Here is a 72,089-nt window from a genome sequence, read left to right as displayed (position 1 = left end):
CTGCTTGCTCAATATACAGATTGAACAACATCGGGGAGAGGCTACAACCCTGTCTTACTCCCTTCCCAACCACTGCTTCCCTTTCATGTCCCTCGACTCTTATAACTGCCATCTGGTTTCTGTACAAATTGTAAATAGCCTTTCGCTCCCTGTATTTTACCCCTGCCACCTTTAGAATTTGAAAGAGAGTATTCCAGTCAACATTGTCAAAAGCTTTCTCTAAGTCTACAAATGCTAGAAACGTAGGTTTGCCTTTCCTTAATCTTTCTTCTAAGATAAGTCGTAAGGTCAGTATTGCCTCACGTGTTCCAGTGTTTCTACGGAATCCAAACTGATCTTCCCCGAGGTTGGCTTCTACTAGTTTTTCCATTCGTCTGTAAAGAATTCGTGTTAGTATTTTGCAGCTGTGACTTATTAAGCTGATAGTTCGGTAATTTTCACATCTGTCAACACCTGCTTTCTTTGGGATTGGAATTATTATATTCTTCTTGAAGTCTGAGGGTATTTCGCCTGTTTCATACATCTTGCTCACCAGATGGTAGAGTTTTGCCAGGACTGGCTCTCCCACGGCCGTCAGTAGTTCCAATGGAATATTGTCTACTCCGGGGGCCTTGTTTCGACTCAGGTCTTTCAGTGCTCTGTCAAACTCTTCACACAGTATCATATCTCCCATTTCATCTTCATCTACATCCTCTTCCATTTCCATAATATTGTCCTCAAGTACATCGCCCTTGTATAGACCCTCTATATACTCCTTCCACCTTTCTGCTTTCCCTTCTTTGCTTAGAACTGGGTTTCCATCTGAGCTCTTGATATTAATACAAGTCGTTCTCTTATCTCCAAAGGTCTCTTTAATTTTCCTGTAGGCGGTATCTATCTTACCCCTAGTGAGATAGGCCTCTACATCCTTACATTTGTCCTCTAGCCATCCCTGCTTAGCCATTTTGCACTTCCTGTCGATCTCATTTTTGAGACGTTTGTATTCCTTTTTGCCTGTTTCACTTACTGCATTTTTATATTTTCTCCTTTCATCAATTAAATTCAATATTTCTTCTGTTACCCAAGGATTTCTACTAGCCCTAGTCTTTTTACCTACTTGATCCTCTGCTGCCTTCACTACTTCATCCCTCAAAGCTACCCATTCTTCTTCTACTGTATTTATTTCCCCCATTCCTGTCAATTGCTCCCTTATGCTCTCCCTGAATCTCTGTACAACCTCTGGTTCTTTTAGTTTATCCAGGTCCCATCTCCTTAAATTCCCACCTTTTTGCAGTTTCTTCAGTTTTAATCTACAGGTCATAACCAATAGATTGTGGTCAGAGTCCACATCTGCCCCTGGAAATGTCTTACAATTTAAAACCTGGTTCCTAAATCTCTGTCTTACCATTATATAATCTATCTGATACCTTTTAGTATCTCCAGGGTTCTTCCATGTATACAACCTTCTTTCATGATTCTTAAACCAAGTGTTAGTTACGATTATGTTGTGCTCTGTGCAAAATTCGACCAGGCGGCTTCCTCTTTCATTTCTGTCCCCCAATCCATATTCACCTACTACGTTTCCTTCTCTCCCTTTTCCTACACTCGAATTCCAGTCACCCATGACTATTAAATTTTCGTCTCCCTTCACAATCTGAATAATTTCTTTTATTTCATCATACATTTCTTCAATTTCTTCGTCATCTGCAGAGCTAGTTGGCATATAAACTTGTACTACTGTAGTAGGCGTGGGCTTCGTATCTATCTTGGCCACAATAATGCGTTCACTATGCTGTTTGTAGTAGCTTACCCGCATTCCTATTTTCCTATTCATTATTAAACCTACTCCTGCATTACCCCTATTTGATTTTGTGTTTATAACCCTGTAGTCACCTGACCAGAAGTCTTGTTCCTCCTGCCACCGAACTTCACTAATTCCCACTATATCTAACTTCAACCTATCCATTTCCCTTTTTAAATTTTCTAACCTACCTGCCCGATTAAGGGATCTGACATTCCACGATCCGATACGTAGAACGCCAGTTTTCTTTCTCCTGATAACGACATCCTCTTGAGTAGTCCCCACCCGGAGATCCGAATGGGGGACTATTTTACCTCCGGAATATTTTACCCAAGAGGACGCCATCATCATGTAATCATACAGTAAAGCTGCATGCCCTCGGGAAAAATTACGGCTGTAGTTTCCCCTTGCTTTCAGCCGTTCGCAGTACCAGCACAGCAAGGCCGTTTTGGTTATTGTTACAAGGCCAGATCAGTCAATCATCCAGACTGTTGCCCTTGCAACTACTGAAAAGGCTGCTGCCCCTCTTCAGGAACCACACGTTTGTCTGGCCTCTCAACAGATACCCCTCCGTTGTGGTTGCACCTACGGTACGGCTATCTGTATCGCTGAGGCACGCAAGCCTCCCCACCAACGGCAAGGTCCATGGTTCATGGGGGGGATATACTTATTATCAAGCTTAATTATAGAGTAGTTCTACGAAGAAGAGACGGAAGAATCCATAAATAAGAATTACTTAATTACAATTTCAATATTTATGTTTTTTGTGGTGGCGGACTAGAGAAATGAAAGTAGGAAGAGCCTTTGGGTGAAACAACCTTGGCATTAGGCGCCCTGACGGATTTTGATCGGGAGATCAAGTTGAGTAACGGTGCCTTGAGCTTTCCTTTATCGTGACCTATAACACCGAACCATCACCTCTGGAAAATATCTCGCCAAACTCTCATTAGTAACGGGCTGTTACAATCGACACGACGAGCCGACTGATTACTTTCATAAACAAACAACTCATATCTCGGGACAAAGATATAACTTAGTCTATCTATAGAGCTGAGTAGAGAAGCGAAGGTTCGTTTGATTCACAAAATGCACAGTTTGTTTCTGGCATTCAGTCTTCACCACCAATATCAGCAATGAAATAATTCTCTTCATCGTCAGAGGACCTTTATATTTAATGGTAGCAGCACCTAAATGGTAAAATTACTGATTGTACTTAAATTCGTTATGCCTTTATTCCTCTCGTTAAACACAAGACTATTTAATTTGAAAATACATTGGCTAGTAATGAGAGAAGTTAATACATTATTTAATAGTTCAACAGATAATTCGCATGTATTGTTGAAGTAATATTCCTCAAAAGCTAGTGGTATAATAACGAAAATTATTCTTGAAACAGAGTGGCTGTGGATTGAGAAGGCAACTTCCGAAGATTCTGCTGATCGTCGATATAAGTACGATCTCAAGAAACCTAATCATACAACTCACCGAAAGAGAGATGTCTTAATTTCATAGCCATCTGGAATTAAAGTGAGTGGCAAAGGACTAATGGATTACTTTAAGTAGCTTTCAAACGTGTTGTCGAAATGATCGTGGGTAAATGAAGAAAGATAAAGAACTGCGAAGATGTCAGGTAGACTCTGTTAGAAGTACAAAGGAAAAAATATGATCTTGAGGCCTTTGCGAATGATTTACCTGGTACTTCATAACAATGTTGGCTAGAATTTGTCGTTGTCATGTTTGCGATGAGGGAAAGTGACTACACGTTTTTACACGGAGACTGACTCTTCTCTTGTCATGACCGTTACGAGAAATACGCAATAGAAGTTTTATAACACTGCAGCATACACCCGTAACTTAAATCTAAGCCTGAAGTACAGCTTTAGTCATCCCTTAAGAAAAGAAAAAAAGAGAGACATCTACAGACAGTTTTAGTTACAGGGCTACGATGATACTTGATATAAATCATGGGAACGGTGACAGAGCACAGACTGGGATGTTGGTACACTACATATTTCCCAGAATGTAGTTGAATTATGCAAACATTACTAACAAACGACGTGTCTGTAACATCGATGCTCAGCCTCGAGTCAGTGGATGACTTTTTTAGCAATGGTAAGCCGTTAATGCATAAGAGAACTAACTTTTTTTAGGCAGGGATATGTAGATGCCTAACATTCCGATCACCTTGTAGAACAAAGTGCTACAAGTGCTCCGTGATAGGTCCCTGATAGTAAAAAAATAAAATAATCAGACATATTCTAAGAGAGAGAGAGAGAGAGAGAGAGAGAGAGAGAGAGAGAGAGAGTGAGAGAGATGCATTAACGTTGAGTTTGGTGGTCTAGCGATAAAGCGCGTGGATGGAAATCGAGGGGTTGTGGGATTGAATCCTTGCCAGACCACGGACAGGCTCAGTCTGCCTTTTATCTAGCTCAGGAAATATAAGGCATGTGTGCCAAAGTGCAGTGCCACACCTCTTCACACACCATTCTTCTATAGCACGTCATTCTAGTTTGCTCTGTGGAATTAAAACGCGTATATTTTGTAATGGAAGCCATCAACGCTATACTGAGTATAGTGGAAATTAAAATATCCTGTGGTCCTGTGGTGCCCTCCTATTCGCGGTCGGTCGGTTTAACATCCTACCCTCCTAAAAAACCTCACGATTAATACTGTGTGGGATTATTTGTGGCCGGAAGAATAAGTACTCTTCAGAAAATTTGCACTCTTTATTGCCTATTAGCTAATAACCTTCTCTTTTGTGTGATATAAAATTAAATATAGGAAATATAAAACCAATAAAGACAAGAGACAAGTGAGACAGTACGCATTTCTTCAATCCCTAGGTCCCAGTATTATTTTCTCTCTAATATTGCTACAGATTTAAGGGCGTGCTTTCCTCTGTGCGAAAGAATCTGTTACATCATCGAAGTTCATCAAGCCGTTTGTTACATAAAAAATCAAAATGTCGTTGTCTAGTACTGAAAAAACTGTTCATACGAAGACTGTTGTGATTTCTCGATTTGATTGCGTCTGGTTTGTCACTGTCTACTAGGTAAAAGGAAATAGGTATTTCTAATATTGCAGCAATTGTAACACACACCACATAAGCGAGACCGTTTTGGTACAAATGATCATTTTTATCTACCTGATTTACATAAGTAATACACGAAGTACCAATATCAAATACCCATTAGGCTTATTACAGGCAAAAAATTTTATTTTAGGGAATAGTTTCACATTTCATTCGTATGCTCCAGTTTCTCAAGTATGAGGTCTAAAAGTAATATCAGTACGAAATTTTTATATAAATTTGGCATCGTCATATTCTTCCATATAATTTATGTGATGTCCCTGTCTGTTCTTCTTCATGTTGTAACGAAGAATTTTGTCATCACTAATTATGTAACTATTCTTGCCATTGTCAAAACTTATTCTCCGGTTAACTTCACTAACCCTGCCAGAATCACCGGTTTAGTAATCCCGTGTTCATTCTCCGGTTAGGCGTTATTACGTTTTCCTACAATGCGTTTTCCGCGCTACTCCGTGAATAAAACTTAAGCAGCTGCTAACCGGAGACTGTACAACTGGTCCTGGCAAAAATATTCAACCAAAATTTCATTTTCTTGGATACACTGCGAAAAAAATATATAATCTTTCTTACCTGTTATTCCATTTAGTCGTTTATTTCTACTCTGGTAGTCTGAATCTATGGAATTCAGTAATAATTATAACAACCCTTATCATTCACATAGCCAATCAACCACATAAACAAGCAGCAGTTGGTAATCACCATCACCCGTTCAGGATTATTCGGCTCAGCTCGTATAGCGCCGCCGCCTTTTGTCTGCGGCAAAGTTTTTTATTTCTTGATGCGATGAGGATTCCCCTGGCAGAGATATCACGTACACTATGCACGCATTCAAAACTCAACTTATGATTAGTTCAGATATCAATTTAGAATTTGTTCGAAAATGTTCAAAAACAACAGGTATGCGTTTCAAAATCATACGAATAATCGATAAACCAACGTGCGCTGGATGCTAGGCGCTTTCTGAAACAACGCATTTTTCTTCAAGAATATAAACTTAGCGCCCCCCGAAAAATCTCCTCCCAGTGCAGATAACCCGGTTTGCCCCATACCCCGATTTGCTCCGCCCCCCCCCCCCCCCCCCTTACTAGATCCGGGCCTTGTTTCCATTTTGCGACCGATTTGAACTTTCTTTCCGAAGATCCGTTGTACATTATTAATAAAGCCTATACTAAGTAGATCAATCAATTTTGAAGGAAAAGATATTGAACGTCCATTGCCATGCTTTCCTGGCGGCAATAACCTCTTTGTTTTTCGAGTTGTGATTTTCTCTTTACGAGGGAATTAGAATGACTTCATTGTTTTTCTCCTAATACAAGAAAATCAGTCCCGCTCAAAGACTTCGCTATCTCTGACCTCTTATCTTGACCTTTAGCGTGAAGTTCCTCGCTTGTGTGAAGTATCTTCTGGCACGGATGCCTTTCCTCGTGGTATGGAAGAAAAAGAACATTGTAGGTTCATTCTCGACTTGAAGAAGTATTCCTTGCCAAAAGACGAAAGCTTAATTGTGGTAGCTGAGCAACTCTTACCAACCACTGTTATTCCTCCTGATTTAGCAACGAGTTACAATTCATTTAAATATTTATTTTAGTTCAAAGCTCGGGTACTCAGTCATCTTATCGTAATATTTCCGCGTGTGTGTGTGTGTGTTTGTGTGTGTGTGCGTGTGCGTGTGAGGCTCGATGCTCAAAATACTTTTAAAGTCTACTCTAAAGCTATGCAACTGGTATGTCAATACTTTTCTTCTCTAAGTCCTTGTGCTGATGAATCATTTAACAAATATTATTTCAAGGCCTGCAACACTGGAAAAAGTAATACACTTGTAACATTTACTGTAAAATACTGGTTAGCACTTCTCTCCTTAGCGAAAGCTTCTAACAATGTTGAATGGAATACACTTTTTGAAATTCTGAAGACAGGACAGATAAAACACAGGGAACGAAAAGTTGTATGCGGCATTCACGTAAACCATACTGCACTTGCAGGAGCGGAAGGACATAATAGGGAAGCAGGGGTTGAGAAGGATGGGAGATTGGGTTGTAAGATATCCCCAATATTATTCAGTCCGTACACTGAGCAAGCAGTAAATAAAATTAAGAATGGAAAGGGCATTAAACTTCAGCAATAAAAAATAAAAACTTATGAGTTTGCCGATGACACTGTAATTCCGTCAGAGACAGCAAAGGACTTAAAGCAGTTGAACGGAAAGTATCATTTCTAGGAAAGAGGTCATAAAATGAACAACAACAGTAAATGGGTAATGGAATGTAGTCTAATTAAATTAGGTGATGTTGAGCAAATTAGATTACAGAATGAGACAGTAATGGCAGTAGATTAGTTTTGCTACGTGGGCAGCAAAATAATTGACGAAGGTCGAAGTGGAGAGGATATAAAATACAGACTGGCTAAAACCAGGACAGAATTTTAGAAAAAAAGGGATTTTTTAACATTGAATGTAGACGTATTAGGAAGTCTTTTCTAAAGGTATCTATCTGGAATGCACGCTAACGTGGACGATAGGCAGTTGAGACAAGAAGTGGATAGAAGCTTTTAATAGTGGTACTGTGGAAGAATGCTGAAAATTATATGGGCAGATCACGTAACTAGGAAGTGCTGTTTCGAATAAGTGCTGTTTCAAATTGTGGAGAAAAGAAGTTTATGACACAACTTGACTAAAAGAAGGGATTGGTTGATAGGGCGCATTCTGTGGCATCACGGAATTGTGAATTTGGTACCGGAGAGTAATGTGTGTGTGTGTGCGAGGGGGGGGGGGAGGGGTCGAGGATAAAAACTTAATAGGGAGAATAAAAGATTAATACAGTATGCAGGTTCAAATGGGTGTAGGTTGCGGTAGTTATTCGATGGAGAGGCTTGAACAGTACAGACTAGCGTGGACTTACATCAAGCTAGTCTTGGGACTGAAGACGAAAACAATAACAAGAACATTAGAAAGCGTTCTGCAGCGATGATCAGGTCCGCGAGAAATACTGGCGCCGCATTGAACTTGTGACGTCACACTAGTTGGCTTGTCCGCCACACTTCGCGAACGCTCAGCTCCGTGCAGGGCCTACGGGAAATCAATATGCAATTGGAAAGATACGCACTAAAGGTGTTAACATCGTCGTCGGCTGTGGAGAGTTTCCTTGTATTTGAACGCGCTGTCAAGACTTACTATACTCGTCTGAAACAGATACTCGCTCCCCGCCGAAGAAAGCGCTGGCACCCGTAAGACCTGCAGTGTCACGTGCTCAGACGTACGCTCCACGGCCTGTCTTTCTCGTGAGCGATGACAGAGATATGTCATGCCATGATGTGCAGTCAGCATAAGTTGGATTTCTGCCTCTATATGTGCTTGTCATAATCTTTTGTTAACAATGAGATGTATGTTCCAATATCAGTTGGTACAAAAGTAATCTTATACTTTTTATTTTTTGTTTATACTGGAAGGAAGAAAGATTGAGTTTAACATCCCGTCGACATCGAGATCGCTAGAGACGGAGTAAAAGCTCGGATTGTGTCAAGGATGGTGAAGGAAATCCGCCGTGCCCTTTCAAAGGAACCCTCCCGGCATTTGCCTGGAATGATTTAGGGAAATTACAGAAAACTTAAATCTGGATGGCAGGAGACGGATTTGAACCGTCGTCCTCCCCAATATGAAACCAGTGTACTAACCTCGCTCATTGTCTTTGTATTGGGTTTCGGGTGTAGCGCAGACAGGCTGTTCCGCTTAACAGGTAAGTCAGAGCCTCCGAATAGTTGGCTACCTCTGGTTATCTCCAGTTCTGCCGGGGCATTGGAAGTGGCGAGCAACTCGGCGACTGACCGTAGCAGACATATCGGTCATTTGGCAGACGCAGAGACGGACTGGGATGCGGAGTCAGCTACTTGTGCACTCTGAATGAACATCCGTGAATAAAAGTAATATTAGTCACGCTCGTTTGACGAAAATGAGCGAAAGAACCTGCGTGTTGTGCTAACTTTTGATTCAATGTAGAGCAGCATCTTCTCTGAGAATACAACTGCGCTTGTAATCTCGGTGTAGAGGGTGTTTTACAGTTTCTATGACAGGCTTCTAGGAGCTGTAGAGGGCATTTGGGTGGACAAAGAAACCCATGTCTGGAAATATACCGTCTCGATATAAAGAAAGTTTGAAGATCGGACAGCTTTCAAATCATCCGCGCCATTGTGCGATACGCTTTGTAGGGCTGCACAGCTCATGTATCGAGAACATTTTCCAGATCCCTTCAGTCCATCACATACCATATTCGTCCGACTACAAGAACGCCTGCGAGGGACTGGCAAGTTCGCAAATAGAAAGGTTGACTGTGATGCTCGAGGGAGGTGTACTGTGGTTTGTGGACCGTGTGTATGAAAGCATGCGTCGCAGGTATGCTTTGTGCAACGAAGAGCAGAGTCGCCACGTAGGGCACCTGCTGTGGGGCACACAGGTCCAGAACTCATTGCCTCCGTTGTATGCGAAACGTGGAGCAGGATATTTGAATGTGATACCGTGTTCAAAGATGTACTACAACCAAAAGTTACATTTCCGTACATGAGTTAGCCATCAAAACTTAGCCCCCCTCTAGAACTCCCAGAAGCCCAGAAGCCCATGACAAGAACTGTGAAACATCCTCCGCATTGTGTTTGTATAGGGAGAAGTACAGTGGCTCGGTGTGAAAGAGCTATACATCAAACCAAAAAATCTGATTTCGATCCCCAGTTGGAACAAATACCTTTTTTTCTTTCGTTTACCTCTTGTTTCACCTTTAGCAGTGATTGATCAGTAAGAAAAAAGCCCAAATTTCAAAATCGTACAGAGACCACGTTAAAGTGGGTAAGTCTGTTGTGTAGTCGGAAGAAGGCAAGAGCATACCACGTCTGCAACAACTGTCTGCTGGGTGACTTCGGTGTTTCAACCAGCTATAATGACACTGTCGGTATTCCTCCACACCCGCTATATTAGGTCGCAGTCTCTCCTTACTTGTCCAACAATTTTTCCGTTCAGCTAATCTCATTAAATAGTTGCTCCAAGGATACTATGACGACTGTTTCAAGTGAGAACATTGATTCTTAAGGGGTCACGAATTATGATTTATTCAAATACTCAGTAAACATTAATACTTTTGATAAGATTCAGCACTTCAGTCTACATGCCACAGTTTGCTACCGATCGTTTATACACTGAAACTTGAGCAACAACCTATCGTGGAACGGACACGCTGTAAAAGCATTAAGGCGGCTAGCGAGCAGTGCTGACGAATGCATTATCCAAGCTGACTCGCACCACAACAATAACTGCTCTCCAGAGTGTTGTCAACAAGTAAAAATAATTCGTGCACTCACAAAAATCAGTACAATGGTAGAAGAGAGTGCCATGAACGACATACTACAAATCTAAGTTTTTCTTGAGTAACTTGATAGCTACGACCTTTGGCGAAAATGTATCTCAGTACAAAATTTAACTACGATACATTTCCTACAGATTGTTCTGTTAATTTTTTCTGTAGATCTAATAGTTTTGGCGTATTGAGCAAGAGAATATGAAATTCTCGCGCGTGATATTTGAAGGTGTTGCGGGTTGCATCAGACGCATTCGTAGGGGTTGCTGAATCATGCTGTATGTAAAAAATCTTAACTTTTAGTCTTTCTGCAAACTCAGAAAATGATTCTGTTAATTACTTTACTCGTAAATAGTCATTCTAGTCATGTATATAGGAACTGAAGAGTGCATCAGATAGTTTCTGAGGACATATTTCTCCTTTTTCAGAATAAAAACGTTCGCCGGGAGACGTATATCTGAGTCTAAACTTGTGAAACGTGCAAGCAATTACAGGGAAAGCCCCGCTATGGCGGGTATTCGCAGGGCGGCTTTCAACGACTCGGACTCGTTCCCGATACGCAGCAGAGGCTCCATTTCTCGCGCTAAAAATGAAACTGCAGCCGGGCCGTACTCGGGTGGCACAATATAAAAGCGCTTAGCGCGGGCGGGCGCAGTGCGCGGCTCGGCCGCGTTCCGGGCAGGGCGCGTTTTGTTCTGCGGGTCACGCATTGTTCGCGCTGAGGGCTCGCGCGCCAGTGGCGGGCTCGCTAGCGAAGCTCTCCCCTACGCAGTAAATGCGCGGGAGGGTGGCGGGCCTGCAGCCGGCAGTCGGCAGGGGTTTCCGGCTAATATAGATTCAGCGCCGCTCCCTGCGGCTCGTCTACATTAGCTCCCGTTCTCGCCTCGTGCTGCCGAGCCAAAACTAGTTGTTGTGCCCCTGGCTGGTGAACGAACACTTGATGAGAAGTACCCACGTCCAACTTTCTCACCTCTTAACGCAGATATGCACACGTGACAACACAGTACTGATTTTAAAGAGAGAACACTTGCCGCTTTGTAGCGCTGTTGATGGAGCAGGACCGGCACCAGACGGTCTTGTGGCCCTCTTCTGCTGATATAATTCATGGCGGTAAAGCAGTGTTTTCCATCATCGCCATCAGCTACAGTTTCCCAGGTACTGTTTATGAGCCTCCACCTCTTCCTTCTGTTCTGGTATAATCTCTCGCGGAGAACATCATACATTGTCCTCATTCTAGCAGCTAGGTCGTCCTTGATCATCTCCATCCAATGGGTTTTGGGTCTTTCTGCAGGACGATTCCCTTCCACCTCTCTTTCCATATTTGTTTGACTGTACTCGCAGGCTTTATTCTTATTACAAGCCTGTACCGATGCGGTATGGACGTCCTAATATCTTGATTTCGGCTTTCTTCCTCACCTCACTCCGTAACATCTCCATCTTGGTCTTCTAGATGGTGGATCTAAGGAATTTCGTTTATTATGCCTCGAATCTCGATGATACCCTCTCTGAGGGGACATCCACAACTACTGATATTCATCATCAGTGTTTCCTAACAGGAAACCATAACCTCGTTTTTGGACCTATGGTCTACTTTAACCTCTGTCATTCGGCTTTTACGGAATAGGTCCCAAAAAAGGGCTGGGCTTTCCTTCTAGGAATTAAAATAATTTACAACTGTAGCGGATCTGATCATTGATGAGTCCCTATCTGGGAGGGTACACGCTTAGCGGATCTGATCACTAATGATACCCTCTTCGTGAGGGTGCATACTTCGATACCACAGCTTAGTACTGGTACAAAGTAGCTGTTGAACATCACTTATTTTGCTTCATCTGGAATTATGACGTCCCATACAAGGATTTTCTCTTGCTGAAATTCTGAACCTTTTTCATTTTCTTGGTAATCTTCTGTCTAATCATACTATCCCTGTAAGTTCTGCTTCTGAGGTACAGAAAATTGCCCATGTACTACTACTGCTAGTCTCCTAGTTGTGTGAATGAAGATGCGCCATTTTATCGCCATGGACTATCCGACATGTCTGCAAAGAATGGTGTACCACTCACAGCCATGTAACACAGAGTAAGAACAGGGCTGTTAAAAGATGCCAACTGATAGGAGATAGAGACAAGTGTCACACATTGTTAGTGAGAATTGGTTTCATTGATGATGGCAGGGAATGTAAGTCCATCTCAGCCTCTTTCTGACTGAACATTGCGAAGGGGACAGTACACAGTGGTCATTTGAAGTTGGGTGCTTCGTAGAAGGCCATTGTTTACAATAGCTCCTGAAGTTACATGTCTTCAGTAGAGGAAACAACTCAGAACCCGGTCAGTATCTGATTGGAAGCATGTCATGTAGCCTGACAAGTTGCGATTTTGCATCTACATCAAATCACGTAATACATCAAGGATACTGATGGCCCAGTGAGGCATTTGATCTGTAGTGTGTGGCGTATGTACTTTAAGCTAAACATGGTTGATGTTTTAGGAGTGATTTTCGTACGATCATTTGGGACCATTTATTCACGCTATGGTGGACATGAACCGGGAAGTTTATTTCAGGATTCACTGCTACCAAGTTTTACCATCCTTTCTACTTCTTCGTTACGAATATGCTGTGGTCATTACCATCTTCCAAAATCACAAGAACCATGTTAACAGGGCTGCACACGTACGTTTGTGTATCTGACAATGTCACGTGGCAGCTTATCCCCTAACTGTCACACAATATTTTTTATAATGTTATGCACATCCCCTAGGTCAATGGAGTCAATCTTTTAACACTCCATCACAACTGCAGATAATATTCAATAGAAGACATGCGCGGAAAAACGAGCTAACCCTCAAATGTAGAAACTTAGAGATACGTGCTGCCATTTGTTGCTGGGTACAGGAACTATCAAAATTGACATTGATGTCACCCCTAAATAAAACTTTAGGGTGTAATACAATGCAGATAATTTCTTGTGTTTCGCTAGATATGATCTACGTAATGTCAAAAACGGGATAATATTCCGCTACACTCCGACTTCCCTCCTTCGGAAAGAAGCTGAATAGGTGGTTAGCAGGATAGCCAATACTGTGCCTTATGATAAACAGACAACAGATAGTTAAGTATAATTTGAAAATGTTTGGGGGCTGAGGTAGACTATATTGTAATTAATAAAAGTGTAAACACGAAATACAATCCTTGTGTAATATGTAATATTAATCACTTTGTAAACCTAGTTTCTAGTGTTTGAAGAGTTCAGTTGACTCATTAAGTAGAGAATACAAATACCGGTAGTGAAAAAGAGGATGTAGAAATAGGAAATGTTGCCGGAAGAGTGAAAAATCAGAGGAAATTATCGAAAGAGGAAGCGTGATCCGCAGAACTGACCCAAAGAAGTTGATAAGAAGAAGCGAACAATGGTAAAGAGTACAGTAATTATACGGATGTAGAGAAAAAGGCAATATCACGCCGTTCAGATTGAGCCTACTCGATAAAATGCTTCGACATTATACCTGAAGTAGTTTCGTTATTTCCAATATGTAAGTAACAATGATCTTCAAAATTCTTACATATTTGGATGTGTGAATATGAATCCTTTCAAGCATAGGTATACTGATGATAAAGAGAGGATTAGGTGGCAGACAACAAAGATCTATAAGTTTACTGTATGTGAAGCAGACGTTGAGATCTGTAAGAAAGCTTGTCCAGTAATCTTCGGTGTAAGCAATGGTCTCTTATCTCATGTGTTTCAACAAAAGAAAACATCTGAAACTCCTGAAGTTAGTTTCTGTGTTTCATTAGGCAACAAAACACTCGACGTACATTCACAATTATAGATTTATGTGTAACATGACATTAAAAGCTAAATATTTTATTTAAGGAGGATAAGCTGGTGAAATGTAACAATCGATCATATATAAATGCAGCGAGAGGACAGGATTTTGCATGGGCTCCTATACGAGTAAACAGTTTTCCTACGCAATTATGTCACTACTCAAGGAAAAGGAATTCCGACATAATGTATCTGTGTGCAGATCGAAACATTAGCTATATTACAGTCTTTAGAAAGATAAGTCCCAAGACAGCAACAAGGTACCTCTTAGCGTTGGCATGTATTGCAAATTATTTTATCAGTTTTACAATACTGACTTTGCAAAACCACATAGTGGCGCCTGTCAAGTATATCATTACGTTAAGATGCAAATTTCATTTGAGAAAAACGGTCAGAATAAAAAGAATAGAAGAAAGACTGAACTTCCATGTTAAACGACTAGTACTGCCTATGAAAATCTGAAAAAGTGCTGACAATATTAAAAAACTTATAATTCTGTTACTGTCATTGCTTTCATCAGTGGAAGTCTTTTTTTGCGGCATCAGACTATGGTAGTGGCCTTTGGCTCGAGCTACTTGAGCCATACGTGATGTGTCATGTCCAGTTTTCCCTTTTGCAGGACTTTTTACTACAGATAATGGTGATTTGTGCCAGTGAATGTCTGATAATGTACAAAGGAAATCTTCACATACTGTTGTTGTTCTTTATTAATTATTACTTTTCATGTTACGTTCCAATATAAAGGATATGACAGATCAGAAACAATAACTGGTCCATACTGTGTGGATTTCCGTTAAAAAGTAAGAATAAAGTAGTTTGATTTATTTTTTCAGGTCTCATTTACACAGCACCTTTTTCTCCATTTCAAAATTCTGTGGGTTAGCCAGGTGTTCCACGAATGTCTTCAGTACTACCAGTGACTGCTCAGCTAATGACCTCTTCTCTTCCTTTCCTTTTGTTATGGTGATTGATCTGTTATTTTCTTCATCCTTGGAGAGCTCTTTCTAGCTGGCTCATACAACATGGAAGCTTACTTAAAAGGACTACAGAGTCAGAAACGTGTTAGGAGCTGAAATCTGCCCTCCACAGCAGGTAGGTGACGCAGAGTTCACTTCATCCCATATCAGGCAATTGGGCAGCTCAAGGGCTGAGTTTCCTGAATTTTGGAAGGATAACATTTAAACCATGGAGTGTCCGGCAGCACGGGGGAAGCGTGAGACCTGACGTTTCTCTGTGGTCAAGCTGTGAAAGAATGTTCAGTTCAAATCCTTGCAACGTGCACACTGATTATTTCTGTAGAGTGGGTACTTTCCCGTGTGTGCCTACATGTAAGCCATTCAAGAGGCTGCGAGAGTAAGAGTTTAACTATTTACAAAATTATTATTGGTCAGAACTCTGAAGGTCAGCTGTAATTGGGTGGCAAGATTCCTAAACTGGCAGAAACAGTCGAATTTCAGAAATTTAAGTCAGAGTACACTTGCTGCCAGGCAACAGAAGAGAGCAGACTTGCAGTTAGACTATCGATGAGACGAGACATTACTGAGAGACACGCTTACTGCCAAGGGGCTGCACAGAAGGATATCTCCATATTAGAATTTAGTACAGAGGTCGAGCTGGACCCAGAATTTCCAACCATTACCACCCCTGTCTTCCACATTCACACCATATAAGCATGGTGAGAATGAGCCAGTAATGGTATCACCAAATCGAAGGACGCAAGGCTATTTAACTTTCTTCAGGGCTTAATTGTATAGTTTCAAAAATGGTTCAAATGGATCTGAGCACTATGGGACTTAACTTCTGAGGTCATCAGTCCCCTAGAACTTAGAACTAATTAACCTAACTAACCTAAGGACATCACACACATCCATGCCCGAGGCAGGATTCGAACCTGCGACCTTAGCGGTCGCGCGGTTCCAGACTGTAGCGCCTAGAACCGCTCGGCCATCCCGGCCGGCATATTTTCAAATGTGCAACCAGATAGTTGCTTCCATCACGCTCGTTGGCAATTCTGCTGGGAGAAACTCAAGAATCACATCAATTCTGCTGTTGTTTTCCCATGTTATTTCATTAAAGCAGTAACAGTTCTTGCAGTCATTGGCCATATCTGCGATTTAGTTTCACGAATATGCTTTTAATGTGTTTACCCACCACTGTCGAGGTTAGATTTCATAGATACACTCCCTTGTTCAACTGTTAAAGGTTCATATCTCATCTCATATGTTGATGTCTTATGCTAATGAACCAAATTGTTATTGAGACTGTTTGTATCTGTTTTATCTTTTTCTTTTTTTTGCTCCATTACAGTATTTGTAATACTACATGTATTTATTGTATGTATGTGGAGTGGAGTGTAATGTTTGTGTTGTGTGATGACGATGACGATGATGATGATGATGATGACGATGGGAGAAGGGAGAGGGTAGAGGGTAAAACACGGTGCCAGCACATAGCCTACTCCTCGCGAACAGCACCGAAGGAGCCACCAAGGTTAACATTCACATGTGACAATCGGATAGCCATCAACAGTCACATACCCTCACTTCACGAGACACTGTGGAGAGGTTTGGTATTTAAATCAGGACATCGGCGCAAAGTCTGACGATCAGGAACTTAACGCTATCAGCTTCCCTCCCCTAGCCGACCAAATGATAGCAGTGGAAAGTTTTCCCAGCGCAAGGATTCGAGCCATCTTACTCCGGGTCGAGCGCCGCAGCACCAGCGTGCGCTGGCGACATCAGCCACGGAGACGGGTTGCTTGTTTCTGTTGTATAAGGATGAACAGCTTCATTAATCTGTCAGCGTGTGGCGTGGTACCGTGTTTTCATGCTTGTTTAACCACCCCAAACAGTTGCACGAGAAGCTTCCTTCTCTATAGGTCGCCAGGGATCAGACTTACAGCATCTTAAGGATATGCTAGGCAGTTCGCCGGCCTCTGTGGCTGAGCGGTTCTAGGCGCTTCAGTCTCGAACCGCGCGACCGCTACGGTCGCAGGTTCGAATCCTGCCTCGGGCATGGATGTGTGTGCTGTTCTTAGGTTAGTTAGGTTTAAGTAGTTCTAAGTTCTAGGGGACTGATGACCTCAGAAGTTAAGTCCCATAGTGCTTTGAGCCATTTGAACCATTTGCTAAGCAGTTCAACCATCATCTCTCAACAAGCAGTCAGGCACACCATCACATCTCGACTGGTCCGCTAAGTTGCTCGGTCTTAGTCCTTTAGTCCTACAGAACATTTCTAGGACTGTTTGGGAACGAGAGCTGACACGTAGCATTCGAAATTTCCCAGTCTGGTTATTCTACATCTAATCATCAATGAGCAGATTCAGCTAGACGTCATACATGATGAAAGTTTTGGAAGCTCTTAAGAGCCGAGTTATGACCGTTATCAAGGGTAGAGTCAGTGTTACACGATATTAATTTGATGTCTCGTTGAAGTAACTAATTAGTTGTCCAGTGTGCTTACTAGTACATATCGTATGTAATGCAGTATCATTTTGTGAGAAGACATGCTAATTTGCAGCTCACATATTCTACATGGAAAATTTTTGGTTGTTTCTGCAATTTTTCACTATTCACTATTAGGTCCATATTTTCTGCAGGCTCTGCTCATGGACGTAACCTTCAAGTATAACACCAAGAAAATTTTAGAATGGAAGCCACATCATCTAGATGGAGTGGGAGTCAGCAGCAGGAATGAAGTCTTGAAATGAGATAATAACAGCTCAGCACTGCGGACAACTTCCATAAACAGGCTATTTTTGGACGCGACAGAAAGCAGATGTCTTACTTTCGGCTCCTCGGCGAGATTAGTTTACTGTGTGCGCCGATGTGTGAGCTCTTTACCGCAGGGTGGCATTTCGGTGGACACCGGAACGTGTTGCTATATAAGGGCTAAAAAGCTGGATGACAGGCGAATTGCAAAACATCTGGGACATTACCACTACATGAAAAAAGGTCCAAGCTTCACTCTTAATTCGGTCTTAGGATTTTCTTGTCAGCACTTCTTTCACGTCTGGTAGCGACTTTCGTGTATGAAAAACGCCAAATTACACCGTGGTTCACAGTCCACGTTAAACCAGAGACCTCCTGGGTAGACAATTCAAAGGTCGAATGAAGGCAAGGGCATAATTCTTCCATGAGAACCATGCGTTGTGAAAAGCAGTATGGTGTTCAAACTAACTTCCAGGTTGAGGACAGCTTTACCTTTGTAATAGTTAAATACTGTAATGTGGTATATATCTGAGCTAGAAATGTCCCCTTAGAAAAATTTATGAATAATTGTACCGAGAAACCCCTTACGTTATTTGATTTTCAAACAGCTGAGCAAAACTGAACGTACACAGACATTACTCTCTTTACTTATTCTGATCAACACTAAACTGACACACAATATTTTTAGCGCAACGCAATCTGACTTTCAATAATCCCTACAAAAGAATGGCCCTGACTAACAATAACCTATACCTTTCATGAATCACTTACCTCACAAAAATCTTCGTTACTCGAGCTACTGCAATACAGCGAGCGCCACTACTGCCATCTAAATAACAGATTCTAACTACTGATGGCACTAACTACTGATAGGCATAGTTAGCAAATGAAAGATTTTGATAGAGAACAAACAATGTATTTACCTTAATAATGTTCGAAAGTCATCATATATATATATATATATATATATATATATATATATATATATATCAGTTCATGATATCCAATATTACAAATTTACTCTTTCTGATGGACACACGTCCAGATCGTCCGCTCTCAAAGTTCTGCCATTTCTCTCCCCACATCCACCACTGCTGGCGGCTCACCTCCAACTGCGCAACGCTACGCGCTGTTCACATCCAACTGCCCAACACTACAATGGCGAATATTCCAACAATGCTAACCAGCCAGACACTGCATACAGCACAGCCAGTGATTTTCATACAGAGCGCTAGGTGACGTTACCAACATAAAAACCTAAACAGCCTACTTACAAGCTGTACAATAAATTATTAACAATATAAGAAAAAAAGATCCTTAAAATATTGTGGATTGAATGATAACTGTGCAACACGGTCTGTAGTAGCTTCAAGGATGCAGAGAACTATTGTAATGCTTCCAGTACACCGTCTCCAGTGAATTGTCATGAAGCTTCTCATGTGTAACTTCTTTTGCATTCCAATCTTTCTTTCAAATGTTCATCACAAGCAAGTAGGCGATGTTTCATTTAATCTCGAACACAAGGGTTCTGTGAAGTCTAATGCAGAAGTGTGTTTCTTTCTACTCTCGTAGGTCCAGCATACACCCAACAGCGTGAAACGTCCTGGTGGATTAAAACTGTGTGCCGGACCGACACTCGAACTCGCGACCTGTACTGGCAGAATTAAAGCTGTGAGGACATGCCGTGAGTCGTGCTTGGGTACCTCAGTTGGTAGAGCACTTGCCCGCGAAAGGCATAGGTCCCGAGTTCGAGTCGCGGTCCAGCACACAGTTTTAATCTGCCAGGATGTTTCATATCAGCGCACATTCCGCTGCAGAGTGAAAATCTCATTCTGGATCCCACAGTGTGTGTAATGCATCCGGGCCAGTTTATGTTTTCAGTACCACGAATCGAATTACTTATTACAAACCGCCACCGAGTTAGACGTCGTCTACCGAGGTACGTGATGCAGTGCTCATTTGACTATCATTCGACAGGAGGAGGATTCAAATTCTTATTCACACATCCCGAAATAGTTTCCCCTTGGATTCTCTAAACTTGGGGTGGTCATTTTGAAATAGTAACGAACAGATGCCTTCATTATTCTTTTCCTATCCAAGTTCATGTTATGCTCTGTTTCTAACTGCTTCACCATAAATGGAACGTTAAACTCTATTTTTCCTTCTGTTCCTTCTTTCTATTACATAGTTTTTATGCAAAACATTCCCTTCTAAACATGCCTTACAGCAACATTATATTAAGTCAATGTCTTTTTCTGGAGATCAACAGATTTCGTCATGGGTTTAAGCTTGGTGTCATAAAGAATATATTGAAGGCATATGGTCTATTGAACAACTGGTTTGGAGTGGCAATCGCGCTCGGTTTCCTGCCTCCTTAAGTGACAGCTGCTGAGTCCTCTCCCTCAAGTTTTTATCATCAGTCTTCTGACTGATCTGATATGGACTGCCACAAATTTCACCACTGCACTAACCTCTTCATCTCAGAATAACACTTGCAGGCTACATCCTCACTTACAAGGTGATTATAAATACAGTTGATTCAGATTATTTTATAAATTCAATACGGCTACGTTAGTTGATATATTGTCACAAAACTCAACACCCATGTACAAAAACTCAAAAAGTTTTGTATCGGTACTGCCACACTTCAGATTTCTGCCACGAGAGCACGGCAGGGGAGATGGCGACAGGCGCCGAGAAAGCGTTAAGTTATGCTTGAAATGAGTTTACATCAGTTTGGTGTAACATTGCAGCGACACTTCACAACGAAGTTCATCGAACATCGACCAACTGCCAAACCCATTCGGCGATGGTTTGCGCAGTTTGAGGGTTCGCGATGTCTCTGACAGGAGCATCAATGGGTCGACCAGCAGTGAAGGAAGAAACAGTTGATCACGTGCAAACGAGTTTCGCAGGTAGCCACAGTGGTCAAAGAACAGAGCAAGCACAGAGCTGAACCTACCACAGCCCACCATTTGGAAGATGTTAAAGAAACGACTGAAGCTGAAGCCTTACCGCATGCAATCGTTGAGCATGGAAAGAACTCGATTATCGACTTGGTACTATAGAATCAGTAGGGGCACATATGGTGCACTTGTAATATGTCAAAAAAACGTTTTGAGTTTTAGTGGGTTTGTGCGAAGCCCCGTGAGAATATGTCAAATAATGTAGGTACAGCAAATATGTGAAATCCCTTCAATAATTTATAATATTTAGAGACCGGATTATACGCATTTGAATGTTGCATATGCATTTGCATATTTGGCTCCTTTTTACCGGTTATTGCGTATTTTAACTGAAAACTAGTGAAGAGGTACTTTTCGCTCGATCTTTAAAATATTTTAAAAATTTAGGCGGGCGGTCTCCAGCTTGATCTAATTTTGATGTCTCATAGACTGCCCGCGACTTACAACTGCGTGCAATCGCTAATCGAGAGAACACTGCCAAGCAAAATCATTACAGGCAGACAGAGTCAACGCTCCTGCACCCGTGCCCCCAGTTAATCCCCTCCGCTGTCATACCATACGCGTCGGCAACAATTAAATTAAACTACGCAAGCTTTTAGTCGCATGTAAATTGTTTTAGTTTAGCATTTTGTTTACTTGTACACAGTTGAACGTGTTTACGACGTGTAGTATGTAACGTGTTGTGTGCCATGCCGCCCGGAAAAAGAAACGTTGTCTCGTGGGTAGCTGACCACCCTGGAACATTTACATGTGACGGTATTGTTTTTTATTGTCGAGTTTGCGAGAAAAACATTTCGTGCAAAACAAAGTTTCAAATAGACCAGCGTGTCAAGACAAGTCTTCATATCGCAGGAATGGACAAGAAAGGACCACGAAAACAACTTCTTACAACAGCAAGTTGTAGTAGCAGCGATTTCTCCAAAGGTAACCAAAAAAGACGGTTTAACATGAATCTGTCTGAAGCATTCATCACAAACAACACTCCTCTTCACAAACTTACAAACCCTATCCTCAAATGCTCCCTGCGCAAATATAGCTTAAATAAAAATTTACCAGATGAGTCAACATTGCGTAAAAGTTACGTACCAACAATTTACATAAATGTTCTGGAAGAAATCTGCAGTGAACTCAAGCACATCATTATCTGGAATTCAGTTGACGGAACTACAGACACTTGTGGTCGTTACACTGCAAATTTAATTGCTGGTGCTTTGAAAGAAGAGTCTTTTTCTTCCTATTCAGTACTCTGCAAAGAACTTGAAACAGTAAATCATTCTACGATCGCCAGATTCGTTAATGAGGGTTGTTGTTGTTGTGGTCTTCAGTCCTGAGACTGGTTTGATACAGCTCTCCACGCTACTCTATACTGTGCAAGCTTCTTCATCTCCCATTACCTACTGCAGCCTACATCCTTCTGAATCTGCTTAGTGTATTCATGTCTTGGTCTTACTCTACGATTTTTACCCTCCACGCTGCCCTCCAATACTAAATTCGTGATCCCTCGATGTCTCAGAACATGTCCTACCAACCGACCCCTTCTTCTAGTCGTGCCACAAACTCCTCTTCTCCCCAATTCTATTCAATATCTCCTCATTAGTTATGTGATCTACCCTTCTTCAGAATTCTTCTGTAGCACCACATTTCGAAAGCTTCTATTCTTTTCTTGTCCAAACTATTTATCGTCCATGTTTCACTTCCATACATAGCTACACTCCATACAAATACTTTCAGAAACGACTTCCTGATACTTAAATCTATACTCGGTGTTGACAAATTTCTCTTCTTCAGAAACGCTTTCCTTGGCATTGTCAGTATACATTTTATATCCTCTCTGCTTCGACCATCATCAGTTATTTTGCTCTCCAAATAGCAAAACTCCTTTACTACTTTAAGTGTCTCATTTCCTAATCTAATTCCCTCAGGATCACCCGACTTAATTAGACTACATTCCATTATCCTCGTTTTGCTTTTGTTGATGTTCATCTTATACCCTCCTTTCGAGACACTGTCCATTCCGTTCGACTGCTCTTCCAAGTCCTTTGCTGTCTCTGACAGAATTACAATGTCATCGGCGAACCTCAAAGTTTTTATTTCTTCTCCATGGATTTTAATACCTACTCCGAACTTTTCTTCTGTTTCCTTTATTGCTTGCTCAATATACACATTGAATAACATCGGGGATAGGCTACAACACTGTTTCACTCCCTTCCCAACCACTGCTTCCCTTTCATGCCCCTCGACTCTTATAACTGCCATCTGGTTTCTGTACAAATTGTAAATAGCCTTTCGCTCCCTGTATTCCAGTCAACATTGTCAAAAGCTTTCTCTAAGTCTACAAATGCTAGAAACGTAGGTTTGCCTTTCCCTAATATTCCTTCTAAGATAAGTCGTAGGGTCAGTATTGCCTCACGTGTTCCAACATTTCTACGGAATCCAAACTGATCTTCCCCGAGGTCGGCTTCTAGCAGTTTTTCCATTCGTCTGTAAGGAATTCGCGTTAGTGTTTTGCAGCTGTGACTTATTAAACAGATAGTTCGGTAATTTTCGCATGTCAACACCTGCTTTCTTTGGGATTGGAATTATTATATTCTTCTTGAAGTCTGAGGGTATTTCCTCTGTCTTATACATCTTGCTCACTTAATGGTAGAGTTTTGTTAATCCTGGCCCTCCCAAGGCTGTAAGTAGTTCTAATGGAATGTTGTCTGCTCCCGGGGCCTTGTTTCGACTTAGGTCTTTCAGTGCTCTGTCAAACTCTTCACGCAGTATCATATCTCCCATTTCATCTTCATCTACATCCTCTTCCATTTCCATAATATTGTCCTCAAGTACATCGCCCTTGTATAGACCCTCTATATACTCCTTCCACCTTTCTTGCTCACTTAATGGTAGAGTTTTGTTAATCCTGGCCCTCCCAAGGCTGTAAGTAGTTCTAATGGAATGTTGTCTGCTCCCGGGGCCTTGTTTCGACTTAGGTCTTTCAGTGCTCTGTCAAACTCTTCACGCAGTATCATATCTCCCATTTCATCTTCATCTACATCCTCTTCCATTTCCATAATATTGTCCTCAAGTACATCGCCCTTGTATAGACCCTCTATATACTCCTTCCACCTTTCTGCTTTTCCTTCTTTACTTAGAACTGGGTTTCCATCAAAGCTCTTGATATTCATGCAAGTGGTTCTTCTTTCTCCAAAGGTCTCTTTAATTTTCCTGTAGGCAATACCTATCTTACGTCTAGTGATATGTGCCTCTACATCCTTACATTTGTCCTCTAGCCATGTCTACTTAGTCATTTTGCACTTCCTGTCGATATTATTTTTGAGACGTTTGTATTCCTTTTTGCCTGCTTCATTTACTGCATTTTTATATTTTCTCCTTTCATCAATTAAATTCAATATTTCTTCTGTTACCCAAGGGTTTCTACCAGCCCTTGTCTTTTCACCTATTTGATCCTCCGGTGCCTTCACTATTTCATCCCTCAAAGCTACCCATTCCTCTTCTACGGTATATCTTTCCCCCATTCCTGTCAATTGTTCCCTTATGCTCTCCCTGAAACTCTGTGCAACCTCTGGCTCTTTCAGTTTATCCAGGTCCTATGTCCTTAAATTCCCACCTTTTTGTAGTTTCTTCAGTTTTAATCTACAGTTCATAACCAATAGATTGTGGTCAGAATCCACATCTGCCCCTGGAAATGTCTTACAATTTAAAACCTGGTTCCTAAATCTCTGTCTTACCATTATAAAATCTATCTGATACCTTTTAGTATCTCCAGGGTTCTTCCATGTATACAACCTTCTTTCATGATTCTTGAACCAAGTGTTAGCTATGATTAAGTTATGCTCCGCGCAAAATTCTACCAGGCGGCTTCCTCTTTCATTTCTCTCCTCCAATCCATATTCTCCTACTATGTTTCTTTCTCTCCCTTTTCCTACTCTCGAATTCCAGTCACCCATGACTATTAAATTTTCGTTTCCCTTCACTACCTGAATAATTTCTTTCATCTCATCATACATTTCATCAATTTCTTCATCATCTGCAGAGTTAGTTGGCATATAAACTTGTACTACTGTAGTAGGCGTGGACTTCGGGTCTACCTTGGCCACAATAATGCGTTCACTATGCTGTTTGTAGTAGCTTACCCGTACTGCAATTTTTTTTATTCATTATTAAACCTACTCCTGCATTACCCCTATTTGATTTTGTATTTATAACCCTGTATTCACCTTACCAAAAGTCTTGTTCCTCCTGCCTCCGAACTTCACTAATTCCCACTATATCTAACTTTAACGTATCTATTTCCCTTTTTAAATTTTCTAACCTACCTGCCCGATTAAGGGATGTGACATTCCACGCTCCGATCCGTAGAACACCAGTTTTCTTTCTCCTGATAACGACATCCTCTTGAGTAGTCCCCGCCCGGAGATCCGAATGGGGGACTATTTTACCTCCGGAATATTTTACCCAAGAGGACGCCATCATCATTTAATCATACAGTAAAGCTGCATGCCCTCGAGAAAAATTACGTCTGTAGTTTCCCCTTGCTTTCAGCCGTTCGCAGTACCAGAACAGCAAGGCTATTTTGGTATTAGAAAAATATTTCCAGAATCTTCTGCGGATGAAAGGGTGCTTGTGTTTATTTCAGATGCTGCTCCCTATGCGATCGAAGAAGGAAAAGCCCTCCAAGCATTTTATCCTAATTTGATTCATGTGACGTGCTTTGATCATAGAGTACATCGCCTTGCTGAAGAAGTACGTCCCGCGTTTGTGAATGTGAATAAACTGATTTTATTCACAAAGAAACTGTTTCTAAAGGCTTCTGCTCGCATCAAGACCTAAAAACAAGAACTACCAATGTGCTTTTACCTCCCGCACCAGTGGTATCTCGTTGGGGTACGTGCATCGAAGTTGTGTTGTTGTACAATGAACACTTCAGGGCCATTAGAGGGGTAGTAAACGACTTCGATAGTACAGAGGCTTTGGCAGTTTGTCAGAGCAAGGAAGCTTCTAATGATTCCGGTGTTAAAAAAGACATTGCTGTTATTAGCACTCATTTGTCCCATACACCTACAAGTATCAAAAAGTTCGAAACTCAAGAATTGGCACTGACTGAATATTCAGTGAATGAAACAAATTATTCTAGTGAACTTCTCATTCCCAGAGGTATTCCCAAGAAAAATTAAAGAACAGATTGAAAACATTTTTTAAAAAATAACCTAGGCTTTGAATCCTTGTGCCAAACTGCTAGTTTTGTAAATGGAACGGATGAACTTTTACCAGAAACAATAAGTGCCAATATAGCATCCAAATTCAAATACTACCCAGTTACCTCAGTTGATGTAGAGCGGTACTTTTCTCCTTATAAAAATGTTTTGAGTGATCGAAAACACCATCATACTGCCGAACATTTGGAACAGTACTTGGTCGTTTATTTTTACAATAGTAGAAAATTATAAAATAAATTGTAACTGATGCTTTGGTCCAATAGTATTAATTAAAAGTTAACGCTGTTCAAAAAATTTTATGATTGTATGTTTTTTTTAATAAAATATTACAGAGTTTTTGAGTATGCCCCTCTGCGTGCGATATATCTCGGAGTTGATCCTATACATATCGATTGTTTCGCTGCGACTCACTCGCATCGCATCCGCTTGCTATCGACAACAATAGCAAAGAAGGAACAATTCCTGAAACACGGCATGCGTCCCCATTTTGCAAATTTTTAGAAAATAATCCCAAAAAAGGTCCCCTTCGAACCTCTACTAGAAAGTATTCAGAAAATGATATCAGCGTTCTAAATGTACCGATTTTTCACGTGGCCGGCGCTCTTCCTCGTAAGAGATATGCACAGGTTCGACTTTGAGGTATAATGCACGCAGTAACCACCATGTTGTTTTACTATCTGATCTTGCATATTTCGAGACTTTTCATGCACTTTTTAAGCATTTTTCATGGATATTTGGGTGCATATTTTAAGGTTTTTATGATGCATATTATCCGGTCTCTGATAATAACCTTGTATTTGCTGGATGTAGTCCAATGTCTGTTATCCCCTACAGTTCTTACACTCTACGGCTGCCTGTAGTACCATGGAGTTTATTGCCTGACATCTTCTACATCTACATAGATAAATACTCATCAAGCCACTGTACTGTGCTTGCAGGAGGGTGCCCTGTACCACTAATAGTCGTTTCCTTTCCTGTTTCACTCGCAGGTAGAGCGAGGGAAAAACGACTATCTATATGGCTCCATATGAGCCGTAATTTCTCGTATCTTATATTCGTTTTCCTTATGCGCAAAATATGTTTGCGGCAGGAGAATCGTTTGGCAGTCTGCTTCAAATGGCGCTTCTCTAAATTTTCTGAATGCTATTTCTTGAAAAGAAAGTCGCCTTCCCTCCAGCGATTCCCATTTGAATGCCCAAAGCATCTCCGTAACACTTAAGTGTTGTTCAGACATACCGGTAACAAACCTAGCAGCCCAAATTTCAGTTGCTTCTGTGTCCTTCTTCGGTCCGATCTGGTATGGATCCCAAACACGTAAGCAGTACTCAGGATAGGTCGCACCAGCATCCTATATGCGTTCTCCTTTGCAGGTGAACCACTCTTTCCTAAAAGTCTCCCAATAAACCGAGGTCGACCATTCGCCTTCCCTACCACAGTCCTCATATGCTCGTTTCCTTAACATATGTCCTACTATTCTGTCCCTTCTTGTCAGTGTTTTCCATATGTTCCATTCTTGGCCGCTTCTGCGGAGATCCACTTCATCCTTAGCATATCAGTCCACTTAATTTTCAATATTCTTCGGTAGCAGCATATCTCAAACGCTTCAGTTCTCTCATGTTCCGGTTTTTCCACTCCCAGTGATTGATTACTATACAATGCCGTGCTCTAAACGGACGTTCTCAGACGTTTCTTCCTCAAATTAAGACCTATGTTTGACACTAGTATATTTCTCTTGGCCAGGAACACCTTCTTTGTCTGTGATAGTTTCTTTTTATGTCCTCCTTACTTCGTCCATCATGGGTTATTTTGTTTCCAGGGTAACAGAACTTCATTTACTCCGTGATCACCAATTTCGACTTTAAGTTTCTCGCTACTCTCACTTATGCTATTACTTATTACTGCTGTGTTTTTCCTGTTTGTTCTCAATCCATTTTCTTTACCCATTATACTGTTCATTCTAATCAATAGATCCCGTAATTCCTTTTCATTTTCACTGAGGATTCAATGTTATCAGCGAATCCTATCACTGATATTCATACACCCTGAATTTCAATACTGTTATTGAACCTTACTTTTAATTTCGTCATTGCTTCTTCGAAATATAGATCGAACAACAGAGATAAAATACTTCAACCCTGTCTTGTATCCTTCTTAATCCGAGCATTTCGTTCTTGATCCTCGAGTCGTATTGTTCTCTCTTGATTCTTGTACATACCCATCTTTCCTTGTCGCTTACTCCAGTTTTTCTCACAATGTCAAATACCTTGCTCCGTTTTACACCGTCTAACGCCTTCTCAATACCAAAAAATCCTTTAAACGTATTTTGATTTTTCCTCAATCTTGCTTTTGTTATCAATTGCACCGTAGAACTGCCTCTCTGGTGCCTGGACTGTTGGACTGTTCGTCATTCAACAGATCCTTCATTTTCTCTTCCTTTCTTCTCTAGATTATTCTTGTTAGCAACTTGGATGCATGAGCTGTTGAGCTGATCGTGCGATAATTAGCACTTGTCGCTCTTGCTACCTTCAGAATTGTGTGGAAAGTCTGATGCCACGTTACCAGACTCATAGATTCGACACACCAACTTGAATAGTATCCCCGTGATTTTAGAAATTCTAGCGTATATTATCTATCCCTTCTGCTACATTTGACCTCAAGTTCTTTTACATTCTAACTCTAATACTAGATCCCCTATGTCTTTCATATCGACTCCAATTTCTTCTTCTATTAGGTCATGAGACAAGTCCTCCCCCCCCCCCCCCCCGCCTTCAATGTCCTGTTTCCGCCTAGCTGCTCTGTCTTCTGTGTGTAATAAGTCCCCATTCTACTCTTAAAATTATCAACCTTGTTTTAAATTTTGCTGAAGGTAGTTTTGAATTTTCTATATGATGTGTCAGTCCTTTCCATGATCATTCCTTTCTTGATTTTTTCACATCTTCGCTGTAGCCATTTTCATCTTGCCTGTCCGGCACTTCCTATTTAATTCATTTCTGAGGATGTTATATTGCCGTAGTCCTGTCTTTCCCTGAACATTTTGTACTCCCTCCTTTGTGGATCAAATGAAATATTCATTCTGTTATCCAAGGTTTCTTTGAAGTACCTTTCTTGTTACTATGTTTGTCCAACATCTGTGGTTGTCCTTTTAGTGATGTCCACTCTTCTTCAACCGAACTGCCTATTCTGGTATTCCATATTGCAGTACTCACTAACTTATCGAACTTCAAACGCTTATCATCATTTCTTAATACTTCAATATCCCACTTTCTTCCACACTGACTCTTTGAGACTATTCTCTTAAACTTCAGTCTAGCCTTAAGTACAACGGGGCTATTATAGTGCGCCCTGCTTATCTTCTGAGTCCTCCCTCCCTGTACAGAGATATTGTAATACGTGGCGTGCAGTCACTTAGTCTTAACCCTTAATTCAGCACTTTCATAAATTATCGCTAATAATTATTTTCAAATTATTTTCATATGCAGGGTTGAATGAGGAATATGGGAGAAATACTGAAAAAAATTTCACAAATGTATTTTTTTTTAAACGTATGTTTTCGTAAGTGTTAGGTCCAGTAGCGCACTAGCGGATTGGTTATTCGAATTTTTTGGGGGACTTGGGTGTTCGGAAAACCGGTTTATTCAAAGAATTTACCAAAAGAACCGAAAAAAGTAAATATGTTTATAACAACAGGAATCACTTTTATTATTGCAAAGGCAAGTTGTAGCACGCATGTTTCAAAGCAATATTTTCACGAGTTCGTAACCGGCTTCTTTCTCCCTCCTCTTCTTTTCCTAACAATAACTTACGTAACAATGCAACGTAAGAGTAAAGAATTCGTGCATAAGTTATTATTAGAAAGTTGATTAACAATAACTTACGTAACAAGGTAATGTAACAGAAAGGAATTGTTCCATAAGTTATTTTTATAATGACAAGATGAGGGAGAAGAAAGTCTGTTAAGAACTCATACAGATCTTGAATTGAAAGAACCGCTCTACTCTTGGCATTGCAATAATAAAAGAGATTCATTTTATTATGCACTGAAGAGCCAACGAAACTGGTGTATCTGCCGAATATTGTGTAAGGCCCCCGCGAGCACGCAGAAGTGCCACAACTCGATGTGGCATGGACTCGGCTAATCTCTGAAGTAGTGCTAGAGGGAGTTGACACCATGAATCCGTAAGAATACGAGGGGGTTGGAGATCTCTTCTGAACAGCACGTTGCAAGGCATCCTAGATATGCCCAAAAATTGTTCATGTCTGCGGAGTTTGGTGGCCAGCAGAAGTGTTTAAACGCAGCAGACTATTCCTGGAGCCACTCTGTAGCAATTCTGGACGTGTGGGTGCCGCATTGTCCTGCTGGAATTGCCCAAGTCCGTCAGAATTCACAATGGATATGAACTGATCCAGGTGATCAGACAGGATGTTTACGTACGTGTCACCTGTCAGACTCGTATTTAGACGTATCAGGGGTCCTAAATCACTCCAACTGCACACGCCCCACACCATTAAAGAGCCTCCACCAGCTTGAACAGTTCCCTGCTAACGTGCAGAGTCCATGGATTCATAAGGTTGTCTCCACACCTGCACACGACCATCTTCTCGGTACAATCTGAAACGAGACTTGTCGGACGAGACAACATGATTCCAGTCATCAACACTCCATTGTCGGTGTTGAAGGTTCCAGGCGAGACGTAAAGCTTTGTGTGATGTAGTCACCAAGGGTGTGTTGAGTGGGCCTTCTGCTTCCAAAGCCTACGTCGATGACGTTTCGTTGAATGGCTCGCATGCTGACACTTGTTGATGGGCTAGCACTGAAATCTGCAGAAATTTGCTGAAGGGTTGCATTTCCATCACATTGAACGATTCTTTTCATTCGTCGTTGGTGCTGTTCTCGCAGAATCTTTTTCCGGCTACAGTGATGTCGGACTTTTGATGTATTACCGGATTTATGAAACTCATGGTACACACTGAAATGTTCGTACGGGAAAATCCCCACTTCATCGCTGCCTCGGAGATGCTGTGTCCCATCTCTGTGCACCGACTATAACACCACTTAAATCTTGATAACCTGTCATTGTAGCAGCAGTATCTAACAACTGCGCCAGACACTTGTTGCCTTATATAGGCGTTGCCGACCGCAGCGCCATATTCTGCCTATTTACCTATCTCCGTATTTGAATGTTGATGGTTATGTCAGTTCCTTTGGCACTTCAGTGTAGACACATGTAGTTTTGTAGTTTTCCTGTGGCCGAGCGGTTCTAGTTGCTTCTGTCCGGCACCGCGCTGCTGCTACGGTCAGAGGTTCGAATCCTGCGTCGGGCAGGGATGTGTGTAATGTCCTTAGGATAGTTAGGTTTAAATAGTTCTGAGTCTAGGGGAATGATGACTTCAGATGTTAAGTTCCTCAGTGCTTGGAGCCATTTTTTTCTTGGTGAACTGCTAACAAAACGTATACAATTCGATTATCCGAATAAACCGGTTTTCCGAACCCCCACGTCCGCCCTCCCACCCCGCCACCCCATCCAATTAGTTCGGATAATCGACACTCGTGTGTACTACTGGTCGTAACGTTAACGTCGTATGAAAGGGAGGGGGGCGATCAACAGTCCGTAATGAGTTTCGCCTTGTTCTCTTTGACGAACACAAGCCAACCAGAAGTATTTTTGTATTATGAGTAGCCATCCACATCCTAGTGGATAAGGCTGGAGCGTCGAGAGCGGACGCGTCACCGGTGAGCGGTCGGCAGGCGGCTGCCGGCAGCAGATTGCGCCCGTGTCGCGGACAAAGGCCCTCTCCCGCGCCGCTTTGTGCCCCGGCCTCGAGTGACGCTAATATCGCCGCCCGGACTCTGCTCTGCCCTCCTACACACAGGCGCTCTCGGTCTTGAGTGGCGCCGCGTGCAGCCCGACTCCGCTATCTGTCTCAACGAGAGACGCTCCTCGCATCGTTACCCACATAGCAAATCAGTGTCCTGTGACTCGACAGGCGAGGAACGCAACAAGTGTTTCACTGGGTATTAACCACACCACTGCCATGTACATAACAGACGACTCAGTTATATATTTGCATCATTAGCTCTTTGACATTCTTCGCTTAATGGACAGAGCCCTGGTTTGCACAATTCGGAGAGTAGCCCTGATTTGAGCGACTCGGAGAGGAGCAAGTTCGAATCTAATTCGTGTATCAAATACACCAAGGTGACGAAGGTAATCGGATACCTCCTAATATCATGTCGGGTCTGCTTTTTCCTTACCTAGTGCAGCAGCTTGAGTGGCATGGAGTCAACGAGTTGGTTGTAGTCTCCTGCAGAAATATTGACCCATGCTACCTCTAAGGCCATCCACAATTGAATGAGTTTTGCCGGTGCAATATTTTGTGCACGAACTGGACTGTTGATTGTATCCCACAAATTTTCGATGGGATTCATGTTGGGTGATTTGGGTGGTGAAACATTTCCTCGGATTCTTCAGAATGTTCCTCAACCCAATCGTGAACAGTTGTTCAAAAAATGGCTCTGAGCACTATGGGACTCAACTTTTCAGGTCATCAGTCCCCTAGAACTTAGAACTACTTAAACCTAACTAACCTAAGGACATCACACACATCCATGCCCGAGGCAGGATTCGAACCTGCGACCGTAGCGGTCGCGCGGTTCCAGACTGTAGTGCCTAGAACCGCTCGGCCAGCCCGGCCGCCTGAACAGTTGTGACACGCCGCATTGTGATCCTTAAAAATTCCATCCTTGTTTGGGAAGTCCAAGAATGGCTGTAAATGATCTCCTAGACGCCGAACGTAACCATTTCTAGTCAGTTGGATCAGAGGACCCAGTCCATTCCACGTAAACACAGCCGAAACCATTATGGAGCCACCATCAGCTTGCACGGTGCCTTGTTGACAGCTTGGGTCCATGGCTTCGTGGGGTCGTGCGCCACACACGAACCCTGCCATCAGCTCTTGCCAACTGAAATCTGGACTCATCTGACCATGCCACGGTTTTCCAATCGTCTAGGGTCACGGACCCAGGAGAAGCACTGCAGGCGATGTGGTGCTCTTAGCAAAGGCACTCGCGTCATTTGTCTGCTACCATAGCCCATTAATGGTAACGGCCTTGCTGCAGTGGATACACCGGTTCCCGTGAGATCACGGAAGTTAAGTGCTGTCGGGCGTGGCCGGCATTTGGATGGGTGACAATCCAGGTCGACATGCGCTGTTGCCATTTTTCGGGGTGCACTCAGCCTCATGATGCCAGCTGAGGAGCTACTCGACCGAATAGCACGGCTCCGGTCAAAGAAAACCATCATAACGACCGGGAGAGCGGTGTGCTGACAACACGCCCCTCCTATCCGCATCCTCACTGAGGATGACACGGCGGTCGGATGGTCCCGATGGGCCGTTTGTGGCCTGAAAACAGAGTGCATAGCCCATTAATGCCAAATTTCGCCGCACTGTCCTAAGGGGTGCGTTCATCGCAAGTCCCACATTGACTTCTGCTGTTATTTTACGCAGTGTTGCTTGTCTGTTATCAATGACAACTCTACGCTCACGACCCTGTTCTCAGTCGTTAATTGCAGGCTGTTGGCCACTGTATGTTGATACGTAAGGCCTGAAATGTGATATCTCGGCACACTCTTGATACTGTGGATGTCGAAATACTGAATTCCCTAACGATTTCCGAAATGGAATGTCCCCTGCATCCAGCTCCAACCACCATTCTGCATTGAGAATCTGTTAATTCCCGTCGGGCGGTCACAGTACACGGCGGAGACCTTTTCACATGAGTCACGGAAGTACAAATGACAGCTCCGCCAATGCATCCTCTTACACCTTCTGTACGTGATACTACCGTCATCCAAATGTGCATATCGCTATCCAATGACTTTCGTTACCTCTGTGTAAGGGTAGTTAATCTGCCTCAGGAATACACTCTCTGAAATTCTGAAAGTAGGAACAATTAAATACAGGGAGTGAAAAGCTTATTTCTAACTCGTATAGAAACCGACTGCAGTGTTAAGAGTCGAAAGAACTGAAAGAGAAGCAGTGATTGAGAAGTGAGTGAGACAGGAGTGCGGTCTATCAACGATGTTATTGAATCTGTATATGGAGAAATTTCAAAAGAGAAAGTTCATAGGGGATAATTAATATCTTTGAAGTTTTCCTATGACATTTCAGCTGTGTTAGAGACAGCTAGGGAGTTGGATGAGCAGTTGAAAGGAATGTGTAGTATCTAGTAAAGAGATTATATGATTAACATCAACAAAAGTGCAACAAGAGAAATGGAATGTAGTCGAATTCAATCGGCCATGGTGATGAGGGAATCAGATTAGGAAATGAGACGCGAAAGGAGCAGACTTTCGCTGTTTGGGCATCAAAATAATTGATGATGGCTGAAGTAAGATCATATTACTGCATTCTGTGAATAGCGAGAAAATCGTTTCTGAGAATGAGAAATCTTTAAACATCAAGTATAAATTTAAATGTAGGAAGTCTTTTACGAAGATATTTGTCTGAAGAGTAGCCTTGCACAGTAGTGAAACGTGGATGGTAAGCAGTTCATACACGGAGAAAACGGAAGATTTGGAAATGTGGCTCTACAGAAGAATGCTGAAGATTAGATGAGTAGCTCGAGTAACTAATGAGGAGGTACTGAATCGAACTGGGGATTAAATAAATTTCTGGCATAACTTGGCTAAAAGAACGGATCGGTTAATAGGACGTATCCTAAGGGAACTAGTAATCATCGGTTTCGTAGATTGCGATCGTCATGTGGAGATAACAGGCATGCTCAGAAGAGACTAGGGTGGAGTGCTTGGGGCTTAATACCGCGACAACAGTTTGATACACTAGTCTGGAGAGATGCTGAACTGTGATCCATCTTCACCTAATAAACACGACATCATAACAGTTGAAAGACGAATTCACACAGAACAAGTTTCGCACACGCATCGGTGTCGAAAGGAAGAAAGATTGGGTTTAACACCCCTTCGACATCAAGGTCGTTAGAAACGGAGCACAAGCTCGGACTGTGTCAAGGAAGGAGAAGGAAATAAGCCGTGTTCTTTAAAAGGAACCATCTCGGCATTTGCCTGGAGCACGGAAAATCGAAATCTGGATGGCCGGACGCGGGTTTGAACCATCGTCCTCCCGAATGAGAGTCCAGAAGCTAACCATAGCTCCACTTCGCTCGGTGATCGACATCGGAATGGTATTGGTGGTAATAGACACAGTACCTGGTCACCGAACTTACAAGAAAACAATTATCATTATCGTTGGTGAACAGTAGCTGTCAACCATTATAGACATCTGCACAAAAAGAAAACGACGTTACGATGACCACTTGAGAGACAGTGTTCTCATTCTTGAGTCACCTGCATTCATTACCTCAGTTGTACAGGGTGGTACATTGATGGTGACCGGGCCAAATATCTCACGAAATAAGCATCAAACGAAAAAACTACAAAGAACGAAACTCGTCTAGCTTGAAGGAGGAAATCAGATGGTGGAATGGTTGGCCCGCTAGATGGCGCTGCCATAGGTCAAACGGATATCAACTGCGTTTTTTTTAATAAAAGGAACCCCCAGTTTTATTACATATTCGTGTAGTACGTAAAGAAATATGAATGTTTTAGTATAAGTACATGGTATCACGTAACATTCCGCCAGTGCAGACGGTATTTGCTTCGTGATTTTTTACCAGTGTTAAAATGGACCGTTTACCAATTGCGGAAAAAGTCTATATCGTGTTGATGTGTGGCTAGTGTGATCAAAATGCCCAACGGGCGTGTGCTATGTATGCTGCTCCGTATCCTGGACGACATCATCGAAGGGTCTGGACCGTTCGCCGAATAGTTACGTTAGTTAAGGAAACAGGAAGTGTTCAGCCACATGTGAAACGTCAACCACGACCTGCAACAAATGATGATGCCCAAGTAGGTGTTTTAGCTGCTGTGGTGGCTAATCCGCACATCAGTAGCAGATAAATTGCGCGAGAATCGGGAATCTCAAAAACGTCGGTGTTGAGAATGCTACATCAACATCGATTGCACCCGTACCATATTTCTAAGCACCAGGAATTGCATGGAGACGACTCTGAACGTCATGTACAGTTCTACCACTGGGCACAAGATAAATTACGGGACGATGACAGATTTTTTGCACGAGTTCTATTTAGCGACGAAGCGTCATTCACCAACAGCGGTAACGTAAACCGGCCTAATATGCACTGTTGGGCAACGGAAAATCCACGATGGCTGCGACAAGTCGAACATCAGCGACCTTGGCGGGTTAATGTATGGTGCGGCATTACGAGAGGAAGGATAATTGGCTCCCATTTTATCGATGTCAATCTAAATGGTGCAACGTATGTTGATTTCCTACGTAATGTTCTATCGATGTTACTAGAAGACTTTTCACTGCATGACAGAATGGCGATGTACTTCCAACATGGTGGATGTCCGGCACATAGCTGGCGTGCTGTTGAAGCAGTATTGAATAGCATATTTCATTGCAGGTGGATTGGTCGTCGAAGCACCATACCGTGGCCCACACGTTCGCCGGATCTGACGTCCCCGGATTTCTTTCTGTGGAGAAAGTTGAAGGATATTTGCAAGATGAGTCAGCGCACTGCCAATGCATGTGCGAACATTACGGGAGGCGAACTACTCGCTGTTGAGAGGAATATCGTTACACGTATTGCCAAATGCATTGAGGTTGACGGACATCATTTTCGGCATTTATTGCATTAACGTAGTATTTACAGGTAATCACGCTGTAACATCATGCATTCTCAGAAATGGTAAGTTCACAAAGGTACATGTATCACATTGGAACAACCGAAATAAAATGTTCAAACGTATCTACGTTCTGTATTTTAATTTTAAAAAACCTACCTGTTACCAACTGTTCGTCTAAAATTGTGAGCCATATGTTTGTGACTATTACAGCGCCATCTATCACAAAGCGAAAAAAGTGGTCCAACTAAAACATTCGTATTTCTTTACGTATTACACGAATATGTAATAAAAAATGGGGGTTCCTTTTTTTAAAAACGCAGTTGATATCCGTTTGACCTATGGCAGCGCCATCTAGCTGGCCAACCATAGCGCCATCTGGTTTCCCCATTCATTCTAGACAAGTTTCGTTCTTTGTAGTTTTCTCGTTTGACGCTTATTTCGTGAGATATTTAGCCCGGTAACGAATTTAGGTAGTCCGTGAAGTCTACGAGGTGCAGCTTTACGGACTACCTGAAGTCCATAAGGATGGATTGCTTCTCCGCCCGATTGTAAGCAACTTTGGAGCACCAACGTATTAATTAGCAAAACATCTGACGATGCTCACTCCCTTTGTGGGAAAATGTCAGCACCACATCAGAAACTCCGCGCATTTCGCCAGCAGCTCCAGAACTTCCGATTGTGCTGAGAAGACCTCACTTTGAACTTTGACGTGGTATCCCTTTTTACCAAGGTACCTCTAAGAGACTCCCTAAGCCTCAAAGGAGAAAAATTCGGACCAACAGTAACGAAAGTTTTCGAATTCGTACTAACATCAACATACTTTCTGTTCGATGGAAACTACTACGAACAAGCAGATGGAGCAGCGATGGGCTGTCCGCTATCACCAGTAGTGGCCAATATGTTTATGTAGGCTTTTGAAGAAGAAGCTCTCGAGTCGGCAGCCTACAAGCCTCTTGCTTTTTTCGATATGCAGACGACACATTCGTAATCTGGCCACACGGACGACAACGCCTCCAAGACTTTCTGCAGCGTCTGACTCGCTGCACCAGAATATCAAGTTCACGATGGAGGTAGAAGAAAACAGCCAGCTTCCATTTCTGGATGTGCTCGTCAAGCGAAGACCAGATGGCACACTAGGACACAGCGTCTACCACAAGTCTACACATACAGCATACTAAGCACACTGGTACACAGAGCACACGAAATCTCGGACTGTGTTAGCCTAGCAGCTGAATTGCAGCACTTGCAGGCCGTGTTCCGCACGAACGGTTACAACAACTGACAGATAAAACGCGCCTTAAGACCGAAGAAGCCGAGACCGCAGCCTTCCGAGGACGAAGAAAAACCTGTTGCGACAGCGATCATACCATATTTCGGGAACACATCGGCAAAGATCGGCAGAATACTCAGAAAATATAATGTCAAGTGCGTGTTTCGCCCTCCATCCAATACGAAAACATTATTAGGATCAGTCAAGGACGACTTAGGACTACGGAAACCGGAAGTTTACAGCATCCCTTGCCAGTGCGGGAAAATGTATATACGCCAGACCATCCGGACGGTACAGGAGAGATGTAGTGAACATAAACGCCACACAGACAACGCACGGCCCACCAAGACCACCGTGGCAAAGCACCGCATCTCACAAATGGTTCAAATGGCTCTGAGCACTATGGGACTTAACTTCTGAGGTCATCAGTCCCCTAGAACTTAGAACTACTTAAACCTAACTAACCTAAGGACATCACACACATCCATGCCCGAGGCAGGATTCGAACCTGCGACCGTAGCGGTCGCGCGGTTCCACACTGTAGCGCCTAGAACCGCTCGGCCACTCCGGCCGGCCGCATCTCACATGAACATGACATGAACTACGATGGCACAAAGGTGTTACAACAATTGAACACCTTCTGGGATTGTCTCCTCAAAGAGGCAGTGGAGATCCGACTGCATGACGAACTAATAAGTAAAGACAGCGGTTTCAAGTTAAGCAAAGCCTGGGATCCAGCTTTGAGTATGATTAAAGCACAATGACAGTCCACACGGAAATCCGCTCCGGTCAGGACACCTGAAGAAGAAGAAGAAAAATTGTCACCACGCTGGCAGAGTTCAGCAAGTAGCCGTAGCCGCGGAAGGACTGCGGCTCGTGATACGTCGCAGCTCACCGCCCTTCCCCCAGCACCGGCCGCGGACCGCTCGGAAGCGCCCAGACGGAGGCTGCCGACGAGGGGTGGAGAGTATATAAAGTCGGCATCCATCAGAGATCAATCAGAAACCAAGAACGCCTGAAGATGGTAAGAAGTCGGCTTGCCGAAATATCGCGCCTTTTGGACGACGCTACCCGGATGAATACCCGAGAAATTTTCAAGATATTTATTAGCTGACACCATGTGGTTGTGGTTGGTGGAGAGTACAGAAAAGCACATGGTAAATACTGTTTGTCAGGATTTAAAACGCCTAAACAGACTTGTACAGGCTCAAACACGCCATACATTCTGTAGTTGTATACTGCAATCCCCCAGCTGGTAATACAACGCTCTTTAGCATAGGAAACTTTATAAAAATCCATAACGTGGTTGCCTATAACTTCGGCGTCACAGCTACTCTACATCTGGTGATCATCCACGTTAAACATTCTATTACAGCTGTCTTATCGTCGCCGACGAAAAATGAGTGTCTGCCTGGTTACTGGTGCTTCAATGCCAGCTTTTTCTCGTATGCCTCTTGCTGTCACATACTCGTTCCCATGTACCAGAATATTCCTCCACCAAGGAGAAGATATGCAAGTACACCCTTATTCCCCCCAATTCCCCACATTTTGGCGTATTTTCCCTCAATTTACAGGTCTTTTTCGTAGTTTTATAGATCATATGTCACTTCTGCCTATGCAATCATGATATCACTTCTCGCCGTGTATTCAAAAACTGCTTGTAAATATAGTACAGTTGTAAACAAGTAGCCTACATGCACTATTTTTGCCAGCCGATGTGGCCGTGCGGTTCTAGGCGCTTCAGTCTGGAACCGCGTGACGTCAAAGCCCCGATTGGTCAATTTATTGTTTCCAATAGTGGTTGGTTAGTTTGTTGATTTTGGGAATGGGACAAAATGACAAGGTCATCGGTCCCATTGGATTAGGAAAGAATGGGGAAGGAAGTAGGCTGTGCCCTTGCAAAGGAACCATCCTGGCATTTGCCTGAAGCGATTTAGGGAAATAAGGGAAACCTAAATCAGGATGGCCAGACGTGGGTTTGAACCATCATCCACCGGAATGGGTGTCCAGAGCGCTAACCACTGTGCCCCCTTGTTCAGTAATAGTGGTACTGAGAGCACACACATCAATCCAACTCCTCCACAGGTTTTTTTAAGGACATTGCACGCAGTTGAGATGAAATTTGAAATTCTCAGCTACAGCCAACGTAATGGACCTCCTGCCAAATGATCTAACTGTGCCATTATCCATCAACAGGAGGCAAGGGGGGAAAAGTCCAGAAAGATTTGAAAACTGGGCAGTTGTGGGATCGAATCAGGTTTGAAAACTGGGCAGTTGTGGGATCGAATCCCACCACATATACCAGTCATAGTATCCACCAATAGCATGCAAGGAAAAATTAAATGCCCACACACAAAGGGTACCAATTTAATTAATTAATTAGTCAATCAGTCTGATAGAGTAAGGGAAGAACTTAGAACTAGTTAAACCTAACTAACCTAAGGACATCACACACATCCATGCCCGAGGCAGGATTCGAACCTGCGACCGTAGCAGTCCCGCGGTTCTGGACTGAGCGCCTAGAACCGCTAGACCACCGCGGCCGGAGCTGCATCACAGACAGGAGCGCCTGCGATGATGTACTCAACGACGAACCTCGGTGCACGAATGGCAAAACGTCATTTTTTCGGATGAATCCAGGTTCTGTTTACAGCATCATGATGGTCGCATCCGTGTTTCGCGACATCGCGGTGAACGCACATTGGAAGCGTGTATTCGTCGTCGCCATACTGGCGTATGACCCGGCGCGATGGTATGGGGTGCCATTGGTTACACGTCTCGGTCAACTCTAGTTCGCATTGACGGCACTTTGAACAGTGGACGTTAAAATTCAGATGTATTACCACCCGTGGCTCTACCCTTCATTCGATCTCTGCGAAGCCCTACATTTCAGCAGGATAATGCACGACTGCATGTTGCAGGTCCTGTACGGGCATGTTCGACTGCTGCCCTGGCCATCACATTCTCCAGCTCTCTCCCCAATTGAAAACGTCTGGTCAATAGTGCCCGAGCAACTGGCTCGTCACAATACGCCAGTCACTACTCTTGATGAACTGCGGTATCGCGTTGAAACTGCATGGGCAGCTGTACCTGTATATGCCACTCAAGCTGTGTTTGACTCAATGGCCAGGCATATCAAGGCCGTTATTACGGGCAGAGGTATTTGTTCTAGGTACTGATTTCTCTGGATCTATGCACCCAAATTGCGTGAAAATGTAATCACATGTCAGTTCTAGTATAATACATTTGTCCAATGAATACCCGTTTATCATCTGCATTTCTTCTTGGTGTAGCAATTTTAATGCCAGCAGTGTAATTATGAGGGCCGTTCAATAAGTAATGCCCCACATTTTTTCTCAGAACATATGTATTGTTAAGAGTCAGAACTTGATGATAATATACATCAACATGTCTTTCCATGTCCTACATTTCTATGTAGTGTCTATCACATTCTATGACTGTACGCTAACATTGTGGAAGAGCATATATACCCTGTTGGTAAAAGCTCTTGTCCAGTAGACATAGCCATGCTTTCACTGCTTGATTGACACTCTCATCATCTTCACTGTGTTCACCACAGAGAATCTTTAAGCTGCCCAAAGAAATGGAAGTCTGGGGGTAGATGAGGGTGGATGAGGCAATGATGTCCAGCCCAATTTGGCGATGTGTTCCCGGGTTCTCAGACTTGTGTGTAGGCGTGCATCATCGTGTTAGAGCAAGATTTCTGCTGGATTCTCGTCCAATTGAACATGTTGAGTTTACTCAGAGTCTTCATGTACGCCTCTGTATTGATGGTTGACCCTCTTGGCATTACATCCACGAGAATGACGCCATCACAATTCCAGAAGGCCGTCACCATAACGTTTCTGGCAGGGGGAGTTGTTTTGAATTTCTTATTTTGTGGTGAATGAGGATGATGCCACTCCATGGACTGTCTTTTTATTTCTGGCGTGAAGTTGTGCACCCAGCTTTCGTCCCCCGTGACGATCCATGACAGAAAGTCCTCTCCATTGGTCTCAAAATGCTCCAACAATTCAGATGAATGGCCTTTCTTTGAATATTGTGATCCGCTGTGAGGATTCATGGAACCCATCATGAGCACCTCTTTGAATATCCGAGAGTCTTGTTCATTGCAGATGCACTTACAATGCTGACTGACAACTGTAGAGCCAACTGAAGAGTTGTGATGCGCCAGTTGGCACGAATAATGGCATCCGCACAATTCAGCATGTCTGGAGCAGTGGCTGTGATAGGTCGTCCTAAGCGTGGCTGATCATGGAGCTCTGTTTCCGCATTTCCTGAGCCTGTAACTTTCTTTACCCATCGCCCAACTGTACTCCTACCAACTGCAGCATCGCCATACACTGCACACAAACGTTTATTGATGTTCACCACGGATTCTTTTTCTTCACACAAGAATTCAATAACAGCAGCCTGCTTGTAAGGTGAGTCGTATGTTGACGCCATTTTGACGCTGTGCTATAGCTCTGCCATCTGCCAGAACCGTTCGAAACTTCACCAGCGCACAGAACAAATATGAAGCACACCAACAAGGACGTTTGTCTACGAATATTAATGGCTCTTTTTTAATGTGGGGCATTACTTATTGAACGACCTTCGCACGTACGATGAGTTTTGTTGACATCGATTTTGTGATGATATTCCTGGCGTGATCGGAAAAAGGTGATACATTTAATTACTTCTTTTCGATGTATTTTACAAGACCTGTATCTTCCAATGCAGCAGAGAATGAGGAGCCTTTCACACCAAATAAAAGAGAAATCTAATCCCTGCGAATTGAACATTATAAATAAACAGTATATCCTTTGCTATGTAAGAGTAATTGAATTTCCTGTGGTGGAATCATTCGTCTCCAGCACAGACCGAGTCTTTTTCTCACCAATACCAGGTAGGTGGGGGGATTGGAACTGGGGGATTTGTGAAGAGGGAAAGGTTAATTGCCGCGCGGAATTAGCCGAGCGGTCTCGGGCGCTGCAGTCATAGACTGTGCGGCTGGTCCCGGCGGAGGTTCGAGTCTTCCCTCGGGCATGGGTGTGTGTGTTTGTCCTTAGGGTAATTTAGGTTAAGTAGTGTGTAAGCTTAGGGACTAATGACCTTAGCAGTTAAGTCCCATAAGATTTCACACACGTTTGAACATTTTTAAAGGTTAATTATTTTATTGATTTAATGAATTAGTCAATTAATTTGATATCAAAGGTGAGATTGTATTGGTGAGGAATTTTCTCATAGGAGTAGGAGAGGAGAAGGGGAAGGGAGGATTGATTTTTTAGAAGGGCAGACTATCCACAGTCGGTTATAAATCAACCCCCAGGGGGTCATAAATCAGTTTACAGAACAGTAGGTTAATGGGAGGGGGAGGGGTCATCAAACAATCGAGTTTGCTACCCTGAATGTATTCAACCTGCACTTACAAAACGTGCTAGAACACAATTTGCCCCACTACTGGCGATTTGACAGTTAATATCTCATCATGTTGTATGCATCTTCTGGACGTTGTGGCTTGACGTTTACGTTGCGGCTTTCGTTTTCCTGAAGGATGATATGGTAGTATTTTGATGGGAAGTAATAAAATTAGAAAAAAAGGTAATCCCATGGAACAATATGACCTGGTCCTATAGCTTGCGGCGCATCACAGTAGTTTGGCAAGGTGGGGAGGTGGCGAGAGCATGATCTAATCGCGTTGGGGATTAATGTTATACAGGCTAGGCTGAGTGCAGCTTTTGGGCAGTTTTCCACTTTCATTGAGGTAAATGTTGCACGGATACCCCACCTCCGTCTCAGAAAATACGATACCCAAACACTTAAAACATAATAATAGAGAGAACATAGTTCGTACCGTCACAGCCAAATCAGCCAAATGATGCACACAACTTTCCTCCCTCAGGTAAACTGAAGACTCTGGCGACTGGAAGGCAATCTGGTCACAATGTTAAAAGAAAAATTTGCCGAACTATGAAAACTGGTTAACCTGACAAGACGAGGTAAACTTGATATTATTTCACTTTTAATTTGACACGTATTGCAATTTTCTATTTGAAGCTAAGACAGTCACACTGTTAAATAACTGAAGATATGTCCATTACAGCGGCTGTCAAGAAAGATGACATTATTATTGAACGAAGGTGATTGTAGATGCAGTCACAGTGAAACTACGTCCCATAACAGATTTCTTCCTCCGACAACGGGTGCAAACAACACGTAATGAGGCAATAATGAGATAATCTCCATAATTTTTCTACGTCATATGCCAAATGCTGTATGTACACTGACAGAAAAAAATCGCAGTACCAAAAATTAATCAAAGAAGAGTAGTGAAATTTTGGGAGTTCAGTAGTCTAGGCAACATATTTAAGTGAGTAACATAGCAAGATCACAGATTAATGTAAGTGCGAGATGCGCTATTGCAATGTGAAATGCTGGTACATTAATAACCTGCGTAACCGTCAGAATGTCGAATGCAAGCATGCATTCTGTTGTACAGGTGACTGTTATCAGTTTGCACTTGGTCGGTTAATACAGGGATGGTTAATACTGTTTGTGAACGACGCTGGAGTTGTTGTCCGATGACGTTCCGTATGTGCTCGATTGGAGACAGATCCGGTGATCGAGCAGGCCAAGGCAACTTGTCACTCTGTAGTGCATGTTGGGTTACAACAGCGGTATGTAGGCGAGCGTTATCCTATTGGAAAACCCCGCCTTATTCATAAATAGCAGCACAACAGGTCGAAACATCATATTGTAGTACAGATATGCAATCGGGGTGTATGGGATAAACACGAGAGTGGCCCTGCTGTCATGCGAAATCGCACCCCAGATCATAACTCCTGAAGTAGGTCTAGAGCATCGAGGACACAGACAGGGAGGGTGCAGATCCTCAACTGACCTCTTTCTAGCCACCACACGGGCGAACCAGCTGTCATCAGAAAACTCAACAGACCTTCACCCTCCCTCACATGAACTCTCTCGACACCAGTGAAGTATCAGATGACGGTAATTGGGGACGATGGAATGCACGCTTCAGAGCGTGTGTCTCGGAGCTGTCCTTGAAGCAACGGATTTGTATCATTCGTTGTGTCACTGTGGTGTCAACTGCTGCCTGCCAAGTCTTTCTGCAATATCGAAAGAAGGAAATCTTACTTCTCGTAATCTTATCACTATTAGCACCACTCTGATGCGACTGACGTGTAATTTCAATAGATATCGTTATTTCAGATGTAGAAACGCGCCTACCACGACTCCTTCTTAGTATTACGATTTTTTTCCATCAGTGTATACATATACAGCGGAGAAACCTGGCGTTCCCCGGTACTTATTTACAGCTATGTGTTCATCCCCGTACCACGCCACGTTTGGCCTTGTGCTTAATGTTTATGACGTCCTATCTTCTGATGTATGTTTCTTACAGTGGTATAATGTTGTAAGTACATTCAGAGGAGTATGTGGATACTGTCTGCAAAATCTGTTGCGAATGGACTCAGTAACAACGAAGTAATACATTTAAACGTCATGCATGATGCGATAGTTTTTCACGTTTCTTACTGGTTTTGACGCCATATCTCCTTTACCATGCGTAATACAATGATATAATTTTGCACTTACATTTAGTGACACATACGCATGCTGTCTGAAAATGTGTCACGATTACATTGAATAGTAAGGGAATGATAAACTAGAGCGTCATGCTTCATGCGGTATTTTTACTGTATGAAGAGCGGAAAAGTAGGAAGCGACAAACATTTTTCCTTTCATCATTTTGTAGGGATTGTCAGCAAGATAAAAACTACGTAAATGATTGGAATTATCTTTAAAGTTCTTTGAAACTCCCCAAGTGCTCTTATTCCGAAATACTGGATGAATGAAGTCTAGGAATTCACGCGTCGCACGCTGCTTTTCTTTTTCAGCTCCACCATTTTGATAGATAGTTCGTTGATACCCCACAGCGATTGTTGCCTGACAGTAAGGTACAAGTGAATCGGTTCAGTGGTTTAGGAGATGTCGAACACACACACACACACACACACACACACACACACACACACACACACACACACACAATACGAATATGTATACTTTTTTATAGTATGTATATAATAACGAACAATTTTGATTTCTCATAATTTAGAAGATGTAAAAGTTTTATTTTTTTCTGTCATCATATTACACTGCGTATCTCACTGTCTTTCAACAAAATTGTACTAAGACATTTTTGTTTTACAAAGAACACTGTAGAAGATGCGGAACTGGCTGCTACAATAGATTCTTTAATTCTGTGTTGTAGCGATAGCATAAAAGTTTCTCAAGTGCAAGGAGTTTAGTGCAAGAAGATCCGAGAAAGAAGAAACAGAGTGCGAAGCGAAGTCGTTCTGGGACGTCCCCTGAGAAAAACTGGCTACGCACATTTCCGCCTGTGTCGCCCTCGCCAAGAGAAAAACTTTCCTTAGCGACGCGAACCGATAAACGTACGACTGCTGCGGAAGTTGTCGAGCCTAGTGGCGCCTCGCTGCTCGTCAAACGTTAATCAACGCCTTAATTAATTTAAACATGTCGCGAACAAGTTGGGGACTGGTAGCGCGGTGTTTCTCTCTCCCCTCCGGCAGTCGTTCGTGGAAACCAAACAAGTCTTCGGAGTGTGTCGATCCGTTAAGAAATTAAAGGCTTTGTTCTTTTACGAAGCATTCTTTTTACGCAGAATGTAATTAAGTTTCCTACGACGAAAATAAAAGTAGACGTCTTTACTGTCCTCGGATTCTTAAGGGAAGGAAGCAGTGAAGACAAAAATGACGCTATGGAGGTGAGGTACTCGTACAGAACCTCTTTATTTCACTCATAATGTAAACAGTTTGCTCCTCACAAATGCAATGTTTAGCAGTTGAAATAATTAAAGGCTCCACCTCCAAATTATCTCTGTTTCAGAAAGAGTTCAAGCAGGGACTGAAAAGTATACGACAAATTATAAACAAGATTACTGTTAATTGCCACCTTCAGTGTCTGTCAGCTAGGCGACGTGGCATGGACTCGACTAATGTCTGAAGTAGTTCTGGAGGGAATTGACACCATAAATCCTGCAGGGCTGTCCATAAATCCGTAGGAGTACTAGCGACAGCACGTTGCAAGGTATCCCAGATATGGGCAATAATGTTCATGTCTGGAGAGTTTGGTGTCCACTCGAAGTGTTTAAACTCGGAAGAGTGTTCCTGGAGCCACACTGTAGCAACTATGAATGTGTGCGGTGTCCCATTGTCCTGTTGTCGTGCTGGAATTGGCCAAGTCCGTCGGAATGCAAAATGGACAAGAGAGGATGCAGGTGATCAGACAGGATACGTATGTACGTGTCACATGTCAGAGTCGCATCTAGACTGTTAGGGGTCCCATATCACTCCAACTGCACACGCCCGACACCATTACAGGGCCTCCACTAGCTTTAACAGTCCTCTGCTGACATGCAGAGTCCATGGATTCGTGAGGTTGTACACGTCCATCCAATCGATACAATTTTAAACGAGACTCGTCTGACCAGGCAACATGTCTCCAATCATCAACAACCAAATGTCGGTGTTGAAGGACCCAGGTGAGGCGTAAAGCTTTGTGTAGTGCAGTCATCAAGGGTACACGAGTGGGGCTTCGGCTCCGAAAGCCCATATCGATGATGTTTCGCGTGAATGGTTCGCACGCTGACACTTCTTGATGGCCCAGCATTGAAGTCTCCAGCAATTTGCGGAAGGGCTGCTCTGCTGTCACGTTGAACGATTCTCTTCAGTCGTTGTTGGTCCCGTTCTTGTAGGATCTTTTCCCTGCCACAGCGATGTCGGATATTTGATGTTTTACCGGCTTTCTGATATTCACGGTACACTCGTGAAATGGTCGTACGGGAAAATTCCCACTTCATTTCTACCTCGGAGATGCTGTGTCCCATCGCTCGAGCGCCGACTATAGCACCACCTTCAAACTCACTTAAATCTTGATAACCTGCCATTATAGCAGCAGTGACCGATATAACAACTGAGCCGGATGCTTGTTGTCTTATACGGGCGTTGCTACCGCAGCGCCCTATTCTGCCTGTTTACATATCTCTGTTTTTGAATACGCATGTCTATATCAGTTTCTTTGGCGCTTCAGTAAGACAGTAAGGAACACGTAGGCAATGAGAAGCAGCAGAAACTTACCATCAGAACTGGCGGTTACGAATTACATGAAGTTAAGGAATTCTAGTATCTAGGCACAAAATAAGCAATGACGGACGGAGAAAGGAGGCTATAAAAAGCAGACCTGCACAGGTAAAAAGGGCATTAATGGCTAATGGAACTCTACTAATACTACAAAAAATGGTTCAAATGGCTCTAAGCACTATGGGACTTAACATCTGAGGTCATCAGTCCCCTGGATTTAGAACTACTTAAATCTAACTAACCTAAGGACATCACACACATCCATGCCCGAGGCAGGATTCGAACCTGTGACCGTAGCAGCAGCGCGGTTCCAGACTGAAGCGCCTAGAACCGCTCGGCCGCACGGGCGGTACTAATACTACATATACGTCTTAATTTGAGGACGAAATTTCTGAAAACGTATATCTGGAGCACAGCATTGTATGGCAGTGAGACATGGACAATACCAGAAGAGAAGATAATGGAAGCATTTGAGATGCGGTGCTACAGAACAACTTTTAAAATCAGGTGGACTGATAAGGTAAGGAATGAAACTTCCTGGCAGATTAAAACTGTGTGCCGGGCCGAGACTCAAACTCGGGACCTTTGCCTTTCGTGGGCAAGTGCTCTACCAACTGAGCTACCCAAGCACGACTCATGCTCCGTCCTCACAGCTTCTGCCAGTACCTCGTCCCCTACTTTCCAAACTTTACAGAAGCTCTCCTGCAAACCTTGCAGAACTAGCACTCCTGAAAGAAAGGATACTGCGGTGACATGGCTTAGCCACAGCCTGGGGGATGTTTCTAGAATGAAATTGTCACCCTACAGCGGAGTTCTGCAAGGTTTGCAGGAGAGCTTCTGTAAAGTTTGGAAGGTAGGAGAAGAGGTACTGGCAGAAGTAAAGCTGTGAGGACGGGGCGTGAGTCGTGCTTGGGTAGCTCAGTCGGTAGAGCACTTGCCCGCGAAAGGTAAAGATCCCGAGTTCGAGTCTCGGTCCGGCACACAGTTTTACTCTGCCAGGAAGTTTCATTTCAGCGCACACTCCGCTGCAGAGTGATAATCTCATTCTGGAAACATTCTCCAGGCTGTGGCTAAGCCACGTCTGCGCAATATCCTTTCTTTCAGGAGCGCTAGTTCTGCCAGTTTCGCAGGAGAGCTTCTGTAAAGTTTGGAAGGTAGGAGAAGAGGTACTGGCAGAAGCAAAGCTGTGAGGACAGGGCGTGAGTCGTGCTTGGGTAGCTCAGTCGGTAGAGCACTTGCCCGCGAAAGGCAAAGGTCCCGAGTTCGAGTCTCGGCCCGGCACACAGTTTCAATCTGCCAGGAAGTTTCATATTAGCGCACACTCCGCTGCAGAGTGAAAATCTCATTCTGAAGGTAAGGAATGAGGAAGTTCTCCGCAGAATCGGCGAGAAAAGGAATATATGGAAAACACTGACAAAGAGAAGGGACAGGATGATTGGACATCTGTTAAGACGTCTGGGAATGACTTCCATGGTACTAGAGGAAGCTGTAGAGGGTAAAAACTGTAGAGAAAGACAGATGTTGGAATACATCCAGCAAATAACTGCGGACGTAGGTTGTAAGTGCTACTCTAAGATAAAAAGTTTATCACAGGAGAGGAATTTGAGCGGGCTGCATTAAACCAATCAGAAGACTGATGACACTCTCCAAAAATGTGTGAGAGAGCGAGAGAGAGAGAGATAGTTTTATGGCATTTTGCCTTGTTGATATCCACATGTGATAAACTGTTCGTGGCTCATTACGTACCACGACCAACTGTATCTAAATGTAATACATCATATTAATATTACTGAACGATTAATCGAAATGGTGTTGACACAAATGTTGTGGACAGCGGGGATCGGATCGATGCTAGTGGCACAATTTAACAGCAGTACTGTTACTGTGGATTGATGCCAGAGCTGCAAAATGGCTTAGAGTGGCAACAAACAATCTATATAGTGCGTTGGTCATGGAACAGAACTTATCAATACAGGAAATTATGGTAAAAACTGCATATACTCCAAATGACATACAGCGCACAAGCTATGATGAGAAGAACCCTCCGAATTCCGTTGAGCGTGGGAGAATCCGGAGAAGTAATTTTTACAGGATTTTTCTACGCACATAGAGTTTTCTCGCATTGCGCAACGTGGTTCGATGAGGGTACAGTGACTTCAGTAACGGACGGGTCTTGCATCGGAAACAGGGACTCATCTTTCAGCGAGACGGCCGCACGATGCGTCTCCTGTCTCACACTTCCCGTGTAGAAGTGACCGCTCGGTTTTCTTCGGTGGTTGGCTTCAGAGGTTCATCTGGACAGGGTCCCTCACGATGCCCCAAATGGTGTTCAGGTTGTCTCCTCCTACACGAATGACAATTTTTTCTTTTTAAGTTTCTTGCTAATCTCGGTTTTGAACGTGGTCTTTGACTGACATGGTCTTTGTATTTACCCCCGACATTGTATGTAACTACCACTGACTGGGCGGTTATAACGAAATTCAGCTATTCACGAGGGTTTAGTATGGCCTGTAATTATCGTACTGAAGGGAGACGTGGTAGATATGCCAATGCGTTAATGCGGAACTGATTTACGCTGGGAAAAAAATTAGTTCAAGTTGTAGCCACCAGATGCAAATGTGCAAGCACAAGCTATACAAGTACATATAAAAAACAAAAGGAAGCATATTACAAAGGAAGACACTGATTTTTATTTGTTTGTTCACTTGCGTCGTGGGTCACAGCGAGAGCCTCGGATCGCTAACTAGAGTGCGATCCTAAAGAGCACTCTGCTGTAATGTGGTAGAAGATCTGTCTGTAGGCACCACGTTGAAATTCTGTTGAAGCTGTCATTTACCCACCGATATAACGAGTCCACACATCTGCAAGGTTTGTTTTAAACTAAACTGTCGGTTTGGTGTTGTAGTGGGAAGAGAGTTGGCTTACGTAAACGACTGCGGGTCTGCGGATGGCGCCATCAAACCGTGCAAACACTTTGGGATAGTTTTCCTTGGCGTCTCACAGGTGATCGTCGCAGTATGGCGCAACTGTCTGCCGTAGAAACTTCTCATGCAGTGAGTATCGGTGTGGCACGTGCGCGGTCTCCAGTCAAAACATCGGCAAGCGCACGTCCTTCTGCTTGTGCAAGACCGTATACGATCTACGGCAGCGTCCTTGGACCACTTCTACATACAATGGTTACGATCGACTTCCCAAAGATGCCAGGTATCGAAAATCGTGCTCTGCCCAGACGACTCTTTGCTCTATATCTGCAGCATGAGCGCCTGCCTACCAGCCATAAACATTTGAGACTCTGCCATGCCTTAGGTAAAGACAGTACAGTGGTGGTGTTGCATACACGTAAATGAATATTAAATGATGCGTGGTGAGACTCCACCGTATGCTTTCAAAGAGATAACAATGTTCAATAAAGAATTAATTGAACCGGCTGCCCTGTCTGTTACTGCTTCTCTATCTCTAGATGAAAGCTAGCTTACCCGAAGAGTTTCTGTCATCTGAACGGTGGTATTAGCGAAGATCGAACCTACAGCGGGTGTTTCAGTCGTAGGAGGTTATAGAATAAGGTACAGGGGGACGCCACCAATAGGTAACATCAGTCCACGGTTCTGGATTACTCGTTGTAGTCATAGTCCTTCACGGGAATTTCAAGATACAGTAGAGAAATTTTCAAGCGTGAAATAAGTATTCGTCCACCCCTAGAGCAACTGTTTCCAACCTGCGGGTAATTATCCCCTGAAGGGTGAAACGAAATTTTCTGAGAGGCTTAAAGTAAACAACACTCGAATCTTTTTCAGGCAAGAAACTAAATTATTTCCTAAGATCATCACCATTATTACAATTTTGTAAGACTACATTATATGTAATCAATAATTACTCTTTCTCAGTTAGTTGCGTTAATGCGGAGGAGGTTACAGGTTCCTCATATTGTCCATCCAGCACAGACACATGTTGTGTTTCGTTCCGTACATTGCTGATTATTAAAGTGAGACCTATACTTAACAAATGATGAATATCTCAAAAAAACAGTCTTCTCCAAGTTGCACATAGTACCTCCAGTAGTCCAGAAATTGGTTCGTAACTCGCTTCGAAACAGATAGCTGGATACGTGAATTAATTGACAGCACGACACAGTAATGACTACATAGCAGCTACATCACAGTTTTATTATTATTATTATTATTATTACTATTATTAGAGACGTTAGACACAAAGCATTAACAGCCCGAAGTCGTCCAATTTCTGCGAGATCAGAAGTAAAGAGTGCAGCAATGATGTGATTTGCGAACATTAAGTACAGTGCACACATATGAACTTGGTTGATTTTAAATGAGGTTGCAAATGTGCAGGTCAAGCAAATGCTGCAATAGAGAGGAGTAATGCAGGCGAAGTATGTTTTGTAATAAGTGTGTACTCCCGCTGTGGATAGTTAGCTTTCTTTTCTGAGAAGCAGTTGTGAGTAGTACTTGCGATGCACTACAGATTCCTTCGTCTTTCATTCTAAATCAGACACACACACATATGCACACACACACACACATATGCACACACACACACACACACACACACACGCACAAAGTAAACATCATTGATCTTTCATTACTTCAAAAATAAAAGCGCTCAACGAAAGGCTTTCATTCTACAGCTTACTTAGGTGCAAATGTTGTGGTAATGTTGGGGCGTCGGGGGAGGGGGGGGGGGGCCGCATCTCGTGGTCGTGCGGTAGCGTTCTCGCTTCCCACGCCCGGGTTCCCGGGTTCGATTCCCGGCGGGGTCAGGGATTTTCTCTGCCTCGTGATGGCTGGGTGTTGTGTGCTGTCCTTAGGTTAGTTAGGTTTAAGTAGTTCTAAGTTCTAGGGGACTGATGACCATAGCTGTTAAGTCCCATAGTGCTCAGAGCCATTTGAACCATTTTTTGAGGGGGGGGGGGGGGGTAACAGAAGGCAGGGAAGGCAGGGGTGGGGAGGAGGGGAGGGCGGAGGTACCACCTAATGTCTGATTGTGCTCAGGGGTAACGGTCTAAGAAAGGTTGGGAACCACTATCCTAGAGGATCCTAACTAGTAATATGTGGTACACCACCTCAAAGGGAACGTGGGAGATATTGTCGACCAAGAGAGACACGAGACGCGAAAGACAAGTGTGTCGAGTGCGGCATCTCTTAAGCAGGCAGCATCGGTGAGTAGTGTGCAGCGAGCTCGCAGAGAAATCCACGAGCGCACGTAATTACGGCGATCGTGGGAGGACTGCGCATACTGAAGTCGCGACCGCATTCTTGCCGGTGTCATTCTACATACGAGTGACTACAAAGCAGTAGTGGCCAGTTCGTGTTAAGCAAAGATGGCAACAACTTCCGTGCCAATTCTTTATTGCGATTTGACGACCAAACAGTACCGTCATAATTTTGATGAGGATGGGGCCGGAGAGCAAATCAGTCCTCCTGCTTTTTAGGTAGACTGTTGGGGAAAGCTTCTGGCCTTTAGGTTGGCTGTTCTGCGGTGGCACCAGTCTGTTACTCCCACAAAAAAAGTTCGTCCTCCGTGGTAGTGGGTCTGCAACGCCGGTTAGAACGAAACGGCTCCTTTCTTTAACAATATACGCAACTGATGATGGTCGAAGTAGAGAGGATATAAAATGTAGACTGGCAATGGCAAGGAAAGCGTTTCTGAAGAAGAGAAATTTGTTAACATCGAGTATAGATGGAAGTGTCAGGAAGTCATTTCTGAAAGTATTTGTATGGAGTGTAGCCATGTATGGAAGTGAAACATGGACGATAAATAGTTTGGACAAGAAGAGAATAGAAGCTTCCGAAACATGGTGCTACAGAAGAATGCTGAAGATTAGATGGGTAGATCACATAACTAATGAGGAAGTATTGAATAGGATTGCGGAGGAGAGAAGTTTGTGGCAGAACTTGACCAGAAGAATGGATCGGTTGGTAGGACATGTTCTGAGGCATCAAGGGATCACCAATTTAGTATTGGAGGGCAGCATGGAGGGTAAAAATCGTAGAGGGAGACCAAGAGATGAATACACTAAGCAGATTCAGAAGGATGTAGGTTGCAGTAGGTACTGGGAGATGAAAAAGCTTGCACAGGATAGAGTAGCATGGAGAGCTGCATCAAACCAGTCTCAGGACTGAAGACCACAACAACAACAACATACGCAGTTTGTGGCTTTCTTAAATAGTATGATTGGTGGATAACATAATTACTTTCACTTTGCCATATAATCATCCTGTATCTCAGCAACACATCAGAAGGTCCAGAATAACGAGGAAAACTGATTTTTCATCAGAAATTTGCGTATTAACTTTACAGACTTCTTAAATATTCAAGCAGTTGACCCGTGATTGTGATCATTAGATTTGTAAGTTTACCTCCTGCATGAGTCTGTGACTGGAATTATCATTAACCGAGTAATTAAACACACTTTCTATGTAAGAGCAGGACGACAGAGTCGCTCAGGTTTGCAATTATTAGTGAAATACTTGCTCGTGTTTTAAACATTGTATTGTATTGTATTGTATGTTAACTGGGGGCCTAGAAACGACGGAGAGGCCCCGTCCCCGCCGCAGCCGCAGTGGTCCACAACCCCACGACGACTACCGCAGTCCACTTCGCTCCTCCGCCGCCCCACACCGAACCCAGAGTTATTGTGCGGTTCGGCCCCCGGTGAACCCCCCCAGGGAACGTCTCACAACAGACGAGTGTAACCTCTATGTTTGCGTGGTAGAGTAATGGTGGTGTACGCGTACGTGGAGAACTTGTTTGCGCAGCAATCGCTGAATAAGTGGAACCAGGCTGCATTCGCCGTGGCAGGTGGAAAACCGCCTAAAACCCATCCACAGACTGGCCGGCTCATCGGACCTCAACACTAATCCGCCGGGCGGATTCATGCCTGGGACCAGGTGCTCCTTCCCGCCCGGAAAGCTGTGCGTTAGACCGCACGGCCAACCGGACGGGCGTTTGAAACATTAGTTCAAAAATGGCTCTGAGCACTATGGGACTTTACTTCTGAGGTCATCAGTCCCATAGAACTACTTAAACCTAACCAACCTAAGAACATCACACAAACCCATGCCCGAGGCAGGATTCGAACCTGCGACCGTAGAGGTCGCACGGTTCCAGACTGAAGCGCCTAGAACCGCTCGGCCACCCCGCCCGGCTAAACATTAGTGGTGCAATACTTTGTTGTGTTTTATACAAGTCAAAGTGACTTTGCAAGTCAAAGTGTCAAACGGAGAGAAGCGGGGAAAATATGGACATATGATGACACAGATGTAAGCGGAAGTCAGACGAAAATCTTGGTATTAATAAACCGCTTCAGCTATGCTACCTCTCTCGCCGTCTTAAAGGAATAACTTTCTAGTAGTCTGTATGCAAGCCGGAGAGTGAGCAGGCACGTGGGATCTCACTCTCCCTAAGGAGCTACGTCACAATTACGTCTTCGACAAGCTTATACCTGCCCTACGCAGCGCGCAGTTTGCATCAGTGGCAACGCAGTGAGCAGACACGTCCGAGGAGTCTATAGTTCGCACCTAATGCGTTAACATTACCGAAATAAAAAAATTAGTAACTGGTATAAGTAACGCCAGACATGTACAGAAACAGAATTTTCTCCAAAGACTGCACTGTTAAATGGGAAAGTGATGCTTGGTCATCCTGAACAGCAGTTGTAGCTTTCTTCCGCGAAAGGCCACATCCTTGACCACAAGCGCTGCTGGCTGCTTAATTTACTGACCGACTATTTCATTACAGTGCGGCCGCGGTGTGAAGGTACCCCACCCGCACAGCCCACACTGATTAGTCGCTTGGGTCGAGGCGATGTCGGCAGCCTCCGAACGTTGGTAGTGAATCAGCGGTCGCAGACGCCGCCAGCAGACAACAGGGGCGCCACCTGGCTACGCGCGTGTGTTTACGTCGAGGGGTGCGACCCCACCTTCTGGGCTCCCCGTGGGAAATTACGCGCCGCAAGCGTGGACGCGACGCCACAATGGCCACGCGCCGCCGCTACCCATTGTGCGAGTCCGCGGCGCCGGGCGTCGTCTGCCCCTCACCTCGCTCCGAACTTCGCGTGGTCTGAGTATATCATTCTCAGACTTCCGCGATACGTTTCTCTACGGTGCACGATACTGGCAGTGATAACTTGCTTCGTTTTCTGAGAAACACCAAACTGTCTGTGGACCTGTTTATGTTTCTGTCGTACTCTACGTAGTGTTGTGTACGACTTTGTACACAACAGTAAGGAGAGGTAGGCTACAATGTGGTGCAGCAACCGTCGTCTTAGGAAAGCTGGAAAAATTTAGAAATAATTAGCAAACAAGGCAACAGAACCAATAGATGACTTGCTTAACTTGTATTTCTCCAAGCAAATGAAGACTCATTAGAAATGACGCAGCAGTAAGCAGAGTCCAGCTATCTTCCAAGGGAACCTCCCCATCGCACCCCCGTCAGATTTAGTTATAATTTGGCACAGTGGATAGGCCCTGAATAACTGAACACAGATCGATCGAGAAAACAGGAAGAAGTTGTGTGCAACTATGAAAAAATAACCAAAATATACAAACTGAGTAGTCCATGCGCAAGGTAGGCAATATCAAGGCAAATGTGAACAGAGGAGCGCCGTGGTCCCGTAGTTTGCGTGAGCAGCTGCGGAGCGAGAGGTCCTTGGTTCAAGCCTTCCCTGGAGTGAGAATTTTAATTTTTTTATTTCCGGTTTACATGACAAACTCTTATGTTTTCACCACTTTTTTGGGAGTGACTATCACATCCACAAGAAAACCTGAATCGGGCAAGGTAGAATAATCTTTTTACCCATTCGCCAAGTGTACAAGTTAGGTGGGTCGACAACATATTCCTGTCATGTGACGCACATGCCGTCGCCAGTGTCGTATAGAATATATCAGACGTGTTTTCCTGTGGAGGAATCGGTTGACCTATGACCTTGCGATCAAATGTTTTCGGTTCCCATTGCAGAGGCACGTCCTTTCGTCTACTAATCGCACAGTACTGCGGTGCGGTTGCAAAACACAGACACTAAACTTATTACAGTGAACAGAGACGTCAATGAACGAACGGACAGATCATAACTTTGCGAAAATAAAGAAAGTAAAATTTTCACTCGAGGGTAGACTTCAACCTAGGACCTTCCGTTCCGCAGCTGCTCACGCTAACCACGGGACCACGGCGCTCCCCAGTTCTCACTTTCCTTGATGTTGCATATCTTGAACGTGGGCTATTCAGTTTGCATATTTTGCTTATTTTTTCATAGTTCCACACAACTTCTTCCTGTTTTCTCGATTGATGTGTGTTCAGTTTTTCAAGGCCTATCCACTGTGCCATCTCATAACTAAATGTGAGGGGGGTGCGATGGGGAGGTTCCCTTGTCAGTGTCAACCAGGATAAAGGTGCCATAGCGTAGAGGCTCCAAGCGCAAATGGGGCGAGCAGCTGTTGCTGGCCGTCCTATATTGTGGCGGCAGAAGGCGCTCATTGGACAGATCCGCTGGAGGCACGGTTTAGAAGGTGTGGTCCATTGGGTCCGTCGCATCCCTCACGATCGCTTCTGGCGTCTAACAGAAGCTTACTGTTTCACTACTTGACACGTCATTGAGTGGTATCAAATGGTTCAAATGGCTCTGAGCACTATGGGACTTAACATCTGAGGTCATCAGTCCCCTAGAACTTAGAACTACTTAAACCTAACCTAAGGACATCACACACATCCATGCCCGAGGCAGGATTCGAACCTGCGACCGTTGCGGTCGCGCGGTTCCAGACTGAAGCGCCTAGAACCGCTCGGCCACACTGGCCGGCATTGGGTGGTATCGGTATGTGATACCACACGTAGGTGGAACACAGTTTATGGTAAGTCGAACTGGTGGTAACGCAGAGACTGCAGGTGAGTGACAACAGAATCCACCAAGTGAACGAATAATCAATGCTACTCCAGAGCGAAGCGAGGTAGTCTTAAGCGTATACGGCAAGCCAGAGAGCAATCCAAATCACAAATGTAAATCAGAGAAGGTCGGAACTCTAATATCCAATGTTACGTAACTAAAGGCTTAAGTGCACGAGCGGACAAGACTGGTTTCAGTCCGGGCTTCGGAAGAAATTAGTTATAGGGAGAGTACGGCGCTTACATTGTACTCTGCCTGGGACGAATTTTCTGATATTTATGCCTACGCTCAGCTCGTCTCGAGTTTGCAGCTCATGACGCAGAGCAGTGAAAGTTTTGCTTACTCTGCACAAGCACAATGCCGTTTCGTCGTCGCTAGATTTAAATATCAAAGAGAAACACGTTTCCTGTCTGAGCGCAAAGTTACGACCCATGTGCTCACGTTCGTGCGGAGAGTGGAGGAAACAGCTCACTACCTTGAAGAGCTGCGGTAACAGGTATTTTTGCCTCTGGATCAGTGCCTACAGCATAACCACATTATTTACTGTTTACTGCTTACGTTTGTCCTATACATTGATGGATCACAAGCTTTGGTAGTAGACGACAATGGCACGAAAATAACCGATTACTGGCGAAATAAGCCGATTTGAGCAACAGCAGCAGGGGCCATACCTTGACGAACTAACTAGTTATCTGTTGAAACATCTTGGTAGATTAAAAGTATTTGGTGGATCGCGACTCTAACCGAGGACCTTTGCCGTTGATTGGAAGTGCTCTACCATCTGAGCTTCCCGAGAACAACTCACGATACCTTCCCACAGCTTTACCTCTGCCAGTATCCCATTTCCTACATTTCAAACTTCACAGAAGTTCCCGTACGGAACTAGCGGGATGTTGTCCGCTCACGCGTAAAGTTCTGAATATTCCTGTTGGCTCTTCGCCGAGTTTATAGCGTCCACCATATTACATTTACACAGTGTCACCATATTTCAGAGTTCTTCTCTTTCTTCTAACTGGTATCAATTTTACTATTCTCTGGGTGTACATAAAATGAATATACTCTCAAAAAGGCATATTTTGAGACATAATTTCTTGACATGTCGTGTCGGAAAACGAGTGTCAGTCATATCGGTGTGTCACCAGGTAAACATTAACGTGAAAGACGCTCCCTATCGACGGTCGGACTAGGCGGTAAATCAAAATCAGAAACATCGTCGCATATAGAGTGCCTTACGTCATGTACACATATAGACCATTAAAATTGCTACACCACGAAGATGACGTGCTACAGACGCGAAATTTAACCGACAGGAAGAAGATGATGTAATATGCAAATGATTAGCTTCTCAGAGCATTCACACAAGGTTGGCGCCGGTGGCGACACCTACAACGTGCTGATATGAGGAAGGTTTCCAACCGATTTCTCATACACAAACAGCAGTTGACTGGCGTTGCCTGGTGAAACGTTGTTGTGATGCCTCGTGTAAGGAGGAGAAATGCGTACCATCACGTTTCCGACTTTGATAAAGGTCGGATTGTAGCCTATTACGACTGTGGTTTATCGTATCGCGACATTGCTGCTCGCGTTGGTCGAGATCCAATGACTGTTAGCAGAATATGGAATTGGTGGGTTCAGGAGGGTAATACGGAACGCCGCGCTGGATCCCAACGGCCTCGTATCACTAGCAGTCGAGATGACAGGCATGTTATCCCCATGGCTGTAACGGATCGTGCAGCCACGTCTCGATCCATGAGTCAACAGATGGGGACGTTTGCAAAACAACAACCATCTGCACGAACAGTTCGACGACGTTTGCAGCAGCATGGACTCTCAGCTCGGAGACCATGGCTGCGGTTACCCTTGACGCTGCATCACAGACAGGAGCACCTGCGATGGTGTACCCAACCACGAACCTGGGTGCACGAATGGCAAAAAATCATTTTTTCGGATGAATCCGGGTTCTGTTTACAGCATCATGATGGTCGCATCCGTGTTTGGCGACATCGCGGTGAAAGGACATTGGAAGCGTGTATTCGTCATCGCCATACTGGCGTATCACCCAGCGCGATGGTATGGCGTGCCATTGTTTACACGTGTCTGTCACCTCTTGTTCGCATTGACGGCAAATTGAACAGTGGACGTTATATTTCAGATATGTTACGACCCGTGGCTCTACCCTTCATTCGATCCCTGCGAAACCCTACATTTCAGCAGGATAATGCAAGACCGCATGTTGCAGGTCCTGTACGAGCTTTTCTGGATACAGAAAATGTTCGACTGCTGCCCTGGCCAGCACATTCTCCAGATCTCTCACCAATTGGAAACGTCTGGTCAATGGTGGCCGGGCAAGTGGCTCGTCACAATACGCCAGTCACTACTCTTGATGAACTGCGGTATCGCGTTGAAGCGGCATGGGCAGCTGTACCTGTACATGCCACTCAAGCTGTGTTTGACTCAATGCCCAGGCGTATCAAGGCCGTTATTACGGCCAGAGGTGGTTGTTCTGGGTACTGATTTCTCATGATCTATGCACCCAAATTGCGTGAAAATGTAATCACTTGTCAGTTCTAGTATAATATATTTGTCCAATGAATACCCGTTTATCATCTGCATTTCTTCTTGGTGTAGCAATTTTAATGGCCAGTAGTGTATATATATATATATATATATATATATATATATATATATATATATATATATATATATGTATATATATATTTGCCTTTACAAATGTCTGCTTGTGTCTGCGTATGTGCGGATGGATATGTGTGTGTGCGAGTGTATACCCCTTCTTTCCCCCTAAGGTAAGTCTTTCCGCTCCCGGGATTGGAATGACTCCTTACCCTCTCCCTCAAAACCCACATCCTTTCGTCTTTCCCTCTCCTTCCCTCTTTCCTGATGAGGCAACAGTTTGTTGCGAAAGCTTGAATTTAATGTGTATGTTTGTGTGTCTATCGACCTGCCAGCACTTTCGTTCGGTAAGTCACATCATCTGTGTTTTTAGATATATTTTCCCACGTGGAATGTTTCCCTCTATTTTATATATATATATATATATACGGCTGCTGGATCATAATAATGGTGTCTGTTGTTTCGGACCCACAAATAAAAATACGAGGGCTATTCGGAAAGTAAGAAACGATAGGTCGCAAAATGGAAACCATAGTGAAAATCAAAAGTGTTGTATTTGGAACGTTAGCTACATCCTCCAGCTACTTCTCTACACAGTCGCCGCTCAGACTTAGACATCTGTCGTAGCGTTCTACCAACTTTTCATTCCCTCGTTATAGAAGACAGCCGCCAGTGCTTTTCGACAATTTTTTACTCTGGACTGCAGCTCGTTGTCTGTGTCAAAATATTGTCTTCATAGGCAACGGTTCATTTGATCAGAGATGAACCTCAGGTGTAGCCAATTACGGGCTATATTGTGGGTGATCAAACGCTTCTCATCGGAAACGCTGCAGGAGCATCTTCATTGCCCCTGCACAGTGCGGCCGAGAACTGTCGTGTAGAACGAACCACATGACAGTTTGTTATGTTGATTGTATAGCTTGAGGCGAAATCTTTCGCCAGGCCATCATACTTGGCGGGAGACACTAATTTCTAGCCATCTTTACGTTCTCACTGTGAGCTCAGAACTCTATAAGAGCGATATGATGCGATCGGCGGGCGTACGAGACACATTGCCCAACGCATCTGAGCAAAGCTTCATCAGGTTTTTCACTATATTTTCCACTTCGCGACCGATCGTTCCTTACTTTCCGAATAACCCTCGTATATACAGCTTGGCGGTAATAACTCAAGGAAGATTGTCTCTTCGTCCGACCACTTGCCGGGACCAGCGTGATGCTGCAAGCAATAAGCGTTATCAGATTACCTTCCATTCAGAAGGCTGTTGCACTCAGCGACTGTTATATTGACTCGTAAATAATAGAGTTCAACTATCAGTCGTTCTTTTCAAATTTTATTGGCAGACCTAGATTTCAGCTAGAAACTAGCCGTTCTCGATGAACTGCGTATGAAGCCTGACCAACAGGCGTTACATGCATTGATAAAAAATGATAGTGCATTGAGAATGCAGCTAGAAACTAGACTTCTCAATGAACTGTGGATAAAGCCTATCCAACAGGCATTACATGTATTGATCAAAAATGATAGTGCATTGAGAACGGCTAGTTTCTAGCTCAAATCTAGATCCACCAATAAAATTTAAAAAGGACGACTGATAGTTGAAATCTATTATTTACAAGTCAATAAGGGTAATGCACAGTGACGCTTCGTCTGTAGTGTGCCACATGTTGGGGATCTGGATTGGACGTGAAGTGTGCTCGGATAGCTTAAACGATTAACAAGGCTGCCTGCGTAAAGCAGGAATGCCCGACTGCTCCTAAATGCGAAATTTCTACTGTATCATGTACATTGAGGTGACAAAAGTCATTGGAAACGTCCTAATATCGTGTCGAACTTCCTCTTGCCCAGTGCAGTACACCATATCGACGTGACGTGGACTCAACAAATCGCTGGAAGTCCCCTGCAGATATATTGAGCCATGCTGCCTCTGTGGGCGTCCATAATTGCCAAAGTGTTGCCGATGAAGGATTTTGTGCAAGAAGAGACCGCTCGATTACGCCCCATGTTCGATGGGACAATCTGGATGGATGGCCAAATCATCCGCTCGAACTGTCCAGAACGTTCTTCAAACCGATTACTAACAGCTGCGGCCCGGTGACATAGCACATTGTCACTCATAAAAGGTCCATCGCTGTTTGGGAACATGAAGTCGAAGTCGATGAATGACTGCAAATGGTCTCCAAGTAGCCGAGCATAACCGTTTCCAGTCAATGATGGTTCACTTTGACCAGAGGATCAATTCCATTCCATGTAAACACAGCGCACGCCATTATGGAGCCACCATCAGCTTGCATATTGCCCATTGGCAACTTGTGTCCGTGGCTTCGTGATGCCTGCGTCATCTCCAACCCAGCCATCAGATCTTACCAACTGAAATCGGGACTTATCTGATCAGACCACGATTTTCCAGTCATCACGGATACACCGATATGGTCACGAGCCCAGGAAAGGCACTTCAGGCGATTTCGTGCTGTTAGCAAAGGCACTGGCGTCGATCGTCTGCTGCCATAGCCCATTAAAGCCATATTTCGCCGCACCACTCTACCAGATACGTTCGGCATACGTCCCACACTGATTTCTGTGGTTATTTCGCGCATTTTTTGCTTCTCTTCTTAGTACTGACAATTAAGGCCGCTGCGCTCGGTCGTTAAGTGAAGGCCGACGGCCACTGCGTCATCTGTCGCGAAAGGCTCTAGTTTTGGTATTCTCAGCTTACTCTTGACGTTGTGGATCTCGGAATACTGAATTCCCTAACGATTTCAGAAATGGAATGTTCCATGAGTCTAGCTCCAAGTACCATTCTGTCTTCAAAGTATGTTAATTATTATCGTGTGGCTATAATCACGCCGGGAGTACAAAAGATAGCTCCCCCAGTTCACTTTTGTACACTTTGTGTACGCGATACTGTCGCCATCTATATATGTGCGTATCGTTATCCCGTGACTTTTGTCACCTCAATGTGCGTCATTCCTTCCCACATTACACAGTCTGTTTCTATTTCACTCTAAAAGTGTCTGAAACAAAAATATAACTATTCCTGGCAGAAGATCTGTAGCTATCACATAGATTTTTATAGCTAGAAATCGTAGTCACTTTTTTGTGATATTGCTTTAAAATCTTCGTTCACGCAACAGTGAGAAATCTGGCAAATATTCTCAAAAGAAAGGATCATTAAGATGCGCATGAGAGAATTAGCACAGATTATCACAACTGATATCTGCCTATTGAGGACGGCCACGACAATGAGAATAGACTGACGGAAACCCACATTTGTAACAGATGTAGACTGAATTCGTTCCATTAGTGTCAGATCGGTTGGGTAACGTAAAATAGTCAAAGGAAATAACCACTCTTTTAGAAGTGCTGCAAGGAGCAGTATAGTTTAATTACCTCAATTGCCTACCGTTTCCTTGGTTTTAACTGATCCTCTCCATTTGTAGTACGAAGACACCGTAAAACTTAAAAAGGGAACTTCTGGGTAAGGGAATGAAATATAATTTTCCTTACCTCTAAAAACCTATCACAACAGTGAATAATACTGCAGAAAAAAAGAACGAGGCATTTTCGTACTGACGAATAAATGGGTGGGTATCCGTGGACGTACTCGTTAGTAATCTAGATAAATAATGACGTTCTTTAGATATTTCAGAGGTAGCCACTTCGAATCCTAATGGTGAAAAATCGCCGTCAACAATATTTGAACAGAAAGTATATGAAACATGGCTACATACAATTCCTGACCCATTATGCATGAGGCAGAGACGTAATTATTAAGGAATGAGAACATCAATCGTCGATAGAATTCGCCTTTCACTTCGTGAACACAAACCAACTAAAGAATTCACGGTCTGTTAACCGACATTCAGATTACAGATAACACTCTCTGCCGAATAACTAAGAGGGATCGCATCTCAGTACTTCAGTTTGGCATCGGAAATAGGTCACGACATTTAAATTAGAAATCATATTTCATACGTCCCGCTCTCTGCTTCCATCATTGAATCGCAAGTAAACAACTACTCTCCGTGTGTACGCATTAAAATGATCCTCACTGATTCGCAAACTAAGGAATTCTTTTCTTCCTCTTTATAGACAGACAACCAATTTTAATAAAGTGCGTACTTGATGAGTAATACATCATACAGTTAACAAAACCGAACAACAAATGAAAGAACTTACGCATAATTAGCGACTTAGGAATATCAACGTTTTAACAACTATTCGCAATAAATGATAATCTGCAGTATCATATGAATAATAGAATAGCCGTACAACGATACAAAAAAGTGAATAAAGTGATCAGACAGTTGGTGCAGTTGAGTTTTAAGTCATCCCTTGAAGCCCCATTCCTCTTACCAGGTTGCCCGCTCCCTGACTGAATTCCTCTCTGGCAGGTATGGTTCGCCAGGCGGGAGACGAGCGGGCACTTTGTTATTGTAATGTGACAGCGTGACGGGCCATCCGTCTCAGAGTACGCTCTCCCACGCACCTCCGCATCGGTTGGAGTCTTGACTCAATAAATCACTTACGGCAGCAAACGGGGATCGCGCCCGCCACTTCAAGACGAAATGGGGAATCTGTTGTTCCTAATCTGCACATGTAGTAGCGTTGCGAAGCTTTCTGAAGTGAATTCATGACTGTTTTTCATCATTTTACTAACTAACTGACAGGAACAGCAGTTTATTGTAGCCTTCACAGCATAATTTGATTCAAACCAGCTCTTTTCTGTAGGTATTATGTGTTTACTCTGTATAAGGGAACGTCTCCGACTATTATACATGATTAATTCTGCGGTTGTGCTAATGTCGGATACGTTTTTAGTTCCTGTGATCTGGTAGTTAATAACACGAAAAGTGACAAAATTAAAATTCTCTCACTTTCAACGTACGAGTATACCGTGTGAGAAAAAAGTGTAAAATCACGGCTTCCCTGATAGCAATATTAGTTTAATTACAAGAGTTTTCTATAATCAGAAATCGTTTCCTTCTGGTAAAACCCGATTGCATCTTCGAAAGTGCCTGTCAGTCATGAAAATGAAGAATTAGAAGCAGAAGACTTAAGGCACCAGCTGATAGCAATCGCCGACATTAGCATTAAGATTTTTTAAAATGTTCTTTACGCTTCCATAGCAACGAATGAATCACTGGCTGTTACCTGTTGCGGCCCTCTCGTATCAGTAGGCTCAGTAGAATGGGTAATGGTGACTGAGTAAGCTACTGTATGTGCAATAACGTCAGCTGCCCTCAGGTCTCTCCTCGTTCTACTAAGGATAGCTCACGATGTGTGGCTCCTCCCTGCTCCCCCCCACCCCCACCCCCCCTCCACCCCCTCACCCAACTGAACTGTCGGAATACACAAGAGCATTTGCAGGGAGACCCATCTATGCATCGTGCTACTAAGGTAGCTATACATTATACAATGTGTATATAATGCAGTAAATTTAATAATTTTTTAACGTGTCTTACGTTCACTGACGTAAAACAAAAATGTTCCAATCCCTGTTTCACCCTCCTAGGGGTCGACATTCTTACTTTCTGAAGTGGCTTATGTTCTTCCTTCACAGTTGAGAACATCTGTATCGAAGTTAGTCAGTGTGGAAGTATGGATTAAACAATTTGAAGATTAAGTTTTTGAAAACAGTAAGAAGCCGCCCTTAACATTTTATTTAGCAGTTTCGCTCTTCAAATGAACAAGAGCATCATCAGTATATACACTGTAAAAGACACAATTTGAGATCATACGGAAAACTTACGTTACGTTGCGTGAAGCGCATATTCTATTTCCAGTACGGTGGCGTAGTTTGAAGTTGGCTGACAGTACAAAGATTAAACTGGCTGTACTATAGTACTTAAAATGACGTTTGAAGTACAGTAGTAAATAATGACATTGACAGCGCCAAAGACTGAGGAGGAAGGAGATTAGTGTTTAACGTCCCGTCGACAACGATGTCATTAAAAACGGAGCATAAGCTCGGATTAGAAAGGTATGGAGAAGGAAATCAGCTTTGCCTTTTGTCAAGGGAACCATCCCAGCATTTACCCAAAGTGATTTAGGGAAATCACGAAAAACCTAAATCAGGATAGCCGGATGCGGGTTTGAACCGTCGTCCTCCCGAATGCGAATTCAGCGTAGTAACCACTGCACCATCTTGCTCGGTACCAACGATCGAATTGGAAATTTTCCTAGAAAGGAAGAAAAACCCGCAAAAAATATTAAACGAACAACACGAATTTAATTTACATGGGTTCTTCCAGTCATCTGATTAAGTGGTGTAGATAATCAACTGAAATGTAAAACCTATCTGTTATCCTAAAAGGAATATTTTAAAAAAATTATAGTTTTGAATACATATTTGTAAAGACATTTTTAAATATTAATATTTTATAATGTATTTTAAAAAATTTTGCAGATATACTCGTATTTTTTCAAAAATTAGCAGATATGCACAGATATGAGATGTCTGTACACACGCCTATAAAAGATGGGATCAAAACGTAAATTTCGTTTTCTGTACTTGTAAATTATCTTTGGCTACACTATGCCATAGACGCTGTTAGTACTGTTGTACAGCTAATTTTACCTTAGGCTCTGTCAGTGTCATCATTCACTACTGTTCTTTAAACGGCTGTCAGCCAACTTTAAACGAAGTCTTTAATGTCTTCAGTCAACTTTAAACGTAAGTCACCACACTGGAAATAGAATATGCAATTTACGTAACGTCAGCGTAGGTTTCCCGGATGACGTCAATTTGTATCATTTACACTGTATGTTCTGATGATGCTCCTGTCCATTTGAAGAGCGAAACCGGAAAATATGAAATATTAAGTGCAATCTAAGGGCGACTTGCGGATGTTTTTGAAAACATGGTTTTAGCAGTCGTTCCCCCTCCCCCACCCCACCCCCACAGCATTGCCTGCTCTTACTAAAACTGAGGATTGTGTAAGCATTGTATTCATGAAGTTGAGTAGTGTTACGTAGAACATTTATTTATTTTTATAGTCAATAGTCTTCTGCCTGATCTGATGCAGCCCGCCACGAATTTCTCTCCTGTCCCATACTCTTATAAACTACGTTCTCAATTTTTTGTTGTATGTATTCCAGCCACTACACTTTTTACCCTCTACACCTCCCTCTAGTACCAAGGAAGTTATTTCCTGATGTCTTCAATTACGTCATATTATCTTGCTCTTTCTTTTCGTCGTAGTTCCAATATTTTCCTTTCTCCGAAGATTCTGCAGAGAAACTCCTCATTTCTTACCTTATCAGCCCATCAAAATTTCAACGTTCTTCTGTAGCACAGCAAGTCAAACATTCGATTCTCTTCTGTTCCAGTTTCCCGAGAGAATATCTCAACCAATAAAAGTATTTTCACAAATATGATTAAGTTCAACCGTCAAACAGCAAACTGTATTTTCAAAAAGTAAATATTTTCCTTAATTCGCGTGGTGTTCTTCAGATGGATAAATATCTTGTGTTACTCTGTTTCTAAAGTAGCCTATGCTCTTCCTCATGGCTCGAGCTATCTCCGTATCAAATTTCTTCGAAACCAGTTCTGAGATTTAGTCGTGAAAACGTAACACACAGAGTTACTTTCGCATTTATAATATTACTACGGATTAACAGAGACTAATGCCGCAATATTGCTCTAGTATTTGCTTACAAACAGTATTCACTTACTTAAACTATAAAAACTCCTTGATGAGTGTAACGGGGAACGCATTCCTGCCTAACTACGAGAATCAACACTCTTCGTGTTCTTAAAATGATACGTTGGGTGGCACGTTGCTTCACACGCTGCAGCTTTGCGTAGGACGCAATGGGCGTCAACTTTCTCTAAATTCTGTGCTCGGCCCCGCTGTCGATAACCGATCTCCAGTGAGTCACGGATCCGAGGTGACTCACGGAATGACTCCCTGAGTCGGTCCACAGCTTCAACGCCCTTTCTTGATACAGCAAACACAATGTCCTTCCGCCGTAAACGTCCCGTGGCACTGAATTTAATTGGGCTTCTTAAAAAAAACGTTTATTTTTGTCAATATTTTACATTACTGAACGTAGACAGCCCGTATGACTATCCCAAATAAGCGCGCCATATTTACCGAATGAGTAAGTGGTGCTATACATAGTGCTAGGGGTCACACATTCCTGACATTTTTATTGTTAGGTGCTGGATAAGCACCATACTGTTTGTACTTCTAATGCTGGTGGACACGTGACGCGAGGTATATGTTAAACGAAAACACCACCAAGATCACTCTCTCTTATACCCTTCAGGCAGAAGGATTCCATCGTCCGTATGCTATTGAACCAAGTTTCACCCTGTCATGTGCGTTAGTGGACTAGTATCAAATCTTAGTCCCTACAACCGAACCCACACCCTTAACAGTCAATATTTTAGCAGTGCTACTGTATTAACGAATGCTATCTCCTGTACAGCATATCAGCGAGAGAGTATGGTTGATGTGTTATTGCACCACATAAACTAACTGCGGGGACAATTTTACCCGTTTCTAGGTACGTGTCCAATACGAAGACTCGTCATGGTGCCGGGAAGGTTCAAGTTTTGACATTTTCATCAAATATGTCACTTCTTTGTAGTAGAAGAACGAAATTCGGTCCTCATCAGTGGCAATATTAGTGCCAAAGAGAAATCATCTACGATATGAAGCTACTTACATTTACCTTAGCTATTCACAATCCTAATGTGTTATTATCTTTGTCAGTTTATTTGCGATGCGTTTCAAGTCACTGGTTCTCATCGTCGTGCACTATACTCATTAATACTATTTGTAATAAAAAAAACTGTCACTTAAATTAATCTCTAGGCTGTTTCTCAGATATGAGGGTCTTCATTGGAGTCTCAGTTCGTAAGCCTTCACTGATCTTAGCTTGCAGGCCATTTAATCCTGTTGCCAGAATGAAAGCACGAACATGGGTCTGGGCCACCGGTTTGTTCTTCACATCACAATTCTGACACACGTCACTCAGCATAGTGAATAAAGCAGCAGCAGTTCTAACGTGGCTAACATCGTGAAAACCAAAGAATGTTCTTGAATGTCGCCGATGGAGTCCACAAGCTTCACAATAATAAAGTATTTTGATTTGTTACTTCATCCACAATGCAGGCATAAAATGAGATTCCATCCAAACTTGAATGTATATGAAAATAGACTCATTTATTCATTCAATCAATTCTTTCTGTATTGCTTTTGGAAATCCTCAGAAATATCCCATTTTCCGCTTCCAGATCTTTGTTTGTATTTAGCACTGGTTTAAAAACTGCTCTGAAACTTCCAGGTTTCAGGGAATCTTCTTTCTCTCTGAAAGATAGCTCCCGCTTCCGTGATTTTCATCAGTTTCTGATGTTCATTAAGTAGCTACGAAATAGAAAACACTTGTTTGGATAGTTCTTTATGCGAAATAAAGCTACTCGGATGATCTTAAAAAAAAGCATACTGTGCTAAACCTCTAAACAGATTGTTCAGATCGTTGAAACCCTCAGTGGACCATATAGTTTCTCTTGTGCCTAACAGCTAATGTAGCCAGCACAACAATTTTCCTTTCGTGGGGGTAGCTGCTACTCATACCACGAACTTTGAAATGCATATGTTTTGAACTTACCTTTCTGAATGCAACGTCAGTACGTCATTTCTTCAAAATTTAAGGTTTTTCAGTTTCACTTCTCCTTCAATACGGATGCCACTGAAAGGAAGTAACGATATTCTTACTGGAAAGCGTTACAGCAGTATTCGTTCAAGGCTGGGCTTCATCCGTGTAAGGGACAGCTAACGTAAGGGAAACTTAGGCGGCACCACAGGTACTGGCCTCCCGTGCTGCGGAACTGCACAACACGGCTACAACAGCCTGTGTACCCCCTCTTCTGTTCCTAGTAGTGGCGTCATGGTTACCATGGCAACCGAGCATTTACAGGCGGCCTGGCATGTGTCTGGCCTCCTCACCTATATGCTTCTCACCTCTGTCTGCCTTCTGCAAACTTTTGCAGTTTGACTTTCTCTCTAATGGTGGTGGTTTAAAACACAAGCTAATGGTTTTTCGCTTGTTCACAAAGGATTTATTGTATGAATAATTATTACTCCCACTACTACTTCTTCTACCACAGAAAACTAAGGAGGCGAGGCCTTCCTTACCTCCTCTGACCAGCCACCACTGGTCGCATGTGAAATACTGCAGTGAAATATTCATGCATTACTACATGACCTTGACAAATAAGGCGCTACATATGATTTCAGTTTCAATGCAGGTAGCTGTACCAGCCAAAACCAGTGTACTTCATAATTAGGCAATAACTTGGAATTAATATAGCCGATAATTTTCTGTTAATATAAATAGTATTTATTTTTATATATCTTTCCTGTCTGACGATAAGTAACAGTGACACGAAATTCATAGCGAGTTATGCAAGACTCATAATAACACAAACATTACGTAGTGAGTGAGGTGGTGCAGTTGTTAATACACTGAACTCACATTCAGGAGGACGATGGTTCAAGCCCATGTCCGGACATCGTGATTTACGTTTCCCATGATTTCTCTAAACCGCTTCAGGCAAATTCCAGGATGCTTCCTTGGAAAGAGCATGGTCGACTTCCTTCACGATCCTTCCCTAATATGATGGGACCGATGACCTCGCTGTTTGCTCCCATCCCCCACATCAACCAACCAACCATTTCTACCGTCTGTAGCACCCTCTAGTACATTATGACTGGTTACACACATGGAAAAGTAATACAGTCGATATGCTGAATAATGATAACAACGGACTGAAATTTTTCACCAGATTTGTATTAGAAGAACCAGCCACTAAACAATGCGTATCTCAACAGTACTAAGCGGTTAAAATAGTGTACTGGGGTCCTCAAGCGCGAATCTTCATCTGTACCTGTCACATACACAACGTATTTCTGCACTAAGAACTCCTAAATATATTTATTGCTGAAATTTTGGGGTGTAGATACGCAATAGGGACGGATTTGTTGTAGTCCCGACGGAGTCAGGTATGACAATTTTCATAAACGCGCTTTCCGACATAGTCGTGGCAGTTTAGTGGTGTGGGGCGTACTTTCATGGAATTGTCTAATTTGAAAATATGTAAAAATCAGCCAACCGCTTGCATAGGTTTTCTATATACTTCGACCAGGTTTCGTCATCTCTAAGGTTACTTCATCTGAAGGTAAGGTAATTATCTAAAATGGATATGTCAGATTAAATTCTTATCTAATAAAAGTTACATTAATGTAAACGAGTGTAAAACTAATAGTACTTACATGAAGAACATATCGTCAAAGATGTACAGTGATTTAAGAGCTGAGTTGCTCAAGTCATACATTAAAATATAAAACATAATGTTCTTCAAAAGGTCAAACATTAAAGCATAAGTAACACCTGTGTGGTGTGAGGAGACTGACTGTGTGGCAACTAGTCACGCTGCCA

General features: G+C 43.1%; 1 non-coding gene across 1 annotated transcript; it reads left to right on the top strand.

Moving 5' to 3' along the window:
- The first annotated feature begins 49,319 nt into the window (after positions 1-49,319).
- Positions 49,320-49,394, top strand: Trnas-cga. The gene has a single exon. It is a non-coding gene; the product is annotated as a tRNA-Ser (tRNA).
- Positions 49,395-72,089: the final 22,695 nt, after the last annotated feature.

Source organism: Schistocerca piceifrons, chromosome 5 (genome assembly GCF_021461385.2).
Source record: "Schistocerca piceifrons isolate TAMUIC-IGC-003096 chromosome 5, iqSchPice1.1, whole genome shotgun sequence".
Classification (NCBI taxonomy): Eukaryota; Metazoa; Arthropoda; class Insecta; order Orthoptera; family Acrididae; genus Schistocerca; species Schistocerca piceifrons.
This window is presented reverse-complemented; position numbering and strand designations above follow the sequence as displayed.